This window comes from Suncus etruscus, chromosome 20, assembly GCF_024139225.1.
Source record: "Suncus etruscus isolate mSunEtr1 chromosome 20, mSunEtr1.pri.cur, whole genome shotgun sequence".
NCBI lineage: Eukaryota > Metazoa > Chordata > Mammalia > Eulipotyphla > Soricidae > Suncus > Suncus etruscus.
Genome location: NC_064867.1, coordinates 18,641,549 through 18,713,637, shown reverse-complemented (window position 1 = coordinate 18,713,637; position 72,089 = coordinate 18,641,549). Strand labels below are relative to the sequence as shown.

General features: G+C 34.3%; 1 protein-coding gene and 3 non-coding genes across 4 annotated transcripts; 3 read left to right on the top strand and 1 right to left on the bottom strand.

Moving 5' to 3' along the window:
- Nucleotides 1-16,663: 16,663 nt before the first annotated feature.
- Nucleotides 16,664-16,768, top strand: LOC125998397 (U6 spliceosomal RNA). The gene has a single exon (XR_007491974.1). It is a non-coding gene; the product is annotated as a U6 spliceosomal RNA (small nuclear RNA).
- Nucleotides 16,769-25,655: 8,887 nt separating this feature from the next.
- Nucleotides 25,656-25,762, top strand: LOC125998305 (U6 spliceosomal RNA). The gene has a single exon (XR_007491896.1). It is a non-coding gene; the product is annotated as a U6 spliceosomal RNA (small nuclear RNA).
- Nucleotides 25,763-30,523: 4,761 nt separating this feature from the next.
- LOC125997892 (40S ribosomal protein S26) lies at nucleotides 30,524-30,930 on the top strand. The gene has a single exon (XM_049766077.1). It carries the CDS (start codon nucleotides 30,541-30,543, stop codon nucleotides 30,886-30,888), a length of 348 nt encoding a protein of 115 aa, XP_049622034.1. The 5' UTR covers nucleotides 30,524-30,540; the 3' UTR covers nucleotides 30,889-30,930.
- Nucleotides 30,931-37,721: 6,791 nt separating this feature from the next.
- Nucleotides 37,722-37,824, bottom strand: LOC125998403 (U6 spliceosomal RNA). Its single transcript, XR_007491978.1, has one exon. It is a non-coding gene; the product is annotated as a U6 spliceosomal RNA (small nuclear RNA).
- Nucleotides 37,825-72,089: the final 34,265 nt, after the last annotated feature.

Genomic DNA, 72,089 nt, shown 5'->3' with positions numbered 1-72,089 from the left:
GCACTGGTGAAAGGTTGTATACATTGTGTGACTGAAACTTAATCATGAAGACCTTTGAAATTGTGAAGGAAAAAAAAAGAAAAAAGAAAACCCAACTATATTATCAACAAACTTATATCCATGGTGCTTAAATAAAGTAATGAATTAAAAACAAACCAAGAATTTTCTTGCTCTTGTCCCAATTCTAATAGGAGAAATTAACATTACATACATGATATTCAGTGATTTTCAGGAGGTGAGAAAAGAATTTAAATAAATAATAAGAACTACAACTATTGAACCCAAAGGAAAAAGGGAAGAGATTCATAGAGAAGTTTTTCTATTTTTTAAATTTTTTTATTTTGTTGTGTTTTTTGGGGGGTCACACCTGGCAGCATTCAGGGGTTACTCCTGGTTCTGCACTCATAAATCGCTTCTGGCAGGCTCAAGGAACCATATGGGATGCCAGGATATGAACCACCATCTTTTTGCATGCTATTTCTCTGCTATTTCTTCTGCTATTTCTCATGCTATTTCTCTGATCCCAGTTTTTCAATTTTTATTAAGAATAACAAACAGGGACTGGAGAGATAGCACAGCATTAAGGCGTTTGCCTTGCAAATAGCAGATTCAGGACTGAAGGAGGTAGGAATCCCAGCATCCCATATTTTTCCTATATGCCTGCCAGGAGCAATTTCTAAGCACAGAGACAGGAGTAACCACTGAGCACCACTTAGTGTGACCCAAAAAGCAAAAATAATAATAATAATAATAAAGAATAACAGAGACCAATACTGATTATAATTACTACTGTATTGTAATTCAAAGTTAACAAAATAAAGACTATATTTTCATTCAGTCAATTTTTATAACACATATATCATCAATTTTTGGTCCACTGAGTGTTACTATCTTCTATATATTAAACAACTTAATAGAAAATGAAAGAGTTATAAAATGGACAAAGTACTGACCCACAGATAACAGTCCCAACAGAAATCAAACAGTGAAAAGTATGTCAATTAGAGACAATAAAGTAATAATCAGTTAGAATATGAACATTAAAGTTTATGAAGTAAAAAAATGAATTTAATTAGAGCATTCCAGAGCACTTGTCTTGTACAGACCTGGGTTTGATAACTTGCACCCCAGATGGTCCTCCAAGCAAGCATAGAGCCAGGGGTAAGAAAAGCCCTGGACATTGTTGGGTGTTTCCCAACGGAAGTAATGAAATAGAAAGACAAGTTACAATCTACAAAAGACCTACTTTGAACTCTGTGCAACTTGAAACTTTTCTATTAAACTAGGAAGAAAATATTTCTATCTCCTAGTCTTCCTCCAGTTTCCACCCCTTTTGCAGTTCAATTTAAAGATAATTGCATTGCAGAAGTTTGAATTATTCATTTTACTTTTTAGTCTAATAACATCAAAGTAGGAATTTCTGCGCATGAATTATTATCTCATATGCTGAGATATGGCAATATTTTTAATGATTTTGTGAGTTGAGGGGGTATTATAATACACTTGGAAGTAGTCAGGGGTTACTTCTGATTCTTATGCTTAGGATCATTTCATATGCAGTGCTGTGAACTGAAACAGTATTGGCCACAAACAAAGTAAGTGGTTTAACTTTATTAATCTTCCCCTCACCTATAATTTCTACATATACAACACTTCAATCACTTCTGTGATTACTCGGATTATCTATAACATTGCCCGTTTGTTTTCTGACTGTTTCTTGAAATTTATGCAACTTGTAGACATGGGGACCATGATAAGACTATGTATGGCTACTTGGGACTCAGGAAAAAAAAGTCAAATATCTTTACAATAATAAGAGGCAGAATTATAACTCAGAACTAAACTTCTCTATCTCTGTGCCCCAGGTAAGTATTTAGGGACTGTTCTTTTCAATCGTCTCCAGGGAAGAAAAATAATGAGGGAGGAAATTTGAATGACTGAACATTACTTAACAAGAACTTGTTAGTATAATAATTGTCAGTGTAGGCAGATTCAACTGGGAATAAAATTGATGATAGCAGCTCAGCACAACTGTTCTAACCAAAATGACAGTGAAGTGGGCAGCAGGGGCTCTGCTAAATGGGAAAAACAAATGGTGATAAGAGGAAAATGTCAAAGCAAAAAATTCACTACAGTTTCAATGCAAATAACTGATATGCATTTTATCATCTAAATAAAATTCTCTTTTTTTATCTCTGCTCACTTTAGTTGCAATTTTATTAACCATATGTTTTCTTGTGTGTTATTCCTTACTGTCTCTCATGGCTCCAGAGAGCTCAACAAGAATTTCCTCTAGAAATATTCTTGGCAGTCTATTTATCCTATCCTATATTCAGATAGAAATAGGTATTATAAATGGACTAAAATGTTAAGGTAGTTTTTTAATGTTAACTCTATCTTCTTTATTTGATTAAACAAAAAACATATAAATTTCATAGCAATGAGGTTATAGTCCAAAAAGACAGTTTCTATGCTTGAAGGCCGAGCAGTGCATATAGCATTCCTTTGGTATCTTTTCCAGCTTTCTTTGTGGGCCACAGAAATACAATCAGAAAATGTTCAAATATTTTCAGAATAGTGTCCGTGCATACAGAATCTTTTGTAGGGGATGAGGGAGGAAATATCGTCCCTTAGACAAAAAAAATGATATTTTAGAGTATATTCAAAACAAAAATGTGTTAACTGGAAAGAATAAAATAAAACATTTGATTATCCTTTAGATATAAGGAGAAATATAGTCAGAAATAGAATATGAAATTGTCAACACTTTATACTTGGGGTGCCTGCTGATCAGCTATGTAAAATATCACAGTCACTGCACTTAATATCTTTTTAATTTTGTTTACTGATCTTAATTTCTCTGTCAACTTAAACCCTAGGTAGTGTGTTGAGAGTCAGTGTGGGGGAGCAATATCATATGTATCAAAACTATGGGTTTACTGAAATTATGTAGAGCTGCTAAGGTAGCCTCTATTTGGACAGTCTGCATTTGTTTGTCTTCTTATGTGTTGGTCTCTTTCACTGATACTGGTTCTCACTGGATAGAAAAAATCGTGCCAATCAAATGCCTTAGAAAATGTTAGAACACTTTTACATGAGTACTTTGCTTGGTTTCTGTCATTTTTACAGGTTGTAACCTAACATTTAGGATTTTCTTTTTTTTTTCCAAATGTAGTTTTATTTCAGTACCAGGGCTTATAAATGTGTCCACAATAGTTTAGGTATACAATGCTCTAACACAGATCTCACCACATTATTCATTTTAAAATAAAAAATCAAGGGGACTGGAGAGAAAGTACAGAGGGAAAAGAAATTTGTTTTGAATGCATCTGATTAAAGTTTGATATCCACAGCACTTATGGTCCTCCTTTCCCTTTATCCCTAATATCAGGAGTCATCCTTGAATATAGAGAGAGGACTAATCCCTAAACAAAAGCATGATCAAAAATTATATTTATATACATATATATGAGCCAAAATATTGATGAAATATTGAAAATATTTAAAAATAATTTGTTAAATAAAAACAATTTTTGTATAATTTTCATCACCTTTCCCCTAGCATTTGGCTTTTATTGTTTGCTTGTTTTTGTTTTTTTGTTTTGAGTCACAGCCGGCGGCACTCAGAAGTTACTCCTGGCTCTGTGCTCAGAAGTCACTCCTGGCAGGCTCTGGACCATATGGATTCGAACCAAGATTTGAACCAGGATTCGTCCTATATTGGCTGCATGCAAGGCAAAGGCTTTATGGCTATACTATTGCTCAGGCCCCAACTTTTGCATTTCAAACAAGTTATTATTTCTTTTCACCTTGCCAAGAGACAAGTAAATTACTGAGCTGAAACTTGTGGGTGAGTACGCCAAATATTTTTATACATATTTCAGCAGAATAAGTACAGGATCACTGAAATCTATATTTTTTGTTTATTCACCCTTTTTTAAATCAATGTGAATAAAATGATATTTATGCCTCCTTCCAACAGTGATGAATTGAGAAATTTTATGTTAACCTGTTAATTTTTCCTTCTAAGTATATTTGCTTTATTGTTTGCTTTGATTTTGGCCCGATTTTGAAGATCTTTATCATTAAAGAGTTGACTTTTCCCTAAGTTAAATAAAATTTGGGGCTTTTCTGAAAAAGGTCACCCCATTGAAGGCAGTTAATTAAGAACCATTACAAAAGAGGTGGAATTTTCTCAACTCAAGGTTATCTTTTATTATCTAATAGTCTCTTCATCATCATCTTTTCCCCCAATAATGTCTACAACTTACATTTTGGGTTTCCTGCATGAAATTTCTTGAATTTTGTCTTAATTATTTGGAAAGTATTCGGGAAAACTCTTAGGCTTTATCTTTGGATCCATAGTTGAGTTTCAACAATAACCAATCAATAATCCTTTCCTTTTTTATTTAATATTGAAATTTTCATTTTAAAATTAATAAATTTATTGTTACTGTAAACTATCTTAAAATGTCTTTTTTTAAATATATATTTTTTATTTAAACACCTTGATTACATGCATGATTGTGTTGTTTGGGTTTCAGTCATGTAAAGAACACCACCCATCACCCGTGCAACATTTCCATCACCAATGTCCCAAATCTCCCTCCTCCCCACCCAACCCCCGCCTGTACTCTAGATAGGCTTTCTATTTCCTTCATACACTCTCATTATTAGGATAGTTCAAAATGTAGTTATTTCTCTAACTAAACTCATCCCTGTTTGTGGTGAGCTTCATGAGGTGAGCTGGAACTTCCAGCCCTTCTCTCTTTGTGTCTGAAAATTATTATTGCAAGAATGTCTTCATTTTTCTTAAAACCCATAGATGAGTGAGACCATTCTGTGTTTTTCTCTCTCTCTGACTTATTTAACTCAGCATAATAGATTCCATGTACATCCATGTATAGGAAAATTTCATGACTTCATCTCTCCTGACAGCTGCATAATATTCTATTGTGTATATGTACCACAGTTTCTTTAGCCATTCATCTGTTGAAGGTTATCTTGGTTATTTCCAGAGTCTTGGTATGGTAAATACTGCTGCAATGAATATAGGTGTAAGGGATTTTTGTATTGTATTTTTGCAAAACCATAAGATATATAGAACAACACGTAGGCAAAACACTCCAGGACATTGAGACTACAGGCAACTTCAAGGAGGAAACTGCACTCTCCAAACAAGTGAAAGCAGAGATTAACAGATGGGAATATATTAAGCTGAGAAGCTTCTGCTCCTCAAAGGAAATAGCGCCCAGGATACAAGAGCCACCCACTGAGTGGGAGAAACTATTCACCCAATACCCATTAGATAAGGGGCTAATCTCCAAAATATACAAGGCACTGACAGAACTCTACAAGAAAAAAACATCTAATCCCATCAAAAATGGGGAGAAGAAATGGACAGACACTTTGACAAAGAAGAAATACAAATGGCCAAAAGACACATGAAAAAATGTTCCACATCACTAATCATCCGGGAGATGCAAATCAAAACAACTATGAGGAACCACCTCACACCCCAGAGATTGCACACATCACAAAGAATGAGAACAAGCAGTGTTGGATGGGATGTGGAGAGGAAGGAACTCTTATTCACTGCTGGAGGGAATGCCTTCTAGTTCAACCTTTATGGAAAGTGATATGGAGAATCCTCCAAAAACTGGAAATCGAGCTCCCATACTGTGGGGAGCCAAGCCTGCTCCCCCCAACAGATGAACGTGACCGACATCTTTCTCTGCAGCTGCTCTATTGAAGAAAAAGACCTAGCATCTGCTTGAGCCTTTGCCAAACAGGAAATCTTGCAAGACAAATTTAGCTTACTGCAAGGCCTGGCTTACCCAGGACCTAACCACCCGTTCCGGCCCTTGCTCTCATCAATTTTAGTTCATGGCCATGACGTAGTTTTAGGTTAAACATTATTTTATACATTTGCTGTAGGATAGGATAACAGTTGTTTAAGAATTTTAGAGGTCTAAGAGCACGCAGTTCTCATGGGAAAACATCCTATATCTGACATTCCATCTTGGTGTGTATGTGCAAAATAGCAGCCCGCAGTTAATCGCAAAACTGCTGTCTGATTGGTCTGTTTGAAAGCACCCTGGCATGATATGAATGGTTGTTGCCAAGGTTCCTGTTCTGCCTTGTGCGCCCTGGATTGGTTGTTACCAGGGCCTTTGTTCTGCCTTACACGCCCCCAACAGATTGCTTATATACCCATGTCTGTGAGAAATAAACGCTTCTGACCATCTTTGTGTCACTAGTCATTATTAACCCTTCTTGCTTCCACAGGACCCTTCCTTTCCTCAGAAGAGTGCTCTGCACCCACACCGTTGTGCGACTACCTGTTGAGCAGAGCCTCAGCCGCTGGCCGGCTGTAGGCTCGGCCCAAGGGCCGGCTCTGGGAAGCCGCATCTGGCGCCCCAACGTGTGTGTCCCCCCACTCTTCTCATTGGTCGACGGACGTTCCCGGGATCCCACGCCCCATTCTTCTTCGGGTAAGCCCCCCCTCGGCGTGTGGATTTTCCTCCATGCATGCACCCTTTCGTGGCTGTCACTTTCCTGTGACTCCCACCCCTTAGTCGACCCACCGTCCGATATTCCTTCATATTCGGACCACCTCCCTATCATGGGTTCCTCCCTCAGTACCGAAGCCAAATTTATTCATGAAATCCAGGCAGAACTCTCTTCTCGCAAGATCCACGTCCATAAGGCTGATCTTTGTAAATTTTTCACTATCCTCCCATCACTAATCATCCGGGAGATGCAAATCAAAACAACTATGAGGAACCACCTCACACCCCAGAGATTGCACACATCACAAAGAATGAGAACAAGCAGTGTTGGATGGGATGTGGAGAGGAAGGAACTCTTATTCACTGCTGGAGGGAATGCCTTCTAGTTCAACCTTTATGGAAAGCGATATGGAGAATCCTCCAAAAACTGGAAATCGAGCTCCCATACCATCCAGCTATACCACTCCTAGGAATATACCCTAGGAACACAAAAATAACATTTAGGATTTTCAAGTAAAACTCCAAAGGAAAGAACCCATTCACCATCAATATCTGCCCTCCTTTATGGGCTTGGGTAAAACATTTAGCTTTTACCATTTCCCAAGAAATTGAAAGACTATAATTATTGCCACATTTGCTTTAGGAAGATCCTCATAGACAGATTTGAGAAACTATGGCACAAGGGTATTCTTGTGTAACATGTGGCTTATATTATTCCTGATTTTTCATTTGCAAGATAGAGAGCTGTTCTCTCTATATAGTCAGTTGTTTTTACATCTATGCCTACCTTAAGAGACCATATGCACAATCCAGTTTGTCAGTCAACACTCAGTATGATGTTTTCTCACATTGAACTTCTCTGTTTTTAATGGCATATCTTCCTATGTTGAACCTGTGAAGATCTCCCATATGCCAGTATAGCAGCAGCATGAACTTGGAATGGACAATGAAGAACAGACCAAGAACAAGTTCTTGCTACTATTTATAGTGTTCTAATCTACTATAGCAACTCTTGCTTTGCTAGGACCAGTTCTGGAGCACACTCAAAGGAGGCATTCCCATTAAGCTAGCTCTCCCACCAGGCCAGAATCTAGACACTATTTATAAGTTAGTATGTATGTATTTAGTCAAAGGGGGAAATGCACCTTTCCTTGCCCTCTGATTTTGTAGTTTAGAATGTAGTGTTGAGAATTTTATTGAAGAAAAGTACATTTTTTCTTTAATTCATGTTATTCAACCATTATTTTTTAATTTCCATTTATTTAAATAAGTGATTGAAAATACTTTGAAATCTGCTCTTTGAGTTATTTTTAAAAACTATGAAATCTGACAATTAAAGAACAGCTGTTCTTTTATTTGTTCCAGACAAGATACATTCCAGCTGTTATGGGTAACATTTGAGTTTGAGCTTTTCCTCAGATCAGTCTCTTATTTGGTTCATATTGTAAGATAAAAGAGATATGCCAGAGAGACATTATAATGTGCTAGATTTTGACAAATCCTCTACCACCACTGCTTATGGTCCGATGTGAGATTGGGTATGTTTATAAATCACTTTGTATTTAAAAAAATTATTTAAAAAATAGTTTTAAATTACAAATTTTCTCAGTAAAATTGAATAAAACTAAACTATTAACTAGCAAATACATATTGAATATATTGAATATATTTACTTGAATACACAAAGAACAACTGCTAAAATTAATGTAAATTTTAGAGGGCAACACTAAAGAGTTTGGATGTCAAATTATTGTCTTATGAAATAATAAATATTTATAGGATTTATGTCAATAGTAAATGTTTCTGACATTTGATTAAGCTATAAAATAAATAGAATTCACATCATTTTATGTAAATTAAGCAGCTTTACTGACTTCTCAAATAGGATTATCTAATTCTAAATTTATATCATTCTATAATGCCTTATCATATAATATAAATTTTATATAAAGCATGCATTTTTATAAAGTAAAATAAATTTAAATAATCCATAACAGTGAACATTTAATTTGATTTACAATCTGTCTAGGTTTCTCACCGTAAAAATTTTAAAATGTGATTTAGCTCTTTAGAGAGTACATTTATATTAAGAAAGATAAAATAACAATGCAAGCTTAGAAGCCTTCTATTACAGAATATGACAATATCTACACATTGAAATTCTATTAAGGGCCAAGTAGCAGTGAATGAAATGTATTTAAAAATAAAAATTAGGGCCCAGAGTGATAGCAAAGAGGTAGGGTATTTTCCTTTCATGTTGCCAACCTGGGACGAACCTAGGTTTGATCCTGGCATCTCATATGGGTCCCTAGAGCCAGGAGTGATTTCTGAGTGCAGAGTCAGGAATAACCCCTGAGCACTGCCAGTTGTGGCCCCAAAATAAAAAAAAATAAGAATAAAAATAAATAAAAATTAAAGCCCATAATAACACCAGCTTGAATGAGAAAACCCTGGGATCAAGGATATAACATATTATAAAATTATTAAAATTAGATAGAAATGAATGTAGACTCTAAAACAAAAAACTAAGTAAACTAAAACTAAAAATAAGTTTACAGAACAAATACCATGGGTTTAACTATATTGATTCAAATTCCTCTCTGTAACATATGTCAGTTCTTGCAATAATAATGCTAGGTAACAAACCATAACAAAAATCAGTGAATTAACACAACTGTCATTTATTCTCATTGCACATGTTTGAGGATAAATTGGAATTAATTAATATCAGCTGGGCTCGGCTGCAGGCCGCAAGTTCTTTCAGATCAATTCCAAGTATCTTGTGATTGGCCCAATTTGACTGGGCTATGTTCACTTGGAAGAAGAACATGAAAGGAATAAAGTATAAGCACATTCTGCTCTCATTATTTTTCAAGATTATGTTTTCCAGAGTTCATCAATGAATCTTTGTCATTTTAAACTATGACCTAAGCAACCTTAACGTTTGGACAGTCCTTGTATATTTGTTTACTAATGTGTTTGACTCATTCTCTGTGAACAAACCCTGCTGCAGGAGGTAAAATGTGCCAGTCCAACTGACATTAAGTGATTATTATTTTGCCAGAATGTGTTAAGTAGTTCCATTTTAGGAAAGTTTATGCATAGAATTGAGCAATAAAAGTGCATTTTTCTTAAAATTTCATCAGTTTCCTAGAAAGTGTTTGAATACTCCAATAGATATGCAGACTCCATTAGAAAACTATGTAGAATTACATTGCAAAAGGCAGGGACCATGAAATTTTATGCCCTCTTTTATTCCTGGGCCTAGAACCACACTAAGGGATCAATAAGTATTCATTAAAATTTAATAACATTGAGTTAATATCAATGTAAATTTAGTCAAAGATAAATATATATTTTAATTTTCAGTAAGTAAATTTGATGAAAGGATTAATATAACCATGCTTGTTTTATAACTAAAAAATTAAATTATTATTTGTTCAATATATTTTAATTCTATCAACTGTATTTTCTCCCTAGAAATTTAAAATGTTCACCAATATACTAACTGGTCATATGAACTTTGTTCATATTTTAAAAACCTACTTAAATAATAAACCCATTTTATATGAAACTTGAATATTTTAATATTCATGAGAACTAGTGCTTTTGGAGCATGATTAGAATTCAAATTATAAAAGTAAAGTCAAATAAGTAACACAGTATTGTAAATAATTTTTGATGAGCACTGACAAATTAAAAATGCAAAATAATTTAATAAGAAAAGCTATTCATGAACGACCTATTATAAATAAAGTAACGATTAATAAAAATAAATTTTAATTGCTAGAGTACTCAATTATGAGGATATTGTGGCTATAATAGCAAAAATATTCTTATCAAAAGATACAATTTGATAATAGTTAATTTCATATCTCATTCAAATTAAATAATGGTATTTTAATGAAACAACTTTTAATATAAATATATAATGAACTGCTAATATTGGATAGTTAAATCTTGTTGATTTTATTATACTCTAAAAATAATTAATGTAGTTATAGCTCAGATAATAAAGAAAATATCAATTTATTCACCTAATAGATGTAAAATAATTTCCCAAAATATATTTGTTTTCTGCAATGCCTTTAGGGTGGAAAGCAGGTAACTAAATCTGACAGTACTTCAAAGTTGAGGCTAAAGATTCATAAAATAGTTATTTTTGTATGAACTAAAAATACGAGACCAGAGTATTTGGTGTTCTTTTTTTCTATCTTTCTTAGTTACATATTTCAACTCAAATTGAGCCACTACTCAGTTGTTATTGTTTTTATTTGTTTTGTTTGTTTTGTTTTAGGATCATACCCAGCAGTGCTCAGGTTTACTCCTGGCTCTATGCTCAGAAATCGTTCCTGAAAGGCTTGAGAGACCACTTCAAATGCTGGATTTGAACCACCCTCCTTCTGCATGCAAGGCAGACACCCTACCTCTATACTATCTCCCCGGCCCATTTTTTCTAGTTTTTAATGACACTGTCTAATTTTGAACTGTCATCTCTACAATTCTGTTAACTTCTCAGCAATGATGTCTTTGACTGTTGCTTCTTCATAGGGGTTTTACTCCTGACTTTCTAAGCCTCATTGATTCTTACATCTTATCCAAAAGATCCATTGTCATCACTTTGATTATTTTGAGGATTTTTTTTTCATCTTCTTTCTTTTAAGACTTTTTTCCCCTAACTCTACTGTTCTATGTAGGTATTATGCAGCTCATTTTCCAACGAAATGACTATGGACTCAGCAGCCGTTACTCTGCTAGTTAAGCCTTCTAGTAAGTTTTTAATTTTTTCTACCAAGGTTTTTAGTTCTGCTATTTTTGTTTGAAGCTGTCTCCTCCTTAGTTTCATTGGACTCATTGGGCATTCTCAAAATATCCTCTATATTTGAGAAATTCTATGACACAAAACAAGAAAAACTGGAAGAAATGGATAAATTCTTGGACCCTTATAATCTACCAAGTTTGAATCAAATTCATCTCACACATCTGATCAGACCCATCACTACTGATGAAATTAAAATGGTAATCTAAAGTCTTTCCCAAAACTAAAACCATGGCCCACATGTATTCACTATCAAATTCTTTTAAATATTTCAAGAGGATATACTTCCAATACTTTTTATGCTCTTCCAGGAAACTGAAAAAACAGAAACACTACCAAATAGATTTTTTTTTTTGGTTTTATGGGCCACACCCTTTGACGCTCAGGGATTACTCCTGGCTATGTGCTCAGAAATCGCTCCTGGCTTTGGGGGGACCTTAAGGGACGCCGGGGGATTGAACCGCAGTCTGTCCTAGGCTAACACTTCAAGGCAGATGTCTTACCTCTAGCAAAACCGCTCTGGCCCACTACTAAATAGTTTTCATCACCCTTCTACCAAGAGATGCTTCCACAAAAGAGAAAATCAGACCAATATCCCCAATGAACACATATAGAGATTCTCAACAAAATTCTATCGAATTGAATCCAATAGTGCATTAAAATAACCATACACCATCACCAAGTAGGATTCATCCCAGAGATGCAAGATGGTTTAACATACACAAGTCAATCAATGTAATACAATCTATCAATAAAAGGAAAAATAAAATCCATTTGCTCATATCTGAAGATGCAGAGAAGCATATTATAAGATCTAAAACCCATTCATGATAAAAAATTCTAAACAAGTGGGAATGGAAGGAACTTTTCTCAATATAGTCAAGTCTATTTTCCACAAGCCCATGGCAAATATAGTCAATGGAGATAAACTGAAGGCCTTTACCTAAAATCTGGCATCAAGACAAGGCTGCCCCCTCTTGCCACACCTATTTAACATTGTACTGGAAGTACTTGCCTTAGCAACGAGGCATAAAAAATATCAAGGTCATTCAGATAGTAAAAAAAAAAAGTCAAGCTGCCACTGTTTTCAAATGACATTATATGACATTTAGAAAAATTTAAAAAAGCAACAGGCTACAAAATTAAAATTCAAAATCAATGGCCATCTTGTATACAAATAAATATAGAGAAAAAATAAACATTAAAATATAAAGTACTTAGCTATATTTTGTGAAAAAAGTTATTTGGTGACAGTTTCTACACAAGATTATTCTTGGAACATTTTTCTCTTGGAATAACGATGTTATTTGCAATTATTGAGAACCTCCAATCAGGACTAATATATTAATTGCAGTGAGCACAAATTGAGAATGTTTCTAACATGCTTGAAAATAAAATTGACATGAATGACTAAAAAGGAAAAAGATTCTATCAAAGAGCTAAAGCAACCCTTTGGAAAAAAGAAGATGAGAGGTATTACTTTCCCAACTTTAAATTGTACTGCAAAGCAATAATCATCAAGACAGCATAGTATTAGAATAGAGACAATTCCTCAGATCAATGGAATAAATTTGAATATTCAGAGAATGATCCCCAGACACACTCAATTAATTTTTGATAAGGGGGAAAGAGACACACAATGGAGCAAGAAATATTGCACTGGTGAATGGAGATGTGCATTGTATGTCTAAAACCCAATTACAAACATATTTATAACCATGATGCTTAAATAAAAAGATTATTTTAAAAAATGCTCATCTGGGCACCAGAGTGGTGGCACAAGCCATAAGATATCTGCCTTGAGTGTTCTTTACATGACTGAAACCCAACCACAATCATGTTTGTAATCAAGGTGTTTACATAAAGATATTAATTTAAAAAAAAAGATATCTGCCTTGCATGCGCTAGCCTAGGATAGACCCTGTTCGACCCCCCCCCCCAATGTCCCATATGTTCCCCCAACCTTGAAGCAATTTCTGAGCGTATAGCCAGGAGTAACCAAACCCTGAGCTTCACAGGGTGTAGGCCCCCCAAAACAACAAACAAATATAGGCTCATCTGGGCAGGAATGATAGCACAGTAAGAAGAGCATTTGTAACCAATCCAAATTATATCTCCAGAATCCAGTAAGGTTCCTTAAGTGCTGTAAGAAGATGGGAATGTTGTACTGGAGAAGGGGGGTGTTCTTTACATGACTGAAACCCAGCCACAGTCATATTTGTAATCAAGGTGTTTAAATAAAGATATTAATAAAAAATAAAAAAAGAAATGACCCCTGAGTTCATAACCAGAGGTAATATCTGAGCACTACAGAGTGTGCTCCCAAATTAAAACAAACAAAAAATATGCTCATTTTCCCTCCTTACACACTCCACTACTGCACAATTCACCTGCTATCACCGATTTTTGCTCTTCAGCTCATTTCACAATAGAGATTACTGCCTTAAAATCTCTTCTGGTTACTTTTTTTTCTAATGTTCATCTCTGCATTAAAATATAAAATGCATGAATGTTTATTTTTGTTTGTTTGTTTTTGAGTCACACCTGGCAGCGCTCAGGGGTTACCCCTGGCTCTGAGCTAAGAAATCACTCCTGGCAGACACAGAGGACAATGAATGTTTATTTTTTTCTTTTTTTAAATTATCTTTATTTAAACACTGTGATTACAAATGTGATTATAGTTGTGTGATTACAAATGTGATTATAGTTGTATGATTACAGTCATGTAAAGAACACCCCCCCTTCACCAGTGCAACATTCCCACCACCAATGATGAATGTTTATTTTAATGCATGTAGTTTTCTTGTTATCTTCAACATTTAGGATGACATTAAGTAGAATGAATTAATTGAGGAAAACAGTCTCTAAAAAAAATTAGTGGATGTGAATCAAGTCACACCTGGTAGTGCCCAGAGGTCACCCATTCCCTGTGATGCTTTGGGGTCAAATGCAGTGCTAAAGATTAAATCAGATCAATAAACATGCAAGGAGAGTGCCTTAAATGCTGTAATAGTTCTCTTTACATAAAATATTTCAGCATTAAAATTGTTATATTAAAATAATATTTTACTTAAAAGATTCAAAATTATCATTCAGTACAAAATTTTATTATACTTTTTATGTGCTTTCATTCAATTTCATTAAGTGCTAATGTTCATTCTACCTCTTTGAGAAAATTTATATGCATATAATTAAGTAAATATTGCCAAGAAAAAAAGCCTGTGTTTTATAGTAACTACAAACCCCAATTCAATTACTAGTGAGCTAATATGTGAAATTATTAAATTAAGTTTATATATTACTGCTTTATTCTTAGTGAACTAATACTGCCTTGTAAAATTATATATTGCAGGTGAATTTTACTCAGTACACTTTAAGATACTTAACACTTTGGTTATATAAAAATATGCTTTTTGTGCTCAGAAATTGTTCCTAGTTGGGGGACCATATGGGAGGCCAGGGATCAAACCCAGGTCCATCCTGTGTCAGCCATGCAAGGCAAATGCCCTACAGCTGTGCTATCACTCTGGCCTCAAATCTATTGCCTTTTTTTAATAAGTATCTTCAGTGATCAGAAAAAGATAATCAACAAAGAAAGAAGAGGTAATAGATGAATAATTTTTCCCATGGCCTATAATATTAAGCACATACAATTTGTTGGTAAAGGAAGAAAAATTCAGATTATATGTGGACGGTCTATATAGTTTGAAGACCAAAGATGAAAGAAAAAATACAACTATTATTTTTACTAAAGAGAAAAACTTTAAATAAAAAAAGATGGTGTTAAATGCTTCCCTATTTGGTGCCCAGGGATTGCATTACATTCATGACAGCTTGGTTGTAAATGTATCCAGACTATGGAGCATAATGGAATTAAGGAGGTACTGATGAGAAAGCAAGTAATATTTATTTTTACTTCATATCCCTTACTTCATTGCTCATGGCCTGCAATGTGTCTATTTCAGGAAGATAGTAAACTATAAGAAACTGAAATTTAAACTGTATTACTTTAGAAACATAATCCATGTTGATAAATTTATTCTACCTACATAGGATGCTTCATTAAAATCAGTGATGCCTATAGTCAGAAGTGCTCCATTCCTGTTTATTTTTTAGACTTTCCAACATTCATAAGTACTATAATGGTTTATAAAGGCTTTGATCATACTCAGGGACATTATATGACTATAAGAAGCATTGTTTTCCTCAATGGAATTACAGCTTTAATGTCGTTCTTTCTAATTTATATTATTTAGAAGCTATTAAAGTAATAGCACAGGGGTTAGAAAAATAAGGAAAATAAGGAAAGGAAAATGATTCATATCATTTTTTACTCATAACACTGCCTGTTGAATTTATATCACTGCCTTTAGATTTATCTAGTTATTTTCATTTATGACTAGAGATATTAAGGGCAACCTGTCAGCTCTATAAAATAATATTTGTAGTACTCTGAATCATCTTGGTATAATATTTAATAACTGTCTTACTTTCAAGCTGACAACAAGCAAGTAATAAAATGCATAATACCATTTTATAGGTCACATAATACAACAGTTTATTTTAGATCAACAGGGCAATAATAGGTAGCAGATAATGAAATCACTATGGATTTGTGTGACATAGTTTCTGAGTTATAATAGTTTTAGAAAAGCTTTAGAAATTCTTTGAATTATAATACAGCAAAAGTTCATTTCCCAATTTCTTTCTTTCTAATGATTCATAACCACTAAAGTTAATCTCAAAGATGGTATGTTTCAATTTTCAGAACTTTCTATATATTTTATGGTTATGCAGAAAAACCAAGTTTTTAATGGGAAAGAATGTTATTCTTCCAGAACTCTTCAAGTTACATAAGTGAAAGGAGCAAAAAAGCAATTATTGCAGAGCTATTTGAAAATACAATGATAAAAATGAATCAAAGAAATTTCCATGTAAAATAGTAATATTGAGCATCTGTATGTATGTCTAATAAGTGTATATGTATATACAACAAAAATATATGGTTTAAGGCTCACTTCTAATGGACAGGCAGGCTATTGTTAGCACTAATTTTGAGGTCACTGCCAGTGGTGTATAGAGGTAGCTCCCAAAAGTGCTCAGGGGGTTATTTGGTGCTGGGAGTATACCAGGAACTCTTGCATGTGAGACTTTCACTCAAATAATTGAGTATTCTCTCTTAATTCTGAAAAAGAATGTATTTAGTATGTAGAAAAACCTCAAAAAGGTGCTCAATTTCATATTACATATTTACTATAAAGGTATAAGTTAAACTACAAATATGGCGCAATAAACCTTCTTGGAATTGTCTATTTAGAAAACAGAAATTACTGTGCTCGCTTCAGCAGCACGTATATTAAAATTGGAACGATACAGAGATTAGCATGGACCCTGCGCAAGAAAACAAAAATTACTAGATGAGTTTGAAATAAATTATATATATATATAATCTTTCCATGGAGACTAGGAGTGGTGGTGTAAGTCTAGGAATATAAATTCCTTTTCTAGGTTTAGAGTTTAGACATGTAACACAGTGAACAATAGAGGAAAGATATCTCATAAGTTTATCTCAAGAAATCAGTTGACACCTTTGACCTCTGTCTAGCAGAATTTGGTAGCAGAGAACAAGGCAAACAGGCAAAAAAAAAGGACATAAATAAGGAAAAACTATCCAAACTTTATGGCCACCTAAGCATCTATTAGTGAGCTCACATGCTGACCATTTACTCAAGATCCCTTCCCAAACCGGATTCCAATAAGTAACCGTTGTTTAACTTGACAAACATTAAGGCCAGTTAGTAAGCACATACACATTTAATGGCTGGGGTATTCCACAAAGCCAAACAGGACCGTTAAATTATAGATATGACAATTTCCTGGGGTTTTTTTATACCTACATCAAAAAGGTTTTATTCTATTCTTCCTGGGAATATTTTTAATAGCCCTATTGTCTGCTTTTTTTTTTATTTCTTGGGCATATTTTTGCTGGCTCTGTTATATATTTATTATAATCTTTCTTAGAAAGATTTTTTTCTTGTCCAAACATATTTTAAAGACCTAAATTATTTTGCACAGGGGACTCTCTTAGCCTTGTGGTTTTTATTAGGCTGATAGTTTTCTTCACATGCTCTTCTTTTCTTCCTTTGTCCCATGAAACAACCAGCACTCAGCCAACTGTTTGAGGATCCCTGGAGGATCATTCCTTTGTATATCACATACACTCTGTTAGAGGATGTATTTGATGTACTTTAGTATAGTGAGTTCTCAGCTGTTTTAGGTAAAAGAAAATCTAGAAAAATGAACCATTGTTGCTTTTATATTTGTATTATTATTAGTTATTAATTATTTATGATTATTAATCATAACTAAATATTAATTTTTAAAGGTACTAAGAGTTTACTCTTGGCTTGGTATTCAGGGCTTACTGCTGACTTTTGGCTCTATTCCTCAGGGAACACAGATAACTTTTCATATGTGGTGTCAGGAATCAAAAATGTTAGCTGTGTGCAAGGCAAGTGCCTTACTGGCTGTATTATTGCTCTTGCCCTTGTTGTTCTATTATTATTAATGCTTTATTTTTCATGTCACAAACTGGCTGAGTGTTGTACTGTTGCCTCATATTATTCCATCCTGAGATAATAATTTCCCCAAGTGTTTTATTTAGAATTTGAATATAAGCTAGTTATATATCATAAGCATTATCTATTTATATCTCAAAATATGTAGTGCCAACTATTTAAAATACAAAGTATGATAACTGACATCATTTGAAATTACTTTTTAGAAAGATAATATATGCTACAAAGAAATAACTATATGTAAAGTAACTGCTTTCTAGACACAATCCACTCTGAGTTATACAACTTCACATTTGTTTAACTAGATGGTACACACAGCTATTCATTTCTTCCTTAACTTATAAGAAGGCGTTTTATATTTATTTTTAGTTTATACTTAAAGAAAATGGGTTTTATATGTGATTTACTCTCATGCTTGAATAGGCTATGTTTTGGAACTATAAAAGACTAAATCTCTTTTTTTGGGGGGGGGGGGTAATACCCAGCATTACTCAGAGATTACTCCTGGCTCTGCACTCACAAATTGCTAGTGGCAAGCTCCGAGGGACCTAGGGGATGCCGGGATTCGAACAACCATCAGTCCTGGATAGGCTGTGTGCAAGGCAAATGTATTATCTCTTCAGCCCAAGGCTAAACCTCTTTTCCAACATAAAATAACTGTTCTAGTCATAGGAATTTTCTTTTTTTTTTCTTGTTTTTTGTTTTTTCGGGCCACACCCATTTGATGCTCAGGAGTTACTTCCAGCTAAGCACTCAGAAATCGCCCCTGGCTTGGGGGGACCATATGGGACTCAGGGGGATCCAACCGCGGTTGTGATCTTTTCTTGGCTAGCGCTTGCAAGGCAGACACCTTACCTCTAGCGCCACCTCGCCGGACCCAGGAATTTTCTGACCACTCAAAAATAAAGCGTATGAGAAAAAATTAATTAAGATGTTAAAGAAACATATAAGCTTTTGAAACCAGGAACATATTACAGTGGTTAGGGTGCCTGTCTAGTCCTACTTGCTATAAATCTCCAGGTTCAATATTAACACACCATATGGATGCTCCCCAGAGCCCTACAAGGATTGATCCTGCAGTGTAGATTGAGGAGAAAACTATCAACAGCAGCAAGATTGTCTTTTATCCAAAATGATCCACAAACTATTCAATTAAATTTGAATATTTATAATGCTAAAATTTTGCTAAGGGTCAGAACAATTTAGACAAACAATTTAGACAAATAATAAATCCATGAAAATCTATGCCATATCTTGACATTTATATCTAAATTATGAAGTAATATAAATCATTAAAATGTAATAAGCTAGGGCACTCTCAATTTGTATTACTGTAAACAACTTAAAATTTCATTAGATTTAATTCAATCTCTTTTAATAAGCTCACATCTCAAATCTCATCTATATACTGAACCACGTAAAATTATTTTGGGGATTAAAAAAATAGTACAAGGGTTTATTTGCTTGTGCTTCATTTGATAAACCTGTTTTATCCTCCAAACATCATATATAATTCCTCAAGCACCGACAGAGTGATCCCTGAGCAGAGAACAGGAGTAGCTTCTGAGCACCAATAGATATGATTCAACATTCTCTTGAAAAAAACTATTTTATTTGAAGTATAAAGGTTACTTAAATTCAGAAAAAAATTGAGAATTTTTATTGATTCCTAAAATTGCAGCTGAGTCTCTTTATTAACCAAAAATTGAAAAATACAAACTGTTCGTGGACTGAACACTGAAACAAAGTGTAACATGCTTTTCATAAAGTAAACATACATTTTATCAAATGTTTTGACCCTAGGCTAGTTATGTATAGGGTCAAAAATGCCATTAGTTTTGTATTTTAGTGACCTTCCTCTTTTGATATATAATAAAAGTTTTATTAATTACAAATAAAAATATTTAATTTTCAATAACTATATGAATGTTTCAACTTATTCTTCAGTATGTCTCAATAATCTCAATTAAACTACTCCCTACTGTTGAAATCTTAACAAAAATCATGGTAAATATTAACCTATTTGAATGGAGGACAGTTTAATATTTCTCAAAATAAGAATTAATTAAAGGAAAAATGAGAAAATTATGTAAAAATTGAAAGCAGAAGCTATTAGGTGACTAATAATAAATTACTGGTGTATAATACAAACATAGTTGTGGTTATCAAACTCAGGAGAACCTGATCTTTTTTTTCTCTTTTATTGGATTTTTTTGTTTTTGAATTTAGGTCAACACCTAGTGGTACTCAGAGCTTACTCATTGCTTTACACTGCAGTCATTCCTAGTGGGATCAAGACACCATATGGTGTGCCAGGGAGAAAGCCCAGGTTGATTGCATGCAAGGCATGCACTCTCCCTGCTATTCTATTTATCATTCTTGCCTCTCTGGATTCACAGTTAAAGTTAATTTTAATCTTCACTATGTTTTACAATTTCCAGAGAATGTGACCTTAAGAAAACCAGTAATATATCTGTATCTAATATATAGTTAAATGTATAATATACCTTATCTTGCTATTTTTTACTCTGTCATGTATACAAGGTACTTTTTGATAAAGGCTTCTGACTGACTTTTTTTATGAAAAATATCTAACATCATTAGCAGATTGGTTTTGTACAGTCCTACTTATGTAATGAAGGATGGATGGATCAGGGTATCTATCTGTTGACATCTACAAGTTTAGAAGCAAAGAAAGATGCACTTTGTTTATTTGAAACTGATTGTCATTTACAACTTCAATACTATAAATAAATTAAGATATTATTTTCTCCCCATATCAAGGACAATTACACATTAAATCATCAACATTTAATTGATTAATTAAAATTGAGGGGACTGAATTTTTAGATTGCCTACTAAACTGTAGTCCAAAGGAATAATTTAGGTCAGCAATTGAAGCTAACTTGACTTAAGGTAGAAAGAGTAGACTTTATTAACAGATATGGATAAAAGCTATGTACAGGATATCTCCATTACTATACTTCAGCTTTATATTCTCCCTGGAGGTTATCTGTGGATGGAAAAAATATGAGTGCGGCCATTTTATTAAGCTATACTATATTTTTATTATAGAAAAGGCTGCTTCAGTTCCTCCACGTAGAATTAGGTATTGTATAAATACCATCACTCATGGTCCCTAAAAATCAAAATGTAACTTACAGGTTGTACAGGTACAAAGGAAGCATTATTTATTAACTTTTCTTATACTGATAGACATTGGATTAAAATTTCAAAAAAAAGATTTTTTAATCTATAACGTAATATTATATATGTAAAATTGAACAAAAAGTAATAAAGAAAAATAGATTTGCCAAACAAAGGTAAAGAAAAAGAAAAGAGGAAGGGAAGCAAATGAATGAAAAAAAAACCAAAAGGATATAAGAAGTCAGACAAGGAAAACAGTAAAAGGCATCAATAAAGTTTGGGGGTGGAATGAAGGAAAGAAAAAAGAAAACTAAGAATGACAGGAAAGCCCTTGATATGATTCTCAGTGCCCTGGAATACATACACTTCCCTGAAGCTACGTTGTTTGATTCTAAATTGAGGTTCCCAGGAAGACTTGTGAGAAGTTAAAAGCCCAAGTTCTTAACAAATAGAGAAGAGAGGCCAAGGCTAGCTTGCCCTTCAGATGGTTTTCAGGCACTTTCATTCTATTCAGAAGTTCATACTTCTAGCTCCAAGCACTTCAAATTATCATTGAACTAGAAAGCTCTTCAGTCATAAAAGAACAGCTTCCTTCAGGGCAAATATAAGCCAACTCAGTAAGGCTAAAACACTCACTGGAAACAAAGCTGGATCCAGGTCAAAATCCAGATCATTAATCATCTGTACATTTAAAATTATTAATTAAAATAACATTTTGGAGGTAAAGCCAATGATATTTCCCTTCAGGTTCCTCCTTTCCATTTACTTTAAGTTAAAATTAGTTTTATGCAAAGAGGTTGGCTGGGAGAACAAGGAAATGAGAACAATTTCCTCCAGAGGAGATGAAGTGAAAGGGGTAAAAGGGCATTATTTTTCCATTGTTAAGGCTTTATTCTTTAGGTGAAAGTCGTTTAAATTTTCAGAAACTTGACCTTCCATGTTATAGATGAATTATTTTTTAAGTTATATAAAGCTACACTCAACAGCCTTTTCTTGGGGATAAAACATTGGCAAGAAAGCACAAAGCTTGAATCCCATCCTATTTTTTGCCACCAATTATAATACGATGCAAGTAATTTAGGCTTTTGGTTTCTCTTTACCTAAAAAGAAGCATGCTATTAACTTCCCGAATTTAGAAGTTTTTAATGGGAATTAAAGGAATAAGGATTTTGCACTGTAAGGATTAAAATCTCCTGAATAGAAGAATACATTTGGAAGCTCTCTGAATAAGTAAAAGCAAACTATTTTTAACACCATTAAAACATGCAGAAAGAGGGAGTGTACTGACAATCACTGCTGTGCAATGAATTCACATATTAAAATAGGAATTTATAAAAGAGCTTCTTCAATTAAATTCAATATGGGCCCAGGAAAGAGTTTGCAGATATCTCTGAATGACTGACCTACCTTTACACATTTGATCTGAGTTTACAGTGGGTAAACTGCAAGAGCAGAAAAAAAAAATATCATTGTTCTTTAGGAGAAAAAAAAAAGCTACTTAATTTAAAACCCTCTGATAACAAATACAAGTTGGCTTTAGCATTATTAGTTTGTTTAAAGAGAGGTTTCATTCATCATTTCAAAGTGATTTCTTAGTTTCACCATGCCAATTTGCTTTTTAAAATAGATGGAGAAAAGATACAAAAACAAAGTTACTTGCATCTCCTGAAAAATGCCCCTCCAGAAAATAGGCATATATAGGCTTTATCTAGCAACTTGTGAACCTGTCAGAGAGATTTATATTTTCCAGGCTTTTCTTTTGCCTTTTCCACACAGGGTTCTTTACAGCAATGCCATCATATAGCTGACCTCATTCCTGAATGCAAAATGTCACCTTTATTTTTGTCTTTCCTTTTTAATTTTCCATTATCCATTCCTTTCCTTTTCCTCTCCCTTGCCTTCCCTATTTTTTCTTTTTTTTCACTGTTTTATTTAAGCGCCATTGTTATGAAATTGTAGATTGTTGAATTTCAGTCATACAATGTACACCAATCTTCATCAGTGCACCTTTCCCACCACTACTGAGATCTCCCATTTCCCTCCCAACACCCCAGCACTCCTTCATGTCTCTAGGGCAGGCAGTTTCTCTCTCTCTCTCTCTCTCTCTCTCTCTCTCTCTCTCTCTCTCTCTCTCTCTCTCTCTCTCTCTCTCTCTCTCTCTCTCTCTCTCTCTCTCTGTCCTCCCCTCTTTGGCACTGTAGTTTGCCCTATTGTTGATGGAGGGGTGTCTTGTATGTCACATTCTCCCCTTTCAGCACTGAGTTCCTGTCCTGCTTGATCAATTTCAACTATCAGTCATACTAAGCCCTTCTCTAACTGTAATTATCACTCAGTGGAAAGCTTTCTGTCCTGTTTCTGTCCTGAACTGGACTTCTTGAACCTTATCTTTATTATTTCAGGATCATATTTGCACACTGTCTCTTGTTTTATTTATATCTCACAAATGAGTGAGATTATTCTATGCCTACCCCATTTCCTCTGTTTTATTTCACTCAGCATAATGAACTCCATGCCCATTTGTGTATAAGCAAATTTCATGACTTCATTTCCCTAATGTTTGCATAGTATTCCATTGTGTAGATGTACCATTGATTCTTTAGCCATTCATCTGTTTTCTGGCAACTCAGTTTTTTCCATATTCTGGCTATTGTAAATAATGCTGTGATTTACACAGGTGTGCATAGGGTATTTTTATATTGTACTCTTTTGTGCCTGGAGTATATCTTAGGAGTGGTATTGCTGGATCCTACTGGAAGCTCAATTTCTAGCTAAAATTTTAAGAAATGTCTATGTTGTTTTCCAAAAAGGCTAGACCAAGTGTGCAATTATTTCAGCAGAGAATGAGAGTCCTTTTCTCTCTGCATCCAATACCAGCACTGGTTGTTTGTTTTCTGTAATTTGTGCTAGTCTGTTTTTTGAGATGATATCTCATTGTTTTGAATTTCATCTCCCTGATATTGGTGATGAGGAGCATTTTTTATGTACTTTTTGACCATCAGTATTTATTCTTAGAGTAAATGTCTGTTCATTTCTTCTCACTTTTTTCTCCCCAGTTTTGATGGGGTTAGAATTTTTTCGTTCAGTTTTTTCAATGCCTTTTATATCTTAGATATTAACCCTTATCTGGTAGCTATTGGGTGAACAGTTTCTCCCATTCTGTGGGTGGCCTTTGTTTTCTAGTTATTATTTCCTTTGAAGTACAGGAGCCTCTCATTTTAATGTATTCTGATTTCCTTCCACTTGCTTGATCAGTGATTTTAATCCTTGAAGATGCCTTTAATGTCAATGTAATAGAGTAATCTGCCTATGTTTTCCTTTAGTAAACCTTATGCTTTCAGTCTAAGATCAAGATTTTAATCCATTTTCATTTGTCTCTTGTGTGTGCTGGTAGGAGAGGTCTGAGTTAATTTTTATGCATATAATATAATAATATAATGTAATATAATAAATATAAAATTTTCCCAGCACCACATGTTGAAGAGGCTTGCCTTTCTCCACTTTGTATTTCTTGTTTCTTTATCAAAAATTAATTTTTGTAAACCTGTGTCTCCATTGTTTGATATTCAAGTATATTTCATGGACCTGAGGGCTTGTCTTTAGTCAAATACCATGCTGGGTTTTTTTTATAATTTTTATTTTGAACAAAGTAATATATTAGGTACATAGTGATATCCATCAAATCAGGGGCATCCCCACCACCAATGTTGTCCTCCTTCCACCCCTGTTCCAGCATGCATGACTACTTTTTGATAGTACAGTTTAAAGTCAAATAATGTGACTCTGATTTTTTTTTATTGTTGTCAAGTAGTGTTTTAGCTATTCATGAACATTTATTTTTCTCTATGAATGTTAGGTGCATCTAATCTTCTTCTTTAAAAATTTCATGGACATTTTGAGGGGGATTGCATTAAATCTGTATAATGCTTTAGGCAGTATTGATATATTAATGATGTTAATCCTTCCAATTCATCAATGGGGTTTATGTCTACATTTCCTTGTGTCCTCTTATTTTTAAAGCATTTTTTGCAGTTTTATTTATATTGTACTTTTTTATCTTTAGTTAGGTTTACTCCAAGTTCTAGATTTCTTTTTTTTTAAGTTCTAGATTTCATGAGGCACAATTTTAAATGTAAAATCAACACACACACTGTATCTTCAACCCGAGGTGAACGAGTTTGATTTAGAGTCATGGATGAAATCTCCAGACTAGGCTAAGGATGAAATACATATAGTCTGGCAGTCTTCTACCTCACATCTTCTCCAAGCTGCCAGCCAGAACTGTTTTTATGGAGTACAAGGACCACTGCAGGTGGAGCAGCTGCTCTGAGCCTCTTCTGCCTAGGTTTACATATAAGATGATCTTTGCTTTGGATGAAACCAAGTTGTAAAAAAACAGTCAAAAAACAAAGAAACCAGGTTGATCTTTGTTTTTGGTAAAATAAGATGTAAACTTACATATGAGATTATTTTTAAATATATTTTTCTTCTCTTTCATTATTTTTATAGAAAAACCATGGATTTTTGCATATTAACTTTGTAGCCTGAAACTTTACTATACAAGTGTATTGTTTCCAGAAGCTTTATTAAAGAGTCTTTAGGGTGCTCGCTTTGGCAGCACATATACTAAAATTGGAAAGATACAGAGAAGATTAGCATGGCCCCTGCGCAAGGATGACACGCAAATTCGTGAAGCGTTCCATATTTAAAAAAAAAGAGTCTAGGATTTTCTAGGTACTGTATCATGGCATCTGCAAACATGGACTTTACTTCTTCCTTTTCTATGTGATGCCTTTGATGTCTTTTTCTTCTTTAATTCTATGGCAATTGGCTCCAGTACTATATTAATGAGAGGTTGTGAGAGGGAGCAACCATGTCTTATGCACCCTTAGTGTAAAGGCTTTTAAGTTTTTCCCTCTGAGTATGATGTTTACAGTGGGTTTGTGATAAATGACTTTGACAATATTTAGGAAATTTCCTTCAATTCCCATCTTATTGACAGTTTTATTCATGATTGGGTGCTGAACCTTGTCAAATGATTTCTCAGTATCTATTGATATGATCATATGGTTTTTATTTTTTATTGAGATAGTGTATTATATTGATTGACTCACATATTTTATTTTATTTTAATTTAATTTATTTTTTGGTTTTTGTACCACACTTAGTGGTGCTCAGGGGTTATTCCCAGCTCTGTGCTCAAAAATCTTTCCTGGAAGACTCTGGAGACCATATGGGATGCTGAGGTTGAACCTGGGTGTGCCCTGGGTCGGCAGCATTCAAGGCAAACACCCTACTACTGTGCTATCACTCTAGCCCCTGACTTGTGTATTTTATACTTGCATCACTAAAATGAATCCTACTTGGTCATGGTGTATCAGCTTATTGATGAGCTGTAGAATTTTGTTTACTAGTATTTTGTAAATACTTTGCATTCATATGCAAAGATCCTCAACAAAATACTAACAAACAGAAAACTTTCCTGCTTTTCTTTAAGGTTACTCACAAATATTATGCATTTGTACTAGGTCATTTACTCATTTAAGCCAAAAGTCACATTATTTTTTAAATAATATAATTTTTTGTATGTTGTGAATAGTTGTGGAGACTTTAAGTTATAAAGTCTATTTTCCATTTGTATTTTAAAGAATGTACTTACTATTTATTATTCTCCCACTGCTTTTCCTAAACTAAATTGAATGTTTTCTATAAACTTCCAACCTCTTCAGATTTTGTTTCAAGGTATCCTAATTATGTTTTTTAAAACAATGACATTTGTTTCTGTACCTAAATACCTTTTGTAAAACATTAGCATTAACATTTGTGTTATATACTGCACATTACAACTAAATAGTAATACATTATCAAAATGGGATGATCAAGCAATATAAATCATTTCATGCCTGTGAAGGGAATGGGATTGGGGATGAGTAGAAAACTGAGGACAATGTTGAAAATATGTTACACTGATTGTGAGATTTTTTTTTTTTTGGTTTTTGGTTTTTGGGCCACACCCAGCAATGCTCAGGGGTCACTCCTGGCTGTCTGCTTAGAAATAACTCCTGGCTGGCACGGGGGACCATATGGGACACCAGGATTCGAACCAATCACCTTTGGTCCTGGATCAGCTGCTTGCAAGGCAAACGCCGCTGTGCTATCTCTCTGGGCCCGATTGTGTGATTTTTGTTGAAACATCAGCACCCAAAAAGTTCTTTTCTGTTGAAGTACCTGCATGCATATCATTGCATGTTTCAGGTGTGCAGCATGGAAATGAATGTTTTTCTTTTGTTCTAAATTTATGCAATCATCCAACTTTCCATTAACATTCTGGTTACTGCTCATTGTTTTACAGTCCAAATGTTTTATTGTTGTATTAAGTTCCTCTGTTTGTAGATTGCATACGAGTAAAATTATGTTATTTTCTTAATCTTTCTCTTCTGGCTTATTTCATTTAATTTAATGTTTTTCTTTTACTTGATCATTTTCTTTTGATGGAGGAGTAAGTTTCACAACTAAATTTAAAACATTAGCACTCAACTTTAGCAAAAACTGATTCTCAGTAACTTCTAAGAACCATGGTCATTCCTTTATTTCTATTTAGACTGACTTTTCCTTACATACCTTGACTAACTTTGATTCCCTTTGAGGCTCCGCTGTTCTATTCATTCTAAAAACAATAATTTTACCTTATTTACAATTTAATCTACTAATTTATTTAGAAATTATGATAGTCTCAACTTTTATTATAAGACTCTATATATGATCTTTTATGATTTATTCTTCCTTATTGATATGATTTTGAAACTGTCCCTCTATAGAAAAGCTATTTTCTAAATTCTTAAAATTTATGACATTTTATTCTGTAACCTACCATTATTTATGGCAAAGAGTCCTGTCATGCTTGAGTTGTAGCTTGAAAACAGTGATTGTCATGTTTTCTTTTATGAAATATTGTTGCTTTAAAGATAATGTCAACAAGGTGAATGGGCTTTAATTACTTTGTGTGCTGAACTTCCTAGCCTTGCTAAAAACACTGTGTACTTTAAAATTTTCTTTATAAAGATCTGTGATATTATTTTATCTCTGAACTTCAAAACAAGATTTGTGAATATTATATCTTATTCACTTATCTTTAAACTTGAAGTGGAGCAATTAATATCTGAAGGACAAATATTGACTTAATGCCCTACCAGGGGTCTCAAACTAAATTTACCTGGGTGCCACAGGAGGCAAAGTCGGGGTGATCCTTGAGTGCAAAGTCAGTAGTAAGCCTTGAACATTGGGGGGTGTGAACCAAACAACTAAAACAAAACAAAACAAAACAAAAAAAGATTCCTCTAGGGCAGGGCCACAAAATGTTGTACGAAGGGTCTTAAATGGCCCGAGGGCCTCAGGTTTGAGAACCCTGCTAAGAGCCTTACTTCAAATGTTGACCACAAATTTTACTGCTGTGGCCACAGAGAAATAATATGGAATCATTTGATTTGTCAAGTTTGTATAATTATAGATGTGAAGAAAATGAGAACTTTTGTTATAACATGCAAACATCAATAATTTTTTAAAAATATACGATTTATATTTTAAAGGGGCTTATTAAATGTTATATATTCAGTTGTACATTACAAACACTAAGATTGGTAAATTCTCACATGATGTAGTACTTAAAAAAGTCAGGGGCACCAAAATAATATTCCTTAACTTTGGGATTATTTAATTTTATCATTTGTTACATTCTAGTTAAAATGCAGGATTTTATGTAACTCAATAGTTGAATGATTATATTGCATGCATGAGGCCAATGAGATAATGGGCTCATTCCCCAAGAGCAGAAATAAATAACAATAGTCATAGCTGGCCAATGTGATGTACATACTCTTTTCCTTTTAAATTATTTTAAATCCGATTTATAACTAACCTATTATTAAATTTCTCTAACTTGAATAGATGAATAAAATAGTTATTTTAAATATTTCTTAAAAGAAAAATTAGAAAAACACCTAAAACTTAGTATCACTAAGAAGCCTGTTTATATGTGCACACCTCAATTTTATTAAAAATGCTATATATATTAATGAAGTGATAACTTAGAAATGCATGCTAATGGGGCCAGAGTGCTGGTGCAAGTGGTAAGTCATTTGTCTTGCACACACTAATCTAAATGAACTACGGATTGATTCCCCCAGCATATGGTCCCCCAAGTCAGGAGCGATTTCTGAGCACATAGCCAGGAGTAACCCCTGAGCATGACCTTGTGTGGTCCCCCCCAAAAAATGCATGCTAAAACATATTATATTGAAAAGTAATTCTAATAGGAAGATTAAACAAACATATCAGTAGTAAAGTAATATAATATAAATATACTTCACTGTGTTTATGAAATTCTTTTCAACTTTATAGGAACTTCATTATTTATTTAATCTACAATAAAATCTACAATGAAATATGGTAGGCCGATTGGGTTATTGGTTGATCTTATAAATCTTTTATTCTATTTTTATTTAGTTAGCTGAATATCATTTATGAATGTCCCAGAATTTGAGCTTTACACTATCTATACATAGGCTTCAGCTCCCACTAAATTTAGAATACAGAAAAAATTATTATTCCAATTACTGTTCAAAACCATTTTTCATAAAATGTTTTGTCCATGATTGGAATTTTTGTGAACTAGTGTTTCTTTTGTTTGGCTTAGTATTATTGAATTAGGAATATAAGAGTAGAAAACTAAATATATTTTGATGGCTTTATATTGTGGTCTGAAATCTTATTTTGTAAATGGATCTAATGGCATTTTAATGTCTAACTGAAATGTCAATTTTATTATTATATACACATATACACAAACATAATTATTATAAATGCTTTAACTCGATATTCTAATAAAATTTAGAATGAATTTAATATGGATTTATTATAAAATGCATCCTTTACACATTATATATAAAATTCAATATGCATTTATTATAAAATTATTTTAAAGAAGAATTATTTATTTATTTATTTATTTAAACTTTTCTAAATTTAAGCCTATTTTGATTTTTCATGCCAATTTTTTTCTGTATAAGTAAACATTTATTATATTTATATAATGTATTTTAATGTTATGTAAACAATATAAGTTATTGTCACTTTAAAATTACTTGTATTAAGTTCAAATTATGCTCATGAAAAAATAATTTAATTACCCATATTTATTTTGTTTTCCATTAGATTAATGTTCTCTGTCCATTAAATAAAATGTCGTTTACAAAGAAAAAAGAACATAAAGTGCAAAGTACAGTTACTCTATATTGAATCACAAGATAATACAAAAATTTGCAAAATTATGTTATGTAGGAATGAACATATTTATTCTTAATCTAAAAGAATAAAATAAAGCCCAGATTAGAGATTTCTAAGAAAATTGTAACAGAAATTGTACTGTGTATCTAAATATTATATTCTTATAAAAATCTGTAGGCACACTCTTTCGACTCTTCTTTCCAAGATGACCAAGAAAAGAAGGAACAACGGGCGGGCCAAGAAGGGCTGCGGGCACGTGCAGCCCATCCGCTGCACCAACTGTGCCCGCTGCGTGCCCAAGGACAAGGCCATCAAGAAGTTTGTCATTAGGAACATCGTGGAGGCCGCTGCCGTGAGGGACATTTCCGAAGCCAGCGTCTTCGATGCTTATGTACTTCCCAAGCTGTATGTAAAGTTGCACTACTGTGTGAGTTGTGCCATTCACAGCAAGGTAGTAAGGAATCGCTCTCGCGAGGCCCGCAAGGACCGAACACCTCCACCAAGGTTCAGACCTGCAGGTGCTGCCCCAAGACCTCCACCAAAACCTATGTAAAGCAGCTAAAAACATTTAAGAATTGAAGACAAAGTCAAAAGTCCTCTGAGGGGAAATAAAATGGAAATTAATACTTAAAAAAATCTGTAGGCACATAAAATATTAATTAAATTACATATTATTCAATTATTTTACTAAATTCTGGCTACAGAAGCATGAAATGAAAACATTTATATTATTCTCCAAACATGCTATTTAGACATCTTAAATATCGCTTACTTTATCAAGAATATATAGCAGGAGAAAAAAATAGAAAAACAACTCAAGGAATCATATACTCTTAATTTTATTCATTTATAATTTAATTTATATAATTAGTCATAAATTGATATTTCATTTGTTCTATTTTTGAAAATAGTATAGTTAGGTTTTGACATGTTTTATTTCAATATATACAACAATATATTACATATATAATTATATTTCTGATAGAGAAAAATAAAAGAAACAATCTTATTCAAATGTAAGAGCCTAAAGTACAATTTTTCTACCCAATAACTTATGAAGAAAACAATAAAAACATACATGCTACAGTCATTTGACAATGAATTTAACTATTGTAGACTCATACCTGATATTTTCCCATAGAACATGTTATACCAAGGACTAAATTCAGTGTACTGCACACACAAGCATTCAGTCTAATACTTGAGTCACATCTCTAGTCCTATTCATGATACATCAATCATCGTTATTATTATTTACTTAAAGTTTATGTTACTTGTTTAAAATAACTTTATGTCTATGGTTTAAAGTATATTATTCCCTAATTCAACCCAAATAAGTGCCTGAGCCAATCTCCTTTTTACTTATAATATACCTCATCAAACTCCCTTGTCTCCTCTTTCCTTACTTGGTACTCTCATTTATGCAATTTAATGTCAAAGGTTTGCTATTATTTAATGTTGTCTATTGCCTTGCATTCTATTTGCCACTAATGAATAAGATCATTCAATATGTATATATTTTCCCCTCCAACTTATTTTGCTTAACTTGAGACCCTCCATTATCTTCCATCTTGTGCTGAACTACACAATTTCACTCATAGTGAACTGTGGGAAAGCATAGAGGTTCCAGAGACTTACCCTAGATTAGCAGCATACAATTCAACTACCCTACATGCTGTACCATTACTCTCTGGGTCATAGTAATATTCCTTAGCTTGGTTTAAAGGTTTGGTATAATTATTCAGACCAAGGAAGATTATTTTTATCCAAAGGAATTTTGGCTTATAGAAAAGTGTGAATGTGTGACAAGTTCTTAGAATGACAAAATAATTTAATTGATAAATCTATCTGATTGGAAATGGAAATTAACTCCTGTATATATAGGTACCTTCATCCTAGGGCCTATTAAAAAAACACTAGTCCAGGGAATGACCTTCAAGCATAGGAATGATAACTAAAACCCATACAAATATTCATATCATTATCCACCAAGAAGATGATGCTGAATAAACAATTTCTGCAAAGATGACTATGTCCATCTTGGTGTCTATGGAAAAGCCAGAAACTCAGGATAGCACTGATTGGGAGTGAGAACAACCACTATAAGAATAAAGAAAATGGAGTCCAATTATAAAACTCTTAAAATACTTGTAAGAAATAGATCCAAGCTGTTACTTTTTTTCAAAATGTTATAATAAATATTGGGTCCTGGACATGTGGCTCAATGGTGAACTTGTAATACAAGATCACAAATTCAAGCCTGACATATATAGTATGGTGAGTGTTGTCCTGATCACACTTCTATTGTAATCCACAGTGCCAAATGAAGTGTGTAATCTCCAGAGCACTGAAACCAAATGTATACAAGTACCACAATTAAGAGAGACCCAGTTTGAGTACCATAACTAAGTTAGTGAGCACTACAACCAAGTGTGTGATTGTTCTGGGAAATCATGTAGCAGAAACTTCAATAAGAGTAAGGGAAAGGATAGGGGAAAATATCCAGAACAAAACTGTATATCTCGAAGATAGGTTTGTTATGTTTTGTTTTTCCTTTTGGGCCACACCTGATGACACTCAGGGGTTACTCATGGCTATGCACTCAGAAATCGCTCCTGGCTTGGAGGACCATATGGGACATACGCCTGACATCGAACCAAGGTCCATCCTAGGCTAGCACATGTAAGGCAGACGCTCTATCGCTTGCGCCACCGTTCCGTCCCCTCTAAGATAGTTTTACAAATAATTATAATGACTGTGCTAGAGATTTTGAATATAAAATGTTGTGTTAAATAAGGCAATATTGTATTACATACATCTATTCAGATCTATGGTGTAATATCTAGGGCCTATTATAAATGAGCTACAGGAAAAGAAAGCTTTTACGTCTGTGGTTTCTGAGGTACATCAGCTTGAAGTTAATAGAAGCTTAGAGAAAATAAATAATGTTTTATTTGAAATAAATTTTATATGAGCACCACAATATAATATACTTTAGTTATATATAAATGTATTTTGAGATAAGAGAAATCAAATTTTACCTTGAAAATGTTGAACAGAAAACAACTTACAACAAAGCACCCATAAATTTAGAGGGCCAGAACACTAGTATAATGGTTTGGGTGTTTGCCTTGCATATGCATTGTTAGCATTCCATATGGTCCCCTGAGCACTGCCTGAATGCTTGCTGAGTAGAGAGTTAGGAGTAAAAGCTTAGCACAGCTGCTTATATATTTTTTTTTTCAAAAAAAAAGTTACCTAGAAATATCTTTCTTTTTTCTTTGTTCTTTCTTTCTTTTTCTTTCTTTTTTCTTTTTTCCTTCCTTTCTTTCTCTTCCTTCCTTATTTTTTCTCTTCCTTCCTTTTTCTTTTTCTCTTCCTTCATTCCCTATTTCCTTCCTTCCTTTCTTTTATCCAATATATTTTATCCATCTTCTGTCACATCTCTATCTAGCTACATTTTCATGTTAAGTGCAAGGTAGTGGGGAACAAAAATAGGAAAAGGGTATCTATTCACTAAACATATGCCATATATTGGACTGTGTGCTCCATGTTCATAACACACAGTATGAGGATTACAAGTATTCCCTAATGAAATATTTTCCTCTTTTTATGGTGTTTTAAGATTGACAAAACCAGAATAAAAATGGAGATATTTAATTTTTCCAACTTTAGATACATTAAAATACACTGTAGATACATATAACTTTTAAAAATTATCAACAAATCATAAAAAGGATTTTCTAGCAAGAATACAAGTCAGCAGCCCATAAATTGTAAACTTTGAAGTAAATGGGATGAAAAATTAACCAATAAAGAATGTTTTTGGAAAATCTTTTAATTTAAGTACATGTTTAAATCTTCAGATGCCTCCCATAGATTTTATTTTATAAATAAGTGCACTAAATTCCAGAGGCAAAGTTATTGCTAATATAAAAGAAAGTGGAAATACTGTAATTTTTTAAATTTTTTATTTTGACCATATTAGTTTACATATCTTTCACAGTAGAATTTTATGTACATATTAACATTGAATCAAGGGAATTTCCATCACCAAATTTGTCCTCCCTCCACCCCCGTTTCCTTCCTGCATCCCATATTGCCCACCATCACCACCACCACCCACGGCTGCTAGAGTAAGTGTCTAGCTTACTACTAGTGATCATATATGTGTTTTGTCCTGGTACCCTCTCTTGCTTCCCCCTCTATTTGAGAGGCGGAGCTAGATAGTTTGAGATACGTGGTTTTGTTTGAAGGAAAGAAAAGCAATAGAATGGGGTAAAAAATCAAATAAGCTGAAAATGGGCAGAGTCCTTCTAGAGGCTTTCAACCTCAGTTTGAGAGAGGACTGGAAAAAGGTAATTGAAACACCACAACAATACAGAAAGAAATATCAAATAAAATATCCAGTGAGCACTACAGCAATGGAAACAAGCACCACACAATAGTCTCAGTCCTGAAATCAAACCATGCTGGAGTGCAAACAGAGATAAAGATAAAATAAAATAAAATAAAATAAAATTGGAGATATCAACTTCAATATCTACACCAAAATAAAGAAATCAAAACAATCAATCAATAAATAAATATATAAGTGGATAAACGGATTATCTTGTGCTTTTTTTGCTTTTTCCCCCTGCATAGGCATAGTAACTATTGGGGACATTATAGAGGAAATTCCCTTGGCCTAGGAGATACAGAGTTTCTCCATCCTTGAAGTGTACTGTCAGAAATACTGAGTACCATAACTAAGTTAGTGAGCACTACAACCAAGTGTGTGATTGTTCTGGGAAATCATGTAGCAGAAACTTCAATAAGAGTAAGGGAAAGGATAGGGGAAAATATCCAGAACAAAACTGTATATCTCGAAGATAGGTTTGTTATGTTTTGTTTTTCCTTTTGGGCCACACCTGATGACGCTCAGGGGTTACTCATGGCAGAAATACTGTCAGAAATACTGTAATTTTATAGGCGGTTTTTATTGTTACCTTTCTATTTTTGCCATACCAGTTTGATCTTAATATAATGAAAATGATAATGTTCTTCAATGGAAAGTCTTGGCTTGACTGATATAAAACCAAACATTATATTAGTTCTCCTTTAGAACTCAGAATACCCAAAACTGAACAATCAAAGATAGTTGGATTGCATGTTTTCCCCTTGAGAAGAAATTTTAGCTCTTTTGTTGTTGAGTACTGATCATACTTCTAACACTATCAATATTTATTGACATACTTGACACTTGCTAGAAAGTGTGTGAATTAATTTGCGTTCATGATTTCCTTCTACTTACTCTAGCTATTATAAGAAATAAGTACAGCTCATTTTATTCTAACTTGAAATATGACGGGAGGGAGAGATTCACAGAAAAGAAAAACAGAGAGGCATGTCGAGTTCAAAACTGGCTAGTTATTGGGGCTAGAACAATAACAGTACAGCTGGTAGATTATTTACCTTGCAAAAGGCCAACCTGGGTTCAATTTCTGGCATTATATGACTCAGGTGTGGCCCCAAAACAAAAGTAAAACAAACAAACAAACACACACACAAAAAAAAAACCCTATTTACTGAATTTCTAGTTAAACAAATTTCAAGTAGTTTTCCTCATTAATCTAAAGCTAGAGAAGGATGAGCCTTGAGTTCCAAGAATCCTATCTATAAACTAGAAGCTTCTTTGATAAGGTATAGACAGGATTTAACAAAAGATACAATAATAACAGAAACACTGGAAGGGAGGAAAAGAAAGCCTTAAATTTATTTTTATATTTAGAAAGTTGTTGACTCATCAAATCCCTGCAAGCTCTGAGCTTAAAATAAAATAGTTTACATTTTAAAACCTACTTTCTAGGTTTACTCACAGTACACTACTTATTTTTTTCCTGATAAGAATTACAATTTCCCTTGGAGGAAATTTTCAAAACTTTTTGTTTCCCTCTCTGATAGATTGAGATTCTAGAGGTTCTGTGTAAATTATTCATGTCTCTCCAGTGCCTCCTGTTTTCCCTGAAAAAGAGCAATGTTTTAAAAAGTAAATACAAAATTAAATGATATTCTTTAAAAAAATTAAAACAATAAAAACATTTTTTCCAACAAACTATTCAAGACTTTTACCTAGAGGTACAAAAATTGATCATCTTGAATTCTCTGCATTTCTCAAATAGAGCCTGAAGATATGAACTTAAGGTATCTATATGTTCTCTGCTATCATTTATTTATCAACTACTTATTTGCATTTTGATGACCTGGAGACCCAATCTAGTATTATGGGTCATGTAGATGAGCCCCCCAAATAATCCTGAATACTGTTTCATAACTTGAATATCCATGTGTGAATTGGTGCTGGTGATTCTACTAGTACTATGTGAAAGTCAAGCAACATTAGTGAATAAAAACCTTATGATGAATAAAATGACTGTTGTATAAAAGGTTGATGCCTCATAAAGACTCATTTCAGAATTGTGAACCATTCATTAACATAATTATAAGGGATAATTTCACACACAAAAGAGTAATTTGATTCTGATAAAATACTAAAATTCATCCTATTAAATTAACACAATTATTTTCCATTGTATCACCTCAAAATTTATCTTCTTATAAAAGCTATGTTAATGGCACTGTATAAAATCAAGGAGCATCAGAGATTTATTTTTATTAATAATGATATATTATGAATAATTTTTATTAAACTACAGTAACTAAAACCTATGAAATCATAAGTTGCCAACCATGGACAGGAAATAATCTGTGCATATTTTGTTCCCCATTTATTCTTTAAAGTACAGATATTATATAATGTATTTCTGCCAACACTATTGTCATCATTCTCATGATGGATTTTAGCAGTTGCATCTGTAAGATTCTCTCTTCCTACATATGGCATCCTCTGTAGAACGCATTACTCTTGGCTTTCAAGTTTGCTCCAATTCATGAATGTGCCTTGATAAAGAGGAGGGCTGGAAGGTCCAGCTCACAACATGAAGCTCACCACAGAGTGATGAGTGCAGTTAGAGAAATAACTACATTGAGAACTATCATAACAAAGTGAATGAATGAGGGAAGTAAAAAGCCTGTCTAGAACACAAGCCGTGGTGGGGTGGGGAGGAGGGAGATTCGGGACATTGGTGATGGGAGTTTGCATTGGTGAAAGGGGCTGTTATTTACATGACAGAAACCCAATTACAATCTTATTTGTAATCAGGGTGTTTAAATAAAGATATTATAAAAGAAAAGAAATCATTACGAAGGAGATTCAAGAAAAAAAAGGTATGTTTTATTATTTACTCACTATAACCTACTTTGTTGATGCTTGTCATTACCCTGCTTTAGACAAAGAATTATGATGTTCCTCTGTTGGTAGCATAATGATGCTTGGAGACATTTTTGTTCAATATGAAAAGCTTAAAAATGTATGTCATACTTACACAGGGATCAAGCTAATCTTCTCTGCATCATTCCAATTTTCAGACTCATTTTATTAACACAAAATTTTCCTTTATTTTACTACCCATGAGTTTGGAAAGCATGTCCTATGAGGATATGTTTCTTAGTGATATTTCCATTTTTTATTTATAGAATTATGATTTCTACAGGAAAACTGAAACATAAAACAGTGGCATAGAAATGAACCCAAAGTCGTTTGTCTTTTCCTACTTTTGCAAGAAAAATATTCTTGCAATCAAGATCGCTAGAAAATGAATTGTTATGGGACATATATTGAATCACCTAGAAAATATGAATCATATATTGTGTATAGTGCTTAAAATTTTATTGTCAGAAGTATAAAAAATAAGTCAATGAACTTCAGTGAATTATCCAAAAGGATATTTCCTCCAGAGATTACAGTGACTTCTTCTGAAAGAGTTCTGAAGAATGGATATGTGTTTGTGTGTGTGTGTGTGTGTGTGTGTGTGTGTGTGTGTATTTAACTAGGATTCTGTTACTTGCCATATCTTAACACTGACCTACATTTTGGGTAACTTAAATGGCTGGCATGGCTTACCTGCATAAAACAAATAAATACTTCAACAATAAAATACTTTGATAAATACATTATAGGATGAGGAAGTTTGAGGAAAATATTTACATTGAAAGCCTACTCTATATCCTACTCAAAACTATATTCATTTTTTGTTCATGAGAAAGAGATAGGAGATATGTGGTAGGAATTCTATATGTCTCTGTATATCTAAATAACAATTAAATATTAAAATTACAATTGCTCCTTTCTGAATACAGACACTAATTACTCTATTTTAATACAATAGATAATTAAAATAAGTGCATACCTCGTGTTTCCTTCAGAAATTAGTTTAATAGTTTTTTTTAAGTTTCTGAGTTAGGGGCCCGGAGAGATAGCACAGCGGCGTTTGCCTTGCAAGCATCCGATCCAGGACCTAAGGTGGTTGGTTCGAATCCCGGTGTCCCATATGGTCCCCTGTGCCTGCCAGGAGCTATTTCTGAGCAGACAGACAGGAGTAACCCCTGAGCACCCCGGGTGTGGCCCAAAAACAAAACAAAAAAAAAGTTTCTGAATTAGGAATTGAATAGTTTACATCAGTAATTTTGTGTTACTTTTGAGTTCACAAACAATAACTGTATTACTTTACATATTAATGCATGTTTTATTAAGTGAAATTGATACCACCAAAAACTTAGTAATTTCTCATATGACGCACCACTTTTGGGATTCTTAAAAAATCAAAACATCAGGAGCTGAAGCAATGGCGCAGCAGAGGGTGTTTGCCTTGCAAGTGGCTAATCCAGGACAGACCTCAGTTCGATTCCAGTGTCCAATATGGTCCCCAACCCAGGAGTGATTTCTAAGCACATAGCCAGGAATAACCCCTGAATGTCACTGGGTGTGCCCCCCCAAAAGAAACAAACAAACAAAAAACAATAAAAAAGCATCAGCTTAAGAAGGTTCAACTGAAAGTTTGATTGTAATTGAATGGAATCCAATTAAAAAAGGCATTTTACTTCTCTCACTTATTCATATTGTCATGATAGTTGTTAGTGTAGTTATTTCTCTAACTGCACTCAACACTCTTTGTGGTGTCCTTCATACCGTGAGCTGATCCTTCTTTTAAAAATTAAAAAGAAAGACAACAAAAAATAAATAATTCCTTAAAAACCCAGTTCTGACCTTGAGCACAACTGAAAAAAGCAAACTTGATAGATTCAATGTCTTTCCTACTACTTGTACTTGTCAGATTTTTTTAATAATATCTTTATTTAAGCACCATGATTACAAACATATCTGTAGTCGGTTTCATTCATAAAAAGAACACTTTCTTCACCTTCAGTGCAACAGTCCCTACCACCAATACCCCCAATAGGAAGTACTCTAACGAAATTGAAGAGATTTATTTTCCATTTCTCAGAATTACTAAAATTTATTGACTAATTCTACACTCATTTTTAATGTTACTCGTGTTTCTTTTTTCATACATTTAGCTATATTTCATTTGGATGTTTATTTTTTATTATCTTTATTTAAACACCATAATTGCAAACATGTTCGTAATTGGGTTTCAGTCATAAAAACACACCCCCTTCACCATTGCAACCTTCCTACTACCAATGCCCACCATTTCCCTCCTCCCTCACCCCCTGCCTGTATTTGAGACAGGCTTTCTATTTCTCTCACTTATTAAAATTATTTTACTTTTATCACAGATAGCACAGATTATCTGTACTATGTACATAGAGTACATACAAATTACTACTATAAATATTAGTGGCAATTATTATCACTCTAAACAGAAAAAATTTAATTTGTGCTTTTAAAAAAATAGTCCCTTGAAAACAAGTCAAATATTGTACTTTATAAATTAGATGGTGTTTTTATTCCATCTGTATCAAAATTCTCTTCTCACCATAGCATTTACATTGGATTTATTATGCTTATAGTTTAGAGTGACAATATCTTGACAGATTGTCCTATTGCATTACATTCAACTTTGTGTAAAGTAACATTTCTCAATAAATATCCATGTAAAATATCCACCTTGTCATCTATAAATGAAGAACAATTCATAGTTCTCCTCTCACTCTGACAAAGGATATTTTCATCTACCTATTACATTTTTATATTTATATTATATAAAACAAGGAGGTAACTGCGGAAATGAACATACTATGTGTAGACATATCCCTCAGCAAAATGGCACTGTCTAGTCAATTTTCTTTTTAAAAATTAATACTTTATGACTTAAATAAGGGCATAAATTCACAAACTATCCATTGGTCCATCTTGTTATCTATCATTTAAGATATATTTAGTAATTCTGACATACAAAAAGTTTACTTAAGTTTTTGCAAACTCAGGAACAGTTTATGAAACAAGACTTTAGTGCCAACAATTTATTTGGGAGGTGTTCTAAGGAAACACTATGGAAAAGAGAAATAAGAAATGGAAGACAATACAAAGAAAACAAATAAATTGATCACTATTATGAATTGGATATGCAATTCTATTAGAAGCCACTGGAAAACTGTAGCAAACGCAATATAATTCTCTCGGCCAAGAGACAAGGAAGCTGGGGGTATTTTCTAAGGATTCCGTTTATTATTTAGATTGTATCCTGGGATGTTAACATGTTAACTCTCACACTTTGCTACATTGCCTATCATGTATTCTCTTATGACTAGAAAATGCCTCAAGCCATTGATTATAATGGCTGCCAGAATATCATGATTTGTAGAAGATGAGAATTAAGCAGAATTTGTCAATTCGTTCAAATTTGCAGTATCTAGGGAGAATAATATTTATAGTAGAAAATCAAAAGATACATGGGCTATGTCATCATAGTTTTTTTAGTTGAATGAATGAAACCTGGAAATCAATCATGAAATGCATGAAATATTAACTTCTTTAACAAAACTGATATGTGTATTAGAAAAAGTGAAGACAACCTCAAACTTCCTCTGTAAATTTTATGATACACTAACCCAAGTTATTTTCTCATATATTGCTTCTGCTTCTAATATTTAATATTTTGTCAATAAAAACAGGCATGCTTGAGCTCCCATACGATCCAGCTATACCACTCCTAGGAATATACCCTAGGAACACAAAAATACAATACAAAAACCCCTTCCTTACACCTATATTCATTGCAGCACTATTTACCATAGCAAGACTCTGGAAACAAGATGCCCTTCAACAGACGAATGGCTAAAGAAACTGTGGTACATATACACAATGGAATATTATGCAGCTGTCAGGAGAGATGAAGTCATGAAATTTTCCTATACATGGATGTACAAGAATCTATTATGCTGAGTGAAATAAGTCAGAGTGAGAGAGAAAAACGCAGAATGGTCTCACTCATCTATGGGTTTTAAGAAAAGTGAAAGACATTCTTGCAATAATAATTTTCAGACACAAAAGAGAAAAGAGCTGGAAGTTATAGCTCACCTCAGGAAGCTCACCACAAAGAGTGATGAGTTTAGTTAGAGAAATAACTACATTTTGAACTGTCCTAATAATGAGAATGTATGAGGGAAATGGAGATCCTGTTTAGAGTACAGGCAGGGGTCAGGTCGGGAGGAGGGAGACTTGGGACATTGGTGATGGGAATGTTGCACTGGTGATGGGTGGTGTTCTTTACATGACTGAAACCCAAACACAATCATGTATGTAATCAAGGTGTTTAAATAAAATAAAAATTAAAAAAAGAATACATAATTTGCTAAAAAAAAAACAGGATGCTGAACATATTTCAATGATGAGATAATAATATTATATGGCAGTTTTAATTAACAACAATAATTGGCTATGTGTTGCCAATAGAATCAAAGAAATTTGAAACTTTGCCATTGATGAATCCCATAAACTTTAGTGGTCTATAATGAGAAATTTTGATGCCTAATTAGCTTTTTTTTTTTTGCAAAGCCCAAAGGTAATATGGTAACAGGTTTTCTAATGTAAGGAAACATTCAGTTTTACTATTTGACCTTGAAACATTGGGTTATTTAAGTAAGTGTGTGTGTGTGTGTGTGTGTGAAGAGAGAGACAATATTATAAAATTATATGATTCATATGTATAGGCTAATCACTTTTGGATGAAAACTGGATAATTAACAAAGGTAAATTTTCACTTCTTAAATACAGGATTAATTGCTGTATTTTCCTGCTTGTAATACAAGCATAGGGAACTGTTATCATTTACATGATACACATGTTTTTAACCATGCCAAGATAAAATTGGTAATCTAAATAAACCATTGAAAAAATGTATTTTTTATTTATGGCCACACCTGGGGGTACTCAAGGGTTATTTATGGCTCTGCACTCAGAAATCGCTCCTGGTAGGCTCTGGAACCATGTGGGATACCAGAGATTGAACCTGGGGTCCTTCCCAGGTCATCTGCATGTAAGACAGACTCCTGGCCCCACAATTACCTACATTTAAAGAGTAAAATTTTTTTACTATTTAATCAATACATATTTAATCAGAAATCACTCAGATTTATTTGTTTTTCAACCTACATGAACTAATGTAATCTAAAACAGTCAAGGTGGAAATTAAGGCCTCTTGCAAAAATATGCACTCAAAATTTAATAAAAGTGAATAAAAATAAAATAGTTAAAATATATATCAGGAAATGATAAAATGAAGTGTAAGCAGCTAAATTACACTAAATTTTCTAGGATTGCGATTATTAATTCTAAGCATTCTAAAACTGTAGTGATAGTACCCTAAACAAATTGTTGATTCAAGGTGATCATGTAAAGAAATATATTGAAAAGCAAATCTAAAGCATGACAGTGCTAAAAACTGGAGAATTTTTATACAATCTAGAACAATTGTGACAATGTTCACAAAATATATTTTTAAAATATATATTAGCCATTTTTCCTAATAAATATGCATTGTATAGAGCATACATTTAATAAATATTTATTTATTTTATTAAAATAGATAAGTAAATAATATATTATAGCAAATATATTTCACATATACTAATAAATAGATTTCTAATAATCTATTAGTAAAAGTACAGTCTTTCCTGTACAAACCATCCATCATATCGGTGGCCTATACAGTATTTAAATTTCTGACTTCAAACTCAGCTAATTATTAATAGTTTCCACTAGTTTCAATGTCATAACAGTTAGTCATAAAAAATCAGAAGTATTCAGGAATATTGGAGTTAAGGAAACATAAATACTTGTTAGCAGAAACATCCTGACATCATAAAATTTATACTTTCTAGGGTATAGAACAAAAACTCAATATACCACTCAGAGTCACCTTTTCAACAAAATAAGTTTGCATCTTATTTTCTGAGATAAGTCCATTGCAAATGTTTGTTTTGTTTTGTTTTTAACTGAGTTAATGTGCTATGCAGGAATTTTATCCATAATCTAACTTAACTATTGAAAATGTTTAGAAAATGTTTAGAAAAATAATTATTTTGAAAATAAAAAGAACATCTTGTCTCTCTAGCAAAAGGAGGGAGAATTGAGACATAGATATTTTACTCAAGTAAACTGGTTTTAAAGAAATTTAAAATAAGGAGGTAAATGTGAAAGCCTATAGTTATGAAAACCATTATTTTTTCTAACTATTTATATTTTCTTAAAGGAAAAGAATCAAATTAAACATCTCATATTTTTATGTTTATATAATACAATATAATGAACCTCTGGTGATTCATTGATTTGAATTAAGAAAACAATGATTATTGTATAAAGGATATCCATTATTACTAAAAGATAAATTAAGACATGTCCACCTTTAATATTACAGCATGTAAATGGAAAATGCAACAATCTTTAACCTTTTAATCACTTGAAGGTAGTGATTTTTTTGAGTAAAAATTTCAAATTGTAGTTTCCTTATTTCTGAACCAGGTACTCTACTGCCCCCATATGGCTATTCCATAAGAAGCATGAAGAATAAACACATGGCCTTAAAAATTATCAAAAAAAAAATTTTCTGTTTTAAAGAAGCCTATGAGAAATAACAGTTGACACCATACAGTATTTTATCGCTAGTATATGATATTTACAGCATATATTATAAAATATTTATAAATAATACTTGTCTAAATAGTTGGTGACTGAACTAGTATGTTATGAAGAATGTTAGCCATGATTCAAAAATACTCTATTGAAAATGAGAATGCTTAGACATATTTTTGTCTAAACTTTCAATAACTGTAAAGTAATATAAATGTAGTCAAATTTATTAGTGATTTTAGGAACACTATAACTATTAATATGTCTCATTCTGAAATGCTACATATAAATTATATAATAATATCCCTGAGTTTAGCCATCTCAAATGACTAACACAGAACAAATAACTCAAGTATAAACAATAAGAACAATTTTTATCATACAATTTTTGTGGATAAACTATTTTATGGAGTAAGCAGTAAGAAACCTTAGAAAATTACAAAGTACAATTTCAAGCACGTAAGAATTATGTATATTTTGGATATTGAGAGAAGAGTCAGTTTGCTATCTCCTTGTATAAATGTTAATAAATATACATTGTCATAGAGCCTTGCATATAAAATACGCTAAGCTTCAATGATAGCACACTTGTAAATAATATCACTGGAATTTCCATTGTTTTGAATTAAGAAGCTAAATAATTTTAATGACATTATTGGAAGATTAAATAAGTACACAGATACTATGTGGATATGCAGTCAATACCTGCTTAAAACAGGCAAAAAAATAGTAGGTACAGAATTTCTGAGGTATAATATTCTCAAAATGATTTAGCATATCCTCATTTAGTAGTAGAATTTTTTATTTAGAATTTCAAATGTTTCAGTAATATTATTTAAAAATTATTTTGACATTGTTCATGGTTCACTTGAATGCCCAGATTTGAATATTCCAAATCACATTTTACTACTATTTTTTGGGCAAAGGTTTTCAAGTTGGTTATAAGTCTTATGAGATTAGAAACCATATTGAAAATGATTCTAGTTTTTAGTAAGTATTAAAAAAATCAAAAACAAATGAAACCTTTCCCTGTTCTTTATACTTTCATTTAGGGATTGTCAAATTCTAAAAAATAAAACATTAATTATCCTTTATACAAATGAGCCAAGTCCAGATTAGCAGTCCAGGCATTTTTAGAGTCTGCCAATAAGATGTCAATATGGAGCTGCCAAGAATGCCACCTGTCAGGTGAACTTTGCATTGGCTCAGCTGTCACAGGCATTTGCTACTCAACATAGATTAGGGATCCAAGTCAACATCTTCATTGCTATAAGATTAAGACAGCTGGGTGTTGACAAAAAATATTTGACAAGAGCAAAATTTTATTGACCTATATATAGTTTTAATTTCCAATATATTAGATTACTTTTGCATGTAAACTGAAAATAAAACTACAGTAGTTTCATGTTAACTTGAAAATATATTTTAATGTAAACACATATTCAAATAATTATATTAATCATTCTTATCTGTTATTGATCTGCTAATATCTGTATTTGCTTCACCATTTTTTGTTTTGATTTTTGTTTTGGGGCCACACCCGGTAATGCTCAGGGGTTACTCCTGGCTATGTGCCCAGAAATAGCTCCTGGCTTGGGGGATTATATGGGAAACTGGGAATCAAATCCAGGTCCGTATTGGCAAAGACCTACTGTTATCGCTCAGGCCACACTGCCACCTTTTTAATATTCTCATCTACTTATTATTATAATTGCTGATTTTCTGAAACTTTCTCCCCCCTCCCCCACACAATACTCACTGCTCTAGGATCACTATTTTCTCTTGTGTGCAGTTGTGGAACCTTTCATGTGATGTTCTTACTGAAAAAAATAGGCTATTTATCATTAATCCAATTTATGTCATAATATTTTTTTAGGATATTTATTTTGGACTTTTTGGAGAAGGTGTTAATGGACCTCCATTGGTGGACATTTGTTGAGCATCTGCTGTAAATGAGGCATTATGACATAATATTTTTATATGTAGAAGTAATGCAGGTACTTGGGAAAGGTTTCATGTATTACTGTGGTAAGATGGTTATAGAAAATTCCCAGTATGGGTGGTTAACAAAATAATTTAACTTCTCACAGATTTAGTGCTGGAAATTCAACATCATAGTGTTTGAAGTCTGATCTTTCCAATGGCCACTCTCCTTAGCTTACAATTACCCTTCTCTCAGCCACTTCATGAGATTTATTATTGGGTGTCACTTAGCTTCTTGAAAAGGTATCAGTAAAGTCAGATTAGATCCTTATCTTAAATGACCTCATTAATCTCAGGAACCTAATTTCCCAATAGAGTAGTATTAGGTGAAAGTTTCAACATATTAATTTACATGAGAAGTGTAAACCAGTCAAGAATTTTAGCTTAGTACTTCACTATTCCTATTTTATTATTATTATTATTATTATTAATTATTATTATTTATTAGGGCCACATCCAGTGATGCTCAGGGATTACTCCTGGCTCTGTGCTCAGAAATTGCTCTTGACTTGGGGGACCATATGGAACACTGGGGTTCGAACCTCGATCTGTCCTGGGTTAGCTGAGTGCAAAGTAAATGCCCTACTGCTGTGCTATAGCTCCAGCCCCACTATTCCAATTTAAATGCAGGTCATCTTCACATACTATAGCTGTGTGATATTGCACAAATCATTTAAAGAACAACCAAGCTGTCATAATATCATTTATATTTTATGAACCATAATGTTATATAGTTCACCGTGTTATTGTTCATCTCATTTAATACTTAGGATGACTTTATTAGGCAATTTCCAAAGGAAAAAAGTTTAAGAATGTTCTTTTTTTTAATATTGTACATTCCTTGGACATTATAGAGGACTTAAACTAACTTAAACAGACCTTAAACAGGTTCTTGGAAATATTTCTTACACAATGAAACCAGTGACTCTAAGGGAGTTTTAGGGCATTTGATCTTATGTCTATAAACCAAACTGAACAAATTTAAATTCTTTCTCTGATGTAGCCATAACCAATATCTCGAAGATAATTACTTGTTACCTGTTGTTTGAAAGAATAACACTGAAAATAACTCTTGGATATTTAAAGATGCTTTCTGTCGGGCTGGGAAGGTGGCGCTAGAGGTAAGGTGTCTGCCTTACAAGCGCTAGCCAAGGAACGGACCGCGGTTCGATCCCCCGGCATCCCATATGGTCCCCCCAAGCCAGGGGCGATTTCTGAGCACATAGCCAGGAGTAACCCCTGAGCGTCAAACGGGTGTGGCCCAAAAACCAAAAAAAAAAAAAAAAAAAAAAAAAAAGATGCTTTCTGTCAAAATTATTTTAAGGACTTTATAATTAAACTGCCTAGTGTTTTCCTACTGTGAAATATATATTCTTTCAAAACAATATTTCTTAATTGTACTAATTTCATCATAAATGCCAAACTACAAATACAGGGAATTCAACCTTCTTTTACCTGCTTCTAAACATTCCGTGTTTCTGTGATCTGTAAATAATTGACCAGGCATGCACTGAAGCACAAAGGCAAATAGATCAATACCTCTCCTACAAGTTTCTACATCACAGAGAGAAGCCCTGCTTCCCTTCGTTTCCTACCGCAGAGGATTTCATACATGAATCAATTCACAGTCTGCAGTCCCCAGATTTAATTCAGCATGCATAATCAGCAACAATTGCTAAAGTCTTTGATTAAACTTTTAAATTACCTCTTAATATGATGTAAATGGAAAAAGGTATTGATTAAAGAATCTTAAAATGGGAACCTGTTGAGATGAGAAAGGAAAGTACTTTGAGTTGGTGAGCCTGTGATGCAAGATAAAGGGTCTGAACATTACACAAAGGATTCCCAATGCACAACCAGAAGAGAGGCTTTACAAATTTTTACCAGTTATTCTATTTAGACTTAAGAAAACTAAGATAAATCTGTTGAATTATGTGGCTTTTATTTTTAATGAGAAGTAAAATAATGTGAAAAACATACCCTGTAGAGCTAAACATGAAATTTTGCATTGAAAATTTTGCTTTTTTTCAACCTTAATTGATTTTGGACTTCATAGAATAATTAATTGAATGTATCATTTCTTAATTGTGTGCTATTAAAGCTATAACAATTACATCAGATGGATTGAATCTTTTCCTGCATGTATTTATGTGTTTAAAGTAATCAATCTATAAATATTACTGGATTAACAATTTTTGTCTTGGGATCCTTTAATGTATTGATAATATAATAATAATAAAAATAACAATAACAAACTTTTCATTTGGCTTAGTTTCAATTGTTGGATTAAAAAACAAACAAGTGTATGTGCTTTATAGGATGATGATTATATCCTATAAAATCTATATCCTTATTAAACTATTATTCTTTTTTTTTTTTTTTTTAGTTTTTGGGTCACACCCAGCAGTGCTCAGGGGTTACTCCTGGCGCTCTGCTCAGAAATAGCTCCTGGCAGGCACCGGGGACCATATGGGACACCGGGATTCGAACCAACCACCTTTGGTCCTGGATCGGCTGCTTGCAAGGCAAATGCCGCTGTGCTATCGCTCTGGGCCCTAAACTATTATTCTTAACTTCAGGTGATCATGTACCTGAATTGGGAATTGCAAAATTATGTTAAATATATTTTGTCAATCAATACAAAATATAATGTATGTATTGTTAGTAATGTTTGATTTTATACTCATTTTATATACCTGGAATTCTGCAAAAATTTCCAGTGACAAGGATCAATGAATGGAAGAATTTTTTGTTATTGTTTGCCACACCTGGCAGTACTCCAATCTTATTCCTGGTTCTATGTTTAGGGACATTTCTGGTGGTGTTTAGGGAGCCAGAAATAGTACTGGTGATTTAACCAAGGGATTGCATGCAAGGCAAGTATCCTACTTACTCTATTATCTCTCCACACCTATAGAAAAAGGTTCAGGAAAAAGTTTATATAGTAAAAGTTTAAGAAGAACTAGGCTGGAAAGATAGTACAGGTATATATTGCCTTGCACATGGCAAACTCCAATTTAATTTCTAATATCACGTGATTCTTCAAGCTCTTCTAGAAGTGATCACTAAAAGCTATCAGTAATTCCAAAGAACTGCCAGATTAACCCCACCAAATCCAAAGACATAGACTCTCAAGAAAAAGAAAAAGAGCATGAAAGAAAGTAAGCATTAAATGAAAGAGAGCATGAAAGAAATAGAGAGAAAGAAAGAAAAAAGAAAAGAAAAAGGAAAGTTAGAATGAAGAAAGAAAGAAAGAAAGAAAGAAAGAAAGAAAGAAAGAAAGAAAGAAAGAAAGAAAGAAAGAAAGAAAGAAAGAAAGAAAGAAAGAAAGAAAGAAAGAAAAGAAGAAAGAAAAGAAAGAAAGAAAGAAAGAGAAAGAAAAAAAGATGAGAGAAAGAAAGAAAGAAGAAAGAAGAAAGAAAAAGAAAGAAGAAAGAAAGAAAGAAAGAAAGAAAGAAAGAAAGAAAGAAAGAAAGAAAGAAAAAAGAAAAGAAAGAAAGAAAGAAAGAAAGAAAGAAAGAAGAAAGACAAAGAAAAAAAGAAAGAAATAGAAAGAAAGGAAGAAAGAGAAAGAAAGAAAGAAAAAGAAAGAAAGAAGAAAGACAAAGAAAAAAAGAAAGAAATAGAAAGAAAGGAAGAAAGAGAAAGAAAGAAAGAAAGAAAGAGAGAAAGAAAGAAAGAAAGAAAGAAAGAAAGAAAGAAAAAGAAAGAAAGAAAGAAAGAAAGAAAGAAAGAAAGAAAAGAAAGAAAGAAAGAAAGAAAGAAAAAGAGAGAGAAAGAAAGAAAGAAAGAAAGAAAGAAAGAAAGAAAGAAAAAGAAGAAAGAAAGAGAAAGAAAAGAAAGAAAGAAAGAAAGAAAAAGAAAGAAAAGAAAGAAAGAAAGAAAAAGAAAGAAGAGAAGAAAGAAAGAAAGAAAGAAAGAAAGAAAAAGAAAGAAAGAAAGAAAGAGAAAGAAAGAAAGAAAGAAAGAAAGAAAGAAAGAAAGAAAGAAAGAAAGAAAGAAAGAAAGAAAGAAAGAAAAGAAAGAAGAAAGAAAGAAAGAAAATGAAAGAGAGAACGAGAGAACGAAAGAAAGAAAGGAAGAAAGAAGAAAGAAAGGAAAGAAAGAAAGAAAGAAAGAAAAGAAAGAAAGAAAGAAGAAAGAAAGAAAGAAAGAAAGAAAAAGAAGAAAGAGAAAGAAAAAAAGAAAGAAAGAAAGAAAGAAAGAAAGAAAGAAGAAAGAAAGAAAGAAAAGAAAGAAAGAAAGAAAGAAAGAAAAAGAAAGAAAGAAAGAAGAAAAAGAAAGAAAGAAAGAAAGAAAGAGAAAATCAATGTTAGAGAAGGAAGAGGGTAATCAGGGAGAGTATATGCATTGAAGGACAATTTTGAAACTCACCACAGAGTGGTGAGTGCTGATAGGGGAATGAATAACTACACTAACTAGCATGACAATGTTAAAGAATAAGAGAAGTAGGGACCGGAGTGGTGGTGTATCTGCCTTGCCAGCGCTAGCCTAGGACGGACTGAGTTTCGATCTCCCAGCTTCCCATATGGTCCCCCAAGCCAGTAGCCGTTTTCTGAGCGCATAGCCAGGAGTAAGCTCCGAGCATCACTGGGTATGGCACAAAAACAAACAAACAAACAAAAAGAATGAGAAAAGTAGAATGCCTGTGGGGAATTCAGGCAGGGATGGGGGAGGAGGTGGAGGGCAATGGTGATGGGAATGTTGCACTGGTGAAGGGAGGTATTCTCTTTATGACTGAAACCCAACTACTAACATGCTTCTAATCATAAAGAATCATTAAAAATAAAATTTTAGAAAGAAATGTTAAAAATCACCAACAAAGTCCTATATGCATGGAAATAATTTTGTCATTTAGCAAATTTGATAAGAAAATAATTCACAGAAACTTCTAGTATAAATTCATTAAATAGAGTCAACAGTTAGTATAAAGACTCAAAGATAAAATTGAGCTAAAATGCCCCCAGAAAGAACAAGCAGGCTATTGTAGTTTATATTGTATCAGCAAAGGAAAATAAGAGCAAGAAATTTGAAGGTTTGACTGGTAATAAAGATTGATACTACATAGAGCTTTGGATGCCATTATTCAGAAAGACTGCTTTTATTCAAAGTGCAATAACAGTTTCTAGAGGATTTTGAAAATAGAAGAAACACAGCTGTTAGATAGGTATATTTTGGCTGATGCATTAAGAACAGATGTGGGTGAGTAATTTGAATAGGATGAGAGTAGATGCAATGAGATGAAATGGTAATAGATAGGCTTATAGAATTGAATCAAATAAAACTTAATAAAATAGATAGAATAAATAGATGACACCCCATATTATACTACTTGCATACAATATAATATAGCAGAATATGATGCTTTCTCGGTGACAGGAACAAATCTTAAGAGGGAAATATCTGGTGTTCTATTTTATATACACTACTATTTATCACACATTAACTCTTTATTATAATTTTTGTGTGGTTGCTTATTTTTTGCTTGTTTGGGCCACACACAGTTAGTGCTCAGGACTTTCTTCTATCTTGGCAGGGATCAGGGGATCATATGACATGGCAAGGCAAATGCACTACATGCTGTCCTATTGCATTGGCCCCAGCCCTTTCTAACTTCTATTTTAAAAAGTTTATTTTTATTTGGAAACCTCACTTGGTGGTACCAGGGACTAATCCTGGCTCTGTATTTGAAGGTCACTCCTGGTGGTGCTCAGAGAATCATGTGGTACTGGAAATGGAATAAAGGTGTCCTGAGTGCAAAGTCTCTGCAAAATCTCTTTGAGTTTTGTTTTGTTTCTAGTATCCTGAAAAATATTGTGGGTTGTTTGTTTAATTTCTTTCTTATATATTGGGTAGAATGTCCATATCTAGACTGGATGCTTCAATGTTTTGGAAATTTATTTATTTATTACTGATTAATATTTCTTTTAACAAAAAATGGCTTATTTATGGGGTTTTCAACAACATCGAAAACAGCATTTCTATAGTTGTTCAACATTTGACCTTTTCTAAGAGAAAACTTCAATGAGGAACTTTCAACATTTTAATCAATTAATTATGAGTTTGGTTGATCCCCAACAGTGTTCAGGGGTGACTTTTTGTTATATGGTGACACTTTCAGTGCTCACTGACCATGTGGTGCTGGCAATTATATCACATTATAGCCATTAACATTGGCAATAACTTTCACTGTTATTTAGATCTGGATTTCAGTGTAGAAATGTAGGCTAGAAATATTTGGGGATCATTAATGTTCAATGAGAACTTTAAGCCTGATACTAGATGAACTAAATAACCAAAGAGATAAAAATGGAACAAAGTAAATTCTGTCTCTGTAGTAATCTAATCTTTAGATTCAAAAAGGTGTAGATATTGCAAACAAAACTAAAAGAGGAAAGTAGGGCGAATCCAAAAGATTTTAGGTCTCATGATAATATGCTGCACAGCTAATAAAGTAAGTTGAGGATTGTGTTAAGAATTTTTAAGAATAGTTTTTAAGTGGAGGAAATAGGTAGGTAGATCTGAGCTAGGATTGTCCGGCTTAAGAAAACAGAAAAGTATATAATGCCAGGATGGGGACGGCCATTGACAAGAAATGCATATATGTTCAGAGACTAGGAGGTATGCCATATGTGGACACAGACTTGGGCATGAAAGTTGATAGCATTAGAAGAGCTCATAGAAAATATTTTATGATAAGTATATTTTAATAATTAAATTGGAATGAAAATTTTCAATTTGGAATAGAGGAGAAAAATTTCTAAGGACTGAAAATATGAGTCATTACTCAACCGTGAAATGAAATAACCATGTTATTATAATATTAGAACCTGCAGCATTTAGAGCCAAACATATCATGAATTTAAAGTGAAAATTATAAGTAGTATCTTAGGATGTGGTGTAAATAGGAGAGAATGAGAGAAATATTAGTAATGTGGTTGAGTTATGCAGTAGAAAAGTAATTGTATTATTTAACTAATATTGGTACTTTAAACATGCAGATGGTGTCTGGAAATAAATCTGGTGCCAGGAGTCAAACTTTGGGCCTCTGCTTGCCAAACATGCACTCAAGTCTTGATCTATCTCCTCAATACACTAAAATTATTTAGGAAACATATAATTGGAGTCATATAATACTCAATAATAATAAAATCATAGACATAGGAACTAGGATGCTATAGTATTGGCAGATTATGACAGATCAACACAACTAAAAAGAAATTTAAAAATTTCAGATGTAGAAAAATACAATAAACATTTGACAAAGGTATTAAAGCAATTCAATAAAAGTTAGTAACTCCATAAATGGTCTAGGACAATTATGTATCTCATGTAAAGATAATAGAAATTTGGAAGTTAACACCATATACAAAAAGTAATAGATCAAAACCCTAACACAAAATTTTAATACAACAAAAAAATAAAAGAAAAATATGAGAAAATTTGTGTGACCCAGAGTTAATAAGAGTTTTTAAAACTTAAAAAAAATGTATAGGGATAGGTCTCAATACACAAAACAAAATACAAATATCAATAAATGGACATCATCAGAATTTAAAAGGTTTTTGTAAGTGAAATATTTGGTTAATATGATGAGACAAATCACAAATAGAAAGAGGATAACTATTTGAAATTCACATACCCAACAAAGTATCTGCTTTTATAAAATCAGTAATGGTACATGTAAAGAAGTGATCAGAATACTTGACAGTTAACTATATAAATTATTTATATATGCATATATAATGTGTATATGTTTCCTTCTGGAAACATGGGCAGCCATGCCAAAATTCACAGCTGCTGCCACATCTACTGGTGTCATTAAATCATCTATCACTCAAAAGAGAAGCAAGGTAAGCTAGACCAGTCTTACAGTTAATTACATTAGGGTTCCTCAGAATAGAAGCCAGACAAATTTCCCATCCTTCTAAAATCTTCCCAGTAATTGCACATGCCTCACACAAGTTGCACCGTGTCAATGGTCCAGGTTCACTGCTTTCTACTAATCTTTGTAGTGACACCTAATAGCCAAAAACTTCAGATATGCCCGTTTGGGGTCTAATTTCTCTAGGGTCTCCAGTATCAGGGAGAGTCCCTCCACCACCACCACCACTCCCACTACCACCACCACCACCACCACCCCCTCTTCCTCCACACTTCAGAAGCCCCAAGCAGCCATGCCCATGTTCCACAGCTGCCACTATGTCAACAAATTTTTTTCCACAGATTCTCCAAGTTCTGAACATGCAGCCTTGTTTTTCACTACTGACAACGTAGTAGGCATGCAATAAATTAGCTGTTTATCCCCAGTAGACTCAATTTTGGATAATTTTAGCTTGCCACAATGTGTCTTAGTAAAATTGAGGCTCGTCAGTTGCATCATTTAATGTCAAATTATTTCATATTAAATCAAATGGTCTTACTCACCTTTTAATTGATTCTGAATAAAATCATTATACAAGAATAGTCATGGAAAAGTATTATGAACATGAAAAGTTATATGAAATTTTTGCTAGGTGCCATATTGATAGATGTTGTCTGAACAGAATATTTTTAATATTAGATTAAAATTATTCCCGTCTTTGAGTAAAAATATTCATCTTAGTGAAACAGTGGACCCAGGAGAAAATGGTCATAATTTTATAACTGTGAGTAAAAAATAAGAAAAAGGAAATAAATTATTATTCTCAATTTTAGACATTAAAGCACATTGACAATTGTTGAATGCTGTTTTAGCTTGTTTGGGAGCCACCTCAGTAGGTGCTCAAGGATTATTCTTAGTTTTGTCCTCAGAGATCCTGTACTGTCTCCTCAGTCCTAAATTTGACTTACATATTTATTTAATTTAAGGACAGTCATTCCTAATGTTGTAATTTGAAAGGCTGTGACTATTCTAAATTTTTTCTGAGACAGACTTGTTTTGAGTTCTTAATCTAGCTTTGTCCAATGGCTTGGTTTCACACATTTGAGAAATTGAATAGCTGGCAAGGCATTTGCTTTGTAAATAAACACTAGATCCAGGTTCAATTTCCACATATTATGCTGTGAGCAAATATTACACCATGAGCAAGCCAGGAATGATTCCTGAACACCAAACAAAGAGTAAGTCCTAAAAACAACTAGCAGTGGCCCACAAGTCAAACAAACAAATAAAGTATCATTTATGATTTCTTCAAACAAATTTGTAAATATCACGAGAGAAATAAAGTAAGAAAGGTAATAAAAATAATGACGCCAACATAAATGTAAAGAAAAGCAACTTGGAACTTGCTTAATACTGTTTTAACTAAATACCAATGGTAAGAAATAGATTTTCCTTAGGAACTTCAAAATGGAGATGGTTAAATATGTCATTTTAAACACTTCATATTTATATTTGTTGACAAGTTCAACTTAGTCCTAGAGATACTTGAGTAATACTAAAATTGCTTTTTATATTTTGTTGATTATGTTATTTACTAATAGAACTCATAATTTACTATTCACCATACAAAACTAAATGAGCGAGCCCTTTATATGAGAACATTCTAGTTTATACATACTAAAATGACAAAACAGCAGAACTAATTTCCATTTTTAAAAAAGATCATTATTTTCTTCACATGATTTGATTGCCTTTTAGCAAACACAAAATTTTATTTAAAAACATCCCTTATGTTGATTATTAAAATGCTAAAAATCAATCTCATTTTAAAATGCAACTAATTTTCAAATAAATTCTATCATATTTCCCAACCATAAAACTTCTGACCATAATATAATCCAATAATGGCTTATAGTTATCAAATTAGCAACTCAGTCCAGCATCGGCAGCAAAAATTCACTCTCCTCTTTCTCATCTTTCCACATTTTTCTAAAGATTTTCCATTTATTTCTGTAATGATCTGTATTCTATAATTTATTTTTCTATCCTAAATTCAACACATTATAAAATATAATTCAAAGTGTTTAAGTAATAAATATTCACCAGCTAAATTAAGCTCTCAGTACATAATCATTATATATATATATATATATTTGAAAAGCTTCAAATATTTACCAATGTATTTGCAGCCTTACTAACCAATTGAAACTTCCAAATTTAAAATACTGACCAAAATCATTATTCTTTGTAAAATTTCAAAGCAAATTCTCTTCCAAATAATGGTATTAGAAGCAAATATCAACCAATTCAAATTATAGCATAGTTCCTCTTGGGTCATCATCACAATACTTACATAGGCAAGTATAAATGGAAAAATAAGTTTTCTTTTCTACTCCAAAAGCTTGTAAGATTGTTCATTTCAATGTACTCTGCTTATAATGCTTAAATGTAGTGTTTCCCCCTATTTTAAAAATAGGCTAGTTCATCTTTTATCTTCACATCTGCAGGTATGCAAATAGCTTAAGTTGATTATATGAAATTGAGAATATATTTTTGGGAAAGCTTACCATTGTCATTTTTCATCATCCCGTTGCTGAGTTGCTTTAATCGTTTCTGATGTGATTTGCCATTGTAGTGGATTTGTGCTTGAGCAGCTGAATTCAGCTGAATATTACATACATTACACAAAGTAAAATTTGTGTGCTTCTTTTCTTTTTCAGGTTTCTCTTCGAGGTCATCAGGTAAAAATTCAGTCTCACTCTCTATATCTTGTACACACGTAAAATCTAGGTTCACAAAAAAATTAAGAACAAATTAATCCATATTTCTAGATTTTTAGCATGTCACTACATTGGGTGGCAATATGAATTTGTTCACACACTGACTATTAAAAACTTTGACTACATTTTAAGAAATTCATTTCAGACTCAACATGATTAGACAGACTGTTCAATGTCTTGCAAGAGACGGTATATTTTTTAACTTTAAAAATTCAGTGCCTCATATCAATCAGACAGTGAGTAGGGCTTGCAGAAGGTCGACCTGGATTTGATGCTTGGCATCACTTATGTGCCTCAAAGCACTGCCAGTTAGGACCCTAAGAGCAGAGCTAGAAGTGATCCCTGAGGACTACTGGGCATGGCCCAACAACACAATAGCAACAAAACACATTCAATACTCTATAAATATTTAGTGCATATTACCTCACTTAACCACCCTGATAGTGGAATAGATACCATGATCTTTTATGATTTATAGCTAACAAAACTAAGATTTAGAGTAACTACACATATTGCTTTTTATTATATAGCAAATAACATATATAGCTGGAATAATCATTAGGCTTTAAAACCTAGGAACATAAAAACACAATACAAAAATGCCTTCCTCACACCTATATTCATTGCAGCACTATTTACAATAGCCAGAATCTGGAAACAACCCAGATGTCCTTCAATAGATGAATGGCTACAGAAACTGTGGATACACAATGGAATACTATGCAGCCAACAAGAGAGATGAAGTCATGAAATTTTCCTATAAGTGAATAGATATGGAAACTATTATGCTGAGTGAAATGAGTCAGAGGGAGAGACACATAATAGACATGCAGTAGTCTTTCTCATCTGTGGTATTTTAGAAAATTAAAAGATAACATGGTAATAATGCCCAGAGACAATAGAGATGAGGTTTGAAAGGACCAATCCATGACATAAAGCTTACCACAAAGATTGGTGAATGCAGTTAGAGAAATAACTAGACCAACAACTATCTTAACAATGATAGTGAATAAAAGAAATAGAATGCTTGTCTCAAAGGCAGGCAAGGGCTGGAGGAGGAGGAAAATGGGGAGCATTGGTAATGGGAAATTTGCACTAGTGTGCACTAGTGAAGGGGGATGTTCTGGGGTTATTTTGGGGGGCACACCTGGCATTGCTCAGGAGTTACTCCTGGCTCTGTGCTCAGAAGTCGCTTCTGGCAGGTTTGGGGACCATATGGGATGCTGGGATTTAAACCATGGTCTGTCCTAAGTTTGCCTCGTGCAAGGCAAACACCTTACCGCTGTGTCATCGCTCCACACACCAGAGCATATACTTTTTATGACTGAAACCCAACTTTAAACATGTTTTAACCATGATTAAATAAAGATATTAATAAAAATAATAAACAAGTGCTAAAAGTATATTGAAGACATTATTTAAATGATAGAAGCAGCGAAATATATTTAAGAATACAATTTAGCTCTCTTTTCTGCTGAGCCAGCCTAGCCTACAGACACCAAGGACTGTAATCTCTCCAGGACCCACACCTGGTAAGATGTCCCCGCCCAATGAAGGTAGGGCCAATTCTTGCCGTGTGATTGGGAACCCAGAGACTTATAAAGAACAGTGGCCATGCTCTATGCCTCTTTTCTGCTGAGCCAGCCTAGCCTACAGACACCAAGAACTGTAATCTCTCCAGGACCCACACCCGAAAAGCGCTCCGTTACACTCCGCCGCTGTGCTTATCTTGTAACCCCTGAATTCCATTTCTGCACATTGTAAGAAGCAATCTACAGCCTTATCAATGGACTAATTTTGCAGTACACCCCATATTTACAGAAATCAAGATGGCTCCTCTAATAATCTAAAATTTAGGAAACATATACTCTTGCAAGGTATAGGGTTTGGGGAGGAGCCATACCAGGGCCCTTATCTTTAGCCTGGGGAGTCCTGGGAGGCTTGGCAGGCCCCCTTGTCTTTTTCCCTGACTCCAGGCCTTCCCTGGGTGCCAGCTCAGATGGCCAGAAGTGGGTTCAGGTGGACTCTTAGTGGTCCTCAGATTCCCCCCTCCCTCCGTAATCCAGGGGGGAGGTGCATGAGGAGGGCAGGCAGACATCTGGCTTCTGGTTTTCTCTTTGATTCTGGAATCCAGCTCTTGCCAGGTATGGGGTTTGGGGAGGCCCCATACCAGAGCCTTTCTCCCTAGCCTGGGGAGTGTTGGGAGGCTTGGCAGGCCCCTAGCCGTCCTTGTCTTTTTCCCCCTGACTCCAGGCCTTCCCTGGGTGCCAGCTCAGATGGCCAGAAGTGGGTTCAGGTGAACTCTTAGTCCTCAGGTTCCCCCCTCCCTCTGTACTCCAGGAGGTGCATGGGGAGGAGGGCGTGCAGACATTTGGCTTCCGGTTTCCTCCTTGATTCTGGAGACCAGCTCTTGCCAGGTATAGGGTTTTTCTCCCCTGGACTTCAGTCTTTCCCTGGGCACCCGTCTGGGTGGACTCTATAGAGGTCACCAGGCTTTCCCCCTATCTCTTCCTACACTAATGGGAATGCGCTCTGGGAGGAGTGCAGGCTGTTCTACCACTGGTTTATGTTGGGACATTCAGTGGAAATTTTTTCTCTTTGTTTTCATATTGATAGTATTGTTTGCATATATCCATAATATCCATCTCATATTGGAACCTTGATACTGCCCTACAAAGCTCATTTCTAATATTTTACTGCCTCTTTCTCAACCCTTACTTCCCCCATCCTCCCATGTAGATGCAGCTAATGACATGAAGCTCACCACATAGAGTGATAAGTGCAGTTAGAGAAATAACTACACTGAAAACTATCATAACAATGTGAATGAATGAGGGAAAAAGAAAGCCTGTTTCGAGTACAGGTGTGGGTGGGGTGGGGAGTAGGTAGATCTGGGAAATTGGTGGTAGGAATCCTGCACTAGTGAAGGGGGGTGTTCTTTACATGACTGTAATCATACAACTACAATTATATTTGTAATCACGGTGTTTAAATAAAGATAATTAAAAAATAAAATAAAATAGTAAAACAATAAAAAATATAAAGCATAAAAAAGAATACAATTTAATTTTTATAGACTTATATATTTGTTTTCTGCAAGTTTTAAGCCCAACCCAACCGTACTCAGTGGCTAATCATGGCTCAGTGTTGTAGAATTGTGACTGGAAGTACTTGAGGTCCATGTGGTGCTGGATATTGAATACAGGACTCCCAGGTGAAAAACAGAGGCATCTCCTCTGTCCTTAGGAATGAAATTTAGAGAATATTTTTATCTTTCTTTCTAAAGTCCTTTCTTCATTTCTTCCTTCACTTTTTCCTTCTTTCCTTCCTTCTTTCCTTCATTCCTGCCTTCCTTCCTTCCTTCCTGCCTTCCTTCCTCTATCAGTTTTCCTTTCTTCCTTCATTTCTTCCATCCTTCTGTCCTTTATTCCTTCCTTCCTACCTACCCTCCCTCCTTTGATTAAGATTTCTCTGTCTTCCTTCCCTCTTCATCTCTTCCTTCTTTTCTTCCTTTTTTGTTCTATCATTCTTCTTTCCTTCCCTCTTTCTTCCTCCTCCCTTTTTTCGCTCATTTTCTTCCTAATTCCCTCACCCTTTGTTCCTTCTCTCTTTCCTCCCTTTCTCTCTTCCTTCTTTCCTTCCTGTTTTCTATTCTTTCCTGCTTCTTCCCTCCTTCCTCTTTCCTCCCTTCTTTCTTGCTTCCATCCTTCTCAGTCTATCCTTCCCTTCATCATTCCCACTTTTCTTCCTTTCAACCCTGCTTCCTTCCTTCCCTCCTTTATTCCTTTAGATCATTTTTCTGTCCTTTTTTCTCTCTCCTTCATTCCCTCCTTCCTTCCTCCTTCCCTCCTTCCTTCCTTCCTTCCTTCCTTCTTTTTTTCTTTCTCTTTCTTTCATCTTTTTCTTTCTTTCTTTTATTGTTCTTATCTCCTTTTTTCTTAAGTTGTAGGTTAGTAGAGCCCTTGCTATGTCTACTTCCTCCTGCTATCTGTTACCTCAGTCACCCTCCAGCATCAAAAGAAAACTTTTGAAAGAAAATGAAACTGAAGAGAGAGAGATTAAATATACGATTCCATTTAAAATAGTATCAAAAAATATCAGGTACCTAGGAATCAACCTTACAAGGGAAGTGAAAGACTTATACCAGGGAAACTTTAAAACACTCCAGAAAGAAATTGAAGAGAATCTAGGGAAATGGAAGAACATCCCATGCTCATGGGTAGATAAAATCAACATAATCAAAATGACTATCCTACTATAGAGACTTAATGCAATCCATATCCAAATTCAGACATCATTCTTTATAGAATTAGAGCAATCAATCACAAAATTCATCTGGAACCACAAAAGACCCAGGATAGCCAAACACATATTGAAAAACAAGAAGCTGGGTGGCATCTCTTTATCTAACCTGGAACTATATTATAAAGCCATAGTGATCAAAACAGGATGGTACTGGAACAAAGACAGGACCTCAGACCAATGGGTCAGAACAGAATTCCCAGACATAAACCCCCAGATATACAGCCAACTAATTTTTGACAAAAGAGCCAAGAACTTGAAATGGAACAAAGAAAGTCTCTTCAACAAATGGTGTTGGTACAACTGGAAAATTACATGTAAGAAATTGAAAATTGACCCATACCTCACTCCTTATACAAAAAGTCAACTCAAAATAGATCAAAACCTTGAAATTAGACCCAAATCTATAAAGTTTATTGAGAATAAAATGGGCAGAACACTCAAAGACCTATATATCAAAAGGTCTTTGAGGATGGAGCACCAATGGCAAGAACTTTAGCATCAAACGTAAATGAACGGGACTGCATCAAACTAAAAAGCTTCTGCATGGCAAAAGAAACTCTCCTTAACACAAGAAGACAGTTAACTGACGGGGAAAAATATTTTCTCTCAACATATTAGAGAAAGGGCTGATATCCAGAATATACAAAGCACTCAGAAACCTGAGCCCCCCAAAACCAAATAAAGCCATAAAAAAATGGGAAGACAAAATGAATAGACACTTCTCTGAGGAAGACCGAAGGATGGCCAACAAACACATAAAAACATGTTCACCTTCACTCATCATTAGGGAAATCCAAATCAAGACAACAATGCGGTACCACCTCACATCAAAAATAATGGAAATAATCTCTGTTGGTGGGGTTGTGGTATGAAAGGCACTCTCATCCACTGCTGGTGAAAATGCCCCCTAATTCAACACCTATGGAGAACAGTCTGGAGAGTGCTCAAGGAACTCAGAATTGAGCAGTTATTTGACCCAGCAATTGCTCTACTAGGTATCTACCCCCAAGTTGGAAGGACATTCAACCAAAAGTATATGTGCACCACACTATTTATTGCAGCCCTCAGTATAATAGCCAACCTTGATGTCCAACAACAGATGAGTGGATCATTAAGTTGTGGTATCTATACACAATGAAATACTACATGGCAGTCAGAAATGATACGATCACAGACTTTGCAGCAATGTGGATGAACCTAGAACATATTATGTTAAACAAAGCAAGCCAGAAGACAAAAGATAAACACAGAATGATAGCACTATTCTGAAGTATCTAGAATAGGCACCAGATATATAACCAAAACCCCACGATTAAATAACAGGGTGTAACAGGACAGAAACCTCGAACACTGTAATAATCACCATATACTGGGAAGTAGAGACCAAAACAAAGGGAAGAGAAACAACATGAAGCCTGACGACACATTATATCATAAAGAAACCAGCAACAGCAGAAACAGCAGCGTAGAGAGAACAGGTATGTAATAATTGTTTTACTACAATAATTTACTAGGGATCTTATACAGGAATACAGGTAAAAATTATGATGGGAAATTATTGACTCCAATGGAAACATTTCAAAACATTATGGTTGAATGCCTTAACCTTACCACATTTAAAATAACCTCTCAGTTTTTCTGCCCATAGGGGTTCCTGGATACAAAGGGTGAACATCCTACGGTTGTACCTTGGTGCTGAGTCACACAAGGCACTGTACTCAGCTTGCATCATGAAAATGTCTGGATATAACTCTTTAACATACCTTTTATCTCTAGATTATGCCTTCTTTTAGGACCTGAAGGCATGACCAGCCAGACCACTGAAGCAACAACCATGACCTACAGATTTTTTACTATAGGGCCTAAGCATCGAACACATTCAAGCAAACTAACATGCCCTTGCTCTTTTACCCTCTCTTCTCATTACTTCATATTTTTGTTGTTGTTTTTTAATTGTTGGTTTGATTTGTTGTGTTTTGTTTTCCCTTTTCTCTCTTCTTGTTTCCTTCTTTTTCCACCTTCTTCTCCTCATTGCCATCAATTCCATCCAGGTCAAATAAAAACCACACGGTTACCTTCTCTATAGGAAAGGAAAGAAAGCTGATATAAATGGTGCTGCAAAGGATAAACACCTATATAGAGACCTCACTAACACAATGGTTAGTACTCGAGACACAAAAAATCCATACCTATACCCTCTATAATCCCTCCCATGTACTATCTGTTCAACAAACAAGATATCCAATTCCAGATGTCTGACTGAGACAACTGCAAGTGAACGGGTCTTCCAGAAACATAACAAAAGACTCTGTCCCAGGCTCCATCCTAGGAACAACATAATGACCAAGAACACCAACTACAGAAGATGAATTAAAATGACACTGAAGAAGCAGAACTGCTAGAATCACAAAGAAAGCCTTCATCATAAGCTCCATTCCTTGAGCTGCACAGCCACCAAGATCTCTAGATACAAAGGACTTATTTTACCATCCATGACGAAGCAGAAGTCTTCCATACACCATGAAAGCACCGAGGGGAGAGTAAATGATCATGCAAGGAGTCTAAAGTTAATCCCATGACAGTATACTTCAGGGGTAGAGAAACCTGTATCTGCTAGGCCAAGGGAATTCCCTCTATAATATCCCCAATAGTTACTGTGCCTATGTAGGGGGTAAAAAGAAAAAAAAAGCACAAAATAATCATTTTTCCACAGATATATTTATTGATTGCTTGTTTTTTTGACGTCTTTATTTTGCTATAGATGTTGAGGTTGATGTCTCCTTTTCTATTTTTACATTATTTTATCTTATCTTTCTCCTTCTTTTTGCACTCTGGCATGATTTGAATTTAGAACCAAGACTATTGTGTGGTGCTTTTCTTTATTGCTGCAGGGCTCACTAGATATTTAATTTGACATTTATTTTTGTATTGTTATGGTGTTTCAATTACCTTTTTCATGTCCTCTCTCAAACTGAGGCAGATAGCCACTAGAAGGACTACACCCATTTTCAGCATATTTTAACTTACTTATTTATTTATTTATTTATTTTTTAATTTTTTTGCTTAATCTTTACCACATTCTATTGCCTTTCTTTCCCTCAAACAAAACCACATAACTCGATTTATCTAGCTTAGCCTCTCAAATAGAGAGAGAAACAAGGGAGGGCACCAGGACCAAACAGATGTATGATCACTGATAGTAAGCTAGACAAAGAGGGGACCACCTACTCTAGCAGCCTGGGGGGGTTATTGTGGGGACATGGGTTGCAGAAAGGGAACAGGGAAGGGGAGGACAAATATGGTCATGGGTATTCCCCTGATTCAATGTTAATATGTACCTAAAATACTAATGTGAAAAATATGTAAGCCACTATAATCTAAATAAAATTAAAAGAAATAGGTTTGGGGAACATTCTCTGAGTATTCAAGCCTATTACACTGTCCTGAGGGCCTGTCTTTATTTCAATACCATGCTGTTTTCATAGCTATTGCTTGTAGTACAGTTTAAAGTTTGGGAAAGTAATTCCTCCCATATTCTTTTTCCCAATGATTGCTTTAGCTATTCTAGGGTATTTATTGTTCCAAATAAATTTCAAAAGTGCCTAATCCACTTCTTTGAAGAATGTCATGGGTATCTTTAGAGTGATCTCATTAAATCTGTACAATGCTTTGGGGAGTATTGCCATTTTAATGATGTTAATCCTGCCAATCCATGAGCAGGGTATGTGCTTCCATTTCCATGTGTCCTCTCTTATTTCTTGGAGCAGAGTTTTCTTTGTATAGGTCCTTCACATTTTTAGTCAAGTTGATTCCAATATATTTGAGTTTGTGTGGCACTATTGTGAATGGGGTTGTTTTCCATTTCTTCCTTATTACTATTGGTGTATAGAAAGGCCATTGATTTTTCTCTGTTAATTTTGTAGCCTGCCACCTTGCTATATTAGTATTGTTTCTAGAAGCATTTTGGTAGAGACTTTAGGGTTTTCTAAGTAGAGTATCATGTCATGTGCAAACAGCGAGACTTGACTTCTTCCTTTCCTATCTGGATTCCCTTTATATCTTTTTCTTGTCTAATCGCTATAGCAAGTACTTCCAGTGCTATGTTGAATAGGAGTGGTGAGAGAGGACAGCCTTGTCCTGTGCCAGAATTTAGAGGAAAGGCTTTCAGTTTTTCTCCATTGAGGACAATATTTGCCTCTGGATTGTGGTAGATGGCCTTAACTATATTGAGAAAGGTTCCTTCCATTCCCATCTTGCTGAGAGTTTTGATCAAGAATGGGTGTTAGACCTTATTAATTGCTTTCTCTGCGTCTATTAATATGATCATGTGATTTCTATTTTCTTGTTGTTGATGTTGTGTATTATGTTGATAGATTTACAGATGTTAAACCATCCTTGCATTCCTGGGATGAAACCTACTCGATCGTAGTGGATGATCTTCTTAATGAAGCATTGAATCCTATTTGCCAAGATTTTGTTGCATCTGCATTCATCAGCGATATTGGTCTGTAATTTTCTTTTTTGGTAGCATCTCTGTCTGGGTTAGTTATCAAGGTAATGTTGGCTTCATAAAAGCTATTTGGAAGTGTTCCTGTTTTTTTGATTTTATGAAAGAGTCTTGCCAGGATTGGTAGTAGTTCCTCTTGAAAGGTTTGAAAGAATTCATTAGTAAATCCATCCTGACCTGGGCTTTTGTTTTTGGGCAGACATTTGATTACTGTATTAATTTTCTCAATAGTGATGGGTGTGTTTATATATGCTACATCCTCTTCATTCAACCGTGGAAGATTATAAGAGTCCAAAAATTTATCCATATCTTCCAGGTTTTCATTTCTAGTGGCATAGAGTTTCTCAAAGTAGTTTCTGATTATCCTTTGAATCTCTACCATATCAGCAATGATCTCTCCTTTTTCATTCCTAATACGAGTTACTAAGTTTCTCTCTCTCTCTCTTTCTTTGTTAGTTTTGCCAGTGGTCTATAAATCTTTATTTTTTTCAAAGAACCAACTTCTGCTTTTGTTGATCTTTTGGACTGCTTTTTGGGTTTCCACTTCATTGATTTCTGCTCTCAGCTTTGTTATTTCCTTCTGTCTCCCTATTTTTGGGTCCTTTTGTTGAATACTTTCTAATTCTATGAGCTGTGTCATTAAGCTATTCAGGTATGCCCCTTCTTCTTTCCTGATGTGTGCTTGTGAAGCTATAAATTTTCCCCTCAGTACCACTTTTGCTGTGTCCTGTAGGTTCTGATAGTTTTTGTTTCCATTGTCATTTGTTTTCAGGAAGGTTTTAATTTCCTTTTTCATTTTATCTCAGACCCACTGGTTATTCAGTATTAGGCTGTTTAACTTCCAGGTATTAAAGTTTTTTTTTTTAATGCATAATTTTTTTTTATTTAAACACCTTGATTACATACATGATTGTGTTTGGGTTTCAGTCATAAAAGGAACACCACCCATCACCAGTGCAACATTCCCATCACCCAAGTCCCAAATCTCCCTCCTCCCCACCCAACCCCCGCCTATACCCTAAACAGGCTCTACATTTCCCTCATACATTCTCAATATTAGGACAGTTCAAAATGTAGTTATTTCTCTAACTAAACTCATCACTCTTTGTGGTGAGCTTCCTGAGGTGAGCTGGAACTTCCAGCTCTTTTCTCTTTTGTGTCTGAAAATTATTATTACAAGGGTGTCTTTCATTTTTCTTAAAACCCATAGATGAGTGAGACCATTCTGCGTTTTTTCTCTCTCTCTCTCTGACTTATTTCACTCAGCATAATAGATTCCATGTACATCCATGTATAGGAAAATTTCATGACTTCATCTCTCCTGACAGCTGCATAATATTCCATTGTGTATATGTACCACAGTTTCTTTAGCCATTCGTCTGTTGAAGGGCATCTTGGTTGTTTCCAGAGTCTTGCTATGGTAAATAGAGCTGCAATGAATATAGGTGTAAGGAAGGGGTTTTTGTATTGTATTTTTGTGTTCCTAGGGTATATTCCTAGGAGTGGTATAGCTGGATCGTATGGGAGCTCGATTTCCAGTTTTTGGAGGAATCTCCATATCGCTTTCCATAAAGGTTGAACTAGACAGCATTCCCACCAGCAGTGGATAAGAGTTCCTTTCTCTCCACATCCCCGCCAACACTGTTTATTCTCATTCTTTGTGATGTGTGCCATTCTCTGGGGTGTGAGGTGGTATCTCATCGTTGTTTTGATTTGCATCTCCCTGATGATTAGTGATGTGGAACATTTTTTCATGTGTCTTTTGGCCATGCGTATTTCTTCTTTGTCAAAGTGTCTGTTCATTTCTTCTCCCCATTTTTTGATGGGGTTAGATGTTTTTTTCTTGTAAAGTTCTGTCAGTGCCTTGTATATTTTGGAGATTAGCCCCTTATCTGAGGGGTATTGGGTGAATAGTTTCTCCCACTCAGTGGGTGGCTCTTGTATCCTGGGCACTATTTCCTTTGAGGTGCAGAAGCTTCTCAGCTTAATATATTCCCATCTGTTAATCTCTGCTTTCACTTGCTTGGAGAGTGCAGTTTCCTCCTTGAAGATGCCTGTAATGTCCTGGAGTGTTTTGCCTATGTGCTGTTCTATATATCTTATGGTTTTGGGGCTGATATCGAGGTCTTTAATCCATTTGGATTTTACCTTTGTACATGATGTTAGCTGGGGGTCTAAGTTTAATTTTTTGCAAGTGGCTATCCAATTGTGCCAACACCACTTGTTGAAGAGGTTTTCCCTGCTCCATTTAGGATTTCCTGCTCCTTTATCAAAAATTAGATGGTTGTATCTCTGGGGAACATTTTCTGAGTATTCAAGCCTATTCCACTGATCTGAGGACCTATCCTTATTCCAATACCATGCTGTTTTGATAACTGTTGCTTTGTAGTACAGTTTAAAGTTGGGAAAAGTAATTCCTCCCATATTCTTTTTCCCAATGATTGCTTTAGCTATTCGAGGGTGTTTATTGTTCCAAATGAATTTCAAAAGTGTCTGATCCACTTCTTTGAAGAATGTCATGGGTATCTTTAGAGGGATGGCATTAAATCTGTATAATGCCTTGGGGAGTATTGACATTTTAATGATGTTAATCCTGCCAATCCATGAGCAGGGTATGTGTTTCCATTTCCGTGTGTCCTCTCTTATTTCTTGGAGCAGAGTTTTATAGTTTTCTTTGTATAGGTCCTTCACATATTTAGTCAAGTTGATTCCAAGATATTTGAGTTTGTGTGGTACTATTGTGAATGGGGTTGTTTTCTTAATGTCCATTTCATCCTTATTACTATTGGTATATAGAAAGGCCATTGATTTCTGTGTGTTAATTTTGTAGCCTGCCACCTTGCTATATGAGTTTATTGTTTCTAGAAGATTTTTGATAGAGTCTTTAGGGTTTTCTAAGTAGAGTATCATGTCATCTGCAAACAGTGAGAGCTTGACTTCTTCCTTTCCTATCTGGATTCCCTTGATATCCTTTTCTTGCCTAATCGCTATAGCAAGTACTTCCAGTGCTATGTTGAATAGGAGTGGTGAGAGAGGACAGCCTTGTCTTGTGCCAGAATTTAGAGGGAAGGCTTTCAGTTTTTCTCCATTGAGGATAATATTTGCCACTGGCTTGTGGTAGATGGCCTTCACTATATTGGGAAAGGTTCCCTCCATTCCCATCTTGCTGAGAGTTTTGATCAAGAATGGGTGTTGGACCTTATCAAATGCTTTCTCTGCATCTATTGATATGATCATGTGGTTTTTATTTTTCTTGTTATTGATGTTGTGTATTATGTTGATAGATTTACGGATGTTAAACCAGCCTTGCATTCCTGGGATGAAACCTACTTGATCGTAGTGGATGATCTTCTTAACGAGGCATTGAATCCTATTTGCCAGGATTTTGTTGAGGATCTTTGCATCTGCATTCATCAGTGATATTGGTCTGTAATTTTCTTTTTTGGTAGCGTCTCTGTCTGGTTTAGGTATCAAGGTGATGTTGGCTTCATAAAAGCTATTTGGAAGTGTTTCTGTTTGTTCAATTTCATGAAAGAGTCTTGCCAAGATTGGCAGTAGTTCCTCTTGGAAAGTTTGATAGAATTCATTAGTGAATCCATCTGGACCTGGGCTTTTGTTTTTCGGCAGACATTTGATTACTGTTTTAATTTCATCAATGGTGATGGGGGTGTTTAGATATGCTACATCCTCTTCCTTCAACCGTGGAAGATTATAAGAGTCCAAGAATTTATCCATTTCTTCCAGGTTCTCATTTTTAGTGGCGTAGAGTTTCTCAAAGTAGTTTCTGATTACCCTTTGAATCTCTGTCATATCAGTAGTGATCTCTCCTTTTTCATTCCTGATACGAGTTATCAAGTTTCTCTCTCTCTCTTTCTTTGTTAGGTTTGCCAGTGGTCTATCAATCTTGTTTATTTTTTCAAAGAACCAACTTCTGCTTTCGTTGATCTTTCGGATTGTTTTTTGAGTTTCCACTTCGTTGATTTCTGCTCTCAGCTTTGTTATTTCCTTCTGTCTTCCTATTCTTGGGTCCTTTTGTTGAGCATTTTCTAGTTCTATTAGCTGTGTCATTAAGCTACTCAGGTAAGCTCCTTCTTCCTTCCTGATGTGTGCTTGCAAAGCTATAAATTTTCCTCTCAGTACTGCTTTTGCTGTGTCCCATAAGTTCTGAGAGTTTGTGTCTTGATTGTCATTTGTTTCCAGGAACCTTTTGATTTCCTCCTTGATTTCATCTCGGACCCACTGGTTATTGAGCATGAGGCTGTTTAACTTCCAGGTGTTAAAGTGTTTCTTCTGAGTCCCTTTGGAGTTCACAAATAATTTCAGAGCCTTGTGGTCAGCGAAGGTAGCCTGCAAAATTTCTATCCTCTTGATTCTTATGGAGGTATGTTTTATGTGCCAGCATGTAGTCTATCCTGGAGAATGTCCCATGTACATTGGAGAAGAATGTGTATCCAGGTTTCTGGGGATGGAGTGTCCTATATATATCCACTAGGCCTCTTTCTTCCATTTCTCTCCTCAGGTCTAGTATATTCTTGTTGGGTTTCAGTCTGTTGACCTGTCCAGTGTTGACAAAGCCGTGTTAAGGTCCCCCACAATTATTGTGTTGTTGTTCATATTATTTTTCAGATTTGTCAACAGTTGTATTAAATATTTTGCTGGCCCCTCATTCGGTGCATATATGTTTAGGAGAGTGAATTCTTCCTGCTCTACGTACCCCTTGATTAATATAAAATGTCCGTCTTTGTCCCTTACAACCTTCCTGAGTATAAAGTTTGCATTATCTGATATTAGTATGGCCACTCCAGCTTTTTTATGGGTGTTGTTTGCTTGGATAACTTTTCTCCAGCCTTTTATTTTGAGTCTATGTTTGTTCTGACTATTCAGGTGCGTTTCTTGTAGGCAGCAGAAGGTTGGATTGAGTTTTTTGATCCATTTAGCCACTCTGTGTCTCTTAACTGGTGCATTTAGTCCATTGACTTTGAGAGAAAGAATTGTCCTGGGATTTAACGCCATCTTTATTTCAAAATTTGGTGTGTCTTTTGGGTAGTCTTGTCTTAGATTAGGTCTTTCAGTTTTTCTCTTAAGACTGGTTTTGTGTCTGTGAAGTTTCTGAGCTGTTTTTTGTCTGTGAAACCATGTATTCTTCCATCAAACCGGAAAGTGAGTTTTGCTGGGTATAGTATTCTGGGTGAAGCATTCATTTCATTCAGTCTTGTCACAATATCCCACCACTGCTTTCTGGCATTGAGCGTTTCTGGTGACAGGTCTGCTGTAAATCTCAGGGAAGCTTGCTTGAACATGATTTCCCCTTTTGATCTTGCTGTTTTCAGAATTCTGTCTCTATCTGTGGGATTTGTCATTGTGACTAGGATGTGTCTTGGGGTGGTTTTTCTGGGGTCTCTTTTGGTTGGTACTCTTCGGGCATGCAGGATTTGATCACATATATTCTTTAGCTCTGGAAGTTTCTCTTTAATGATGTTCTTGACCATTGATTCTTCCTGGAAATTTTCTTCCTGGGTCTCTGGGACTCCAATGATTCTTAAGTTGTTTCTGTTGATCTTATCATAGACTTCTATTTTCGTCTGTTCCCATTCTTTGACTAATTTTTCCATTGTCTGCTCATTTGCTTTAAGTTTTTTGTCCAATCTCTCCTGCTGTATGGAATTGTTATGTATCTCATCTTCCACAGCACCAAGTCTATTCTCAGCTTCTGATACCCTGTCCCAGAGCTTATCCATTTTGTCATTCACTTCGTTTACTGACTTTTTCAGTCCTGTTAGTTGACATGTTATTTCAGTTTGGAGTTTTGTCATTTCTGCCTTCATATTTTCTTGGTTCTTATTAGTGTTCTGTTCAACTCGATCCATGGTTTCTTGGAGTCTGTTGAGCACCTTCCATATTGCTAGTCTAAAGTCCTTATCTGAGAGGTTGATTAGTTGTTCAGTCATTATCTGGTCCTCAGAATTGTCATCTTCATTCTCTATGTCTGATGCTGGCCTGCGTTGTTTCCCCATTGTCACACTTGTATTGTGGGTTTTTCTACGTGTTGTGGTGGTATTCATTGTCTATATGATGTAGGCAGCACACTCCTCTGGCTCCTCCCTTTCTGGATGGGCTGACTTGCCTCTAAGGGAGGGGAGTCCTCCGTGGATGAAGCCTCACACTGGGTCAAATCTTAGGCCCGAGCATGCAACAGAGAAGACAGTCCAGAGAGAAATGTTTGCTTCTGTGATATAGCGCCGTTCTTAGTGTGATTTTTCCTTCTTGTTGCAATGGAGTTCTTTCCTTAGAAAGAGTGCACGGCCACGTAGCAAAGCGGAGCGGCCGTGCTCCTCTGAGCCTC

Bases quoted from the DNA above. Each gene is read 5' to 3' on its own strand.
- LOC125997892 (XM_049766077.1), top strand. From the start codon at position 30,541: ATGACCAAGAAAAGAAGGAACAACGGGCGGGCCAAGAAGGGCTGCGGG.